This window comes from Pleurodeles waltl, chromosome 11 (assembly GCF_031143425.1).
Source record: "Pleurodeles waltl isolate 20211129_DDA chromosome 11, aPleWal1.hap1.20221129, whole genome shotgun sequence".
NCBI classification, from domain to species: domain Eukaryota; kingdom Metazoa; phylum Chordata; class Amphibia; order Caudata; family Salamandridae; genus Pleurodeles; species Pleurodeles waltl.
Genome location: NC_090450.1, coordinates 154,630,695 through 154,702,783, shown reverse-complemented (window position 1 = coordinate 154,702,783; position 72,089 = coordinate 154,630,695).

The following is a 72,089-nucleotide window of genomic DNA, read 5'->3' as shown; positions in this document are numbered from 1 at the left end:
GCTCTTGATGACAACATATCTCAAATCCATATGATCACACACATGAGAAAACTGGCCCATCAAACCTGTGTATTGTGCACTTCAGACTTTCACTCATCCACTATGCAAGCAGGTTTGGCACAGGACTCATACACCCCAAATCAGTGACCAACATTACCTGGATCAATCCATGGCCACTTCCTTTGTCAGAACAGCATCAGATACCTGCAATGTCACAACTCTGAATGCCCACATGAGGATGTCAGGGAGGAGGAAGCGGGATAAAAGCAATACAAGGAGTTTAGGTTATAAATTCATATCTATGACCAAAAGCTCATATGAAACATCAGTTGATGCACTTACAGTGCAATGAGACTGTCACAAACCCAGCAGATAATCAAGGTAGGGAAATGTTCACGTCTGCTTAGTAAGTAACCCTTGGCTGTATACTGCAAAGCTTGAGATTCCCTATCTATTGGAAAAACACCCTACTCCACGCATCCTGACCACTACAGTTCCTCATACAGTCACTGTAATCGCATCACATTACATTCTTACACTCAGGTAAAGTAGTGATCGATAAGATCTGCCTGCAAGGCTTCACCTTCCTCCTCATCACTGCCATCCTCACTTGGCATTTTGGAATTCCCACCCGGTTGCACCGCTAGCTCCCCCTCATGTGGGATGTATGGGCTATTCCTCCACAGTGCAATATTGTGGAGCATGCAGCAGGTCACAATGATCTTACAGTGAGTACAGGAGGGCTCCACCTTGTCCAGGCACCTAAATCTGGCCTTCAGAAGCCCAAAAGCCCGCTCCACGACATACCCTTTTCTTCCATGGGCATCGCTGAAGTGGAGATCCCCTGGGGTAGGTGGATTCCTCATTGGTGTCAACATCTATGGACAGTTTGGTGATGGAATGTGACATATGCACAACTGAGTCCCTCTCAGACAGTGTGTTATCGCCTCGGGGCCAATGATGCCACATCCTGCAGGTGATAGGGCCCCAGTCTTCTCACCAGAGGAGTAGGAGAAGCTTGTGTCTGAATTCCTATGCCTGTATGGACAACTCTATGGTGCACCAAAGGAGCAGGTAAGTACCTCATGTGCCCACATTTTCTTAGTACTTCACCAAATATTCCCTCCTAACAGTCTAGATTGTGCCCATGTGTGTCAGAATAACAATTCAAGGCCATGTAGGTGCAGTCAGTTTGGCATCACTGGAAGAGTCAATGCACATGTATTTGTGTTCAGTGCCAGATGTTGAGTTCTAATACATTGTGGTGGGTGTGTGCATTGAGTGTTCCCTGATGCACCTTGTGTTAGATGGACATGACTAGTTGAGGTGACATTACAGCCATCCATCTCTTACCTCATGGATGTTGTCGATGTGGGACAACATGTATTTGAATGACGGCATGAGGTGTGTATGCATGTTGTATGTGTCAGATCACATATACCTCTACTAAACTGCTGTTTGAAAGGCATATCCTGACTCACTCTCCCCTTCAGGTAGCAACACACACACCACATGCCAAAATGCTGTTGACTACATGATGTATTGTCATGCATGGAAGTGATGGGAAAGGAGTTTCATGTAGGTTGTGTCTGCTCCGCCTGCAAAGACCAGGGACTGTAAAATGTATCTCACAGTTTGGGTCTAAGTCTAGGCTGGTGTCAAATTACGTTTGCTATGCAACTGTGGCACTGTGCCCACTCCCTGTATCCCAGCATATACTGTTGTGAGGCCATATCTAAGCTGTGTACTAATATGCAGCTTAATTAGGCTCTTTTCTCTGCTAGGAATGTAAATGGTTTTATGAGAGAGTTAATGATCTGTGACTAATGTGCACTTTCCATCATTGTCAATGTGTGTCTCAGGCCTCTGACAGTTCCCTTAATCCCAAGGCCCAGTTGTCACCTTCAGGTCACATATGTCCTGTTCATTCTCATTGCATTTCTGACATTTCAAAAATGTAAATTGCGTGCTGTTTCCTGGGAACCAATGATCTGTGATTCAGTAGTCTAGTCACAAAGCTGGAAATGGACAATGCATGCCTATGTTGTTTGGCTGCAATATATGGAATGTGGACTCATAAGTCCAAAAGTGCATTATGTGTTAATGATAAGACGCACAGAACCCCACCCCCTAAAGTGGAATGAGCCTGCATTTGTATCTGCACAGGTTAGACTCTTTCTGTACCCACCATGCCATCTCTTCATTGTTATCCGTGTGCAATGTTTGAGATTGTACCCTGGCAGTAGCCTGTATGGACTATATGCGAGGACCATTGTCTCAGATTGTGAGTGTTTTGATGCAGTCATGCCTAATGACTCTACATTTCAGAAGCCAGAGAGGCTTGATGTATCACAGTTTCTCAGACCTCAGTTAGATTGCTAAATGTTGTCCCACAAAATGTCATTTGACCTACCTAGTCAGTGCAGGGCCTGAGCATGGTTGTGGGTTGGTGTGCAGTTTGGGAAGTGTTTGTAGTCTTGTCCATGTACTCAATGGCTAGTATGTGCCACACTTGAGCAGTATTGGCAAAACAGAATGTGGTGTCAGCTTGATGTACTGACAATGTATGTGACTCAGATATTTTGGATGAGACCTGTGGACATACATTCTTGTCTTGTCTATTACATCTATGCAGGTCAACATCCATCAGAAGAAAAGGATATGGAGAACCATTGCCAAGAAGGTGTGGACCCTGGGGTCCACAGCTGGTGGGGCGCTCACTGTTGCAAGAGGTAGGAGGACCTGAGACGCTGGGCCCAGAAGATTGCAGAGGCCCAGCTGGGGCTGTCCTTACAACGTGGGAGGGGTGCCTGTCAGACCATGACCCCCCCCCCCATGGCCTGCATTCTGGTGGTGGCCTACCAGAGTCAACTTTTAGAAATCCACATGGCATGCAAGCATATATAATGGCACACATATCACTTTTATTGCTTCAGATGCATTCCCTACCTGCTGTTTTTATTTTTCTTAGATATTTTTTAAATTGAAATGTCCTTTTTATCTGATATGGTTTGCCAGGCTTGTATCTTATTCTTTTACCTATAATGCGTTTTTACATAACTATAAGGTGCGATTTTCCATGAGGGAACTGCTTATGTGTAAATATTTCTCTTTTCTTTTTTTTTTTCTCCTTTTCAATCTTTTATGACTCAAATTGTTTATCATGTAGCTTGCCGTTCCTTTTTTGTGTGATGCGCTTTTATGGTATTTATATTTACCGAAATAAAGCTAATGAATGAATGAATATAATGGCACACGTGTATGCCACTTAGGTGCACGTTTTTGCTGGGGCCTACTTGACATAATGGTATTGTTTGTCAAGCAGTTGTGGCTCAAGTGTTATCATGGACATGTGATGACCCAATTCCACTCTGTCTTTGCAGCATCAGCACCAGCAAATGGAGGAGATGGGGCCGAGTCAAGTGGGGAAGCATCTGGCCATGGGAACTCTGGTGAAGACACCACTGACACGGAGGGACCCAGTGCCCTGGCGGGTGAGGGGAGAGCCACGGTGCTGTATAGCTATTTTAGGCATGTTTTAAGACACATTATTCAAGCAAACTAGGTCTGCCGTTGTGCACTTTAGCCCAGTTACATTTTATTCAGCATTGTGTTTTATTTTTCTAGCATTAGCCACATTTGCAGTGTTGTTTTATTTTCTCTTTTTGTTCTTTCACCTAGGAAAGCATCACTTTCTTATCACTGCATTATTTTTATTCTGTGCTTTCTTCAAGGCTGCAGTCAGATAGGGTTGCCGGCAAAAGTGGTACGCTGTGTCTTCGACATTCTCAGAAACATACATATCCTTACGTGGGGACCTCGTCTTAGAACATCAGTTGGTTTATTATAAAACACTTCTCTGTTCCATACACGTTAGAGGGAGATTCCAGCCAGATGCCATGACTAAATGATTTCTGCTGAATGTCTTTTCTACAGCTGCTTGCTTAGACTGCGAATCCCTGGCCTACATGGGGTCGGAGTCTTTTTAGACAACAGGCTTCCTTGCTCAGGTATGGGGATGAAGTCTTTACAGAGGGGAAACCTAAAGGGTGGATTAGGGCTTATCACGCTGTGTTCTAACATAGTTTAGGTAGGAAATTTATATATCTATAATTACTAGTGACAGCATGGTGGGACAGTTTTTGTGTTTCACTCTCCTTGTCACAACTTTTCTTCTAGTGTTTTTTTTATCACCCTAGTTATTGCAGTGATGCCATTTTATGTAAGAGGCAGTTACTTCAATAAACCTTATTGAAGTATACACTGCTTCTGTTTGTCTTTACCTGTGTGAGACTAATGCAACTGAGGGAAAGGGATGAGATCTGATCGAACATGATTCCCCTGAAGAGTCCTCTCTGTCATGCACCCAGTTGCCACAATCATCCCCGCTCTTGGGTGGAGATGAGGCACTGCTAGTTGGCCCGAAAAACCCAGATTAGGCAGACATGTGTCACATGGTGTGGGATTGTACTCAGTACCCCACAATTCAGGTGATTCTGCCACCCAAATCCAGTAGTCCAATTAAGGTGATGAGAACCTATGCGACATGGCCCCACCAACATTTAGTCAGGCACTAATATTCAGATCCTCTTCAGTATCTCTGTCTCTCTATGTGCTAAAGGCACCTCAATACTATATACAGAGACGTCCGTGGTACTGAGGATTTCCTCCTCAGCTAAGTAGGTAGTAGCTATCCAATGCTGTAAGTTGTTCAAGCTAGAACGTTAAAGGATTAATCCCCATTTGGTGTCCTTAACTCTGAACAAATATCTTTAAAATTACCATGACAAAACCACATTGGGTAGTAATTGCAGCTAACTTGCAATCATCCCTTACTGCAGAGTTATTGGCAAATAGCCTAAAAGACCAGGGGGTCAAGTTACAATTGTTGTTGAGGGTCATCCAGCGTAAAGAACAGGACCATTTTATTCTTGGGTCACTTTTCCAGCAGTTGAAGGAAATACAAAAAACATTTCATCACTACCAGAAAAATGCAGTGAGAAAGGAGGGCGGTCAGAGCAGCGAACGTAGTAATTGAAACCAAGAAAGGACTCCCAACGCTCATCTAAAGTTTCTGTTAAGAAAGAAAAAAACTTTCCCCCAAATAAAAACCAATTCAAAAGGAAAAAAAAGTGCCAGCAGTTGCAATATGACATGCCACTCAGGAATAGGGCTTTACTGAAGAACAAGAAGTGGGCACTAGCACTGCTTGACAGTTCAGCAGAGGTCACAATAGTTTGCTGGGATCGTCAAGAGCATCTGGAGGTGAAAGCAACTGATGACTTCTTACAAGTTGAGACTGCGGACATGTGCGTCTCCATGCCCGATAGGGTGTATAAAGTAACTACAAAAGAATGAATACGCAGGTCCACAGTGGAGGTGATGGATACCTCCCCAATCTGGGAGAAATCAATAGGTTCCTGAGACTCTCCAAACTCAGGAACAAGAGCCCTCACTCACCTTTCAGTGACATGCTTCATCACCAGGCTTTGCTCCTCGTCAGGCTGGCACTGCAATGCCTGACGGGCCCCTCGAGGGGGCTCTTTATCGAAGATCTTTTCTAAATGTTTACTGGTGGTGAATGCAGTAATGTGGGATTGGTGAAATACACTGTTAAAATTGACTAGAGGGACCATATAATTAAGTATTTATTGATGGAACTATGCATCATTCTTTTTTTATTTATATGGGAGTACTGTGCACAGGACCAATTAGAAAATCTCCCACCATACGAGCCCTCTTTTTCTGTTTTGACATCTTTTGGGATTGCGTTATTACCATTTAGGATATTTTGCTGGCCAAGAAGGATTGACCACCAGAATTTGTCCATAATCTCCCTTACGGGGAAGAAATAATTGAAAAATCTTTCTTGCCCCTTGTTCCCATAAAGCTCATAGAAATACATACCATTGATTGGGCAGTGGTGCAGGAACCTGTGTTATATCACAACCACGAAGGGTGGGATAAATATTCCCTCTATCATGTAATACCAATTAAATCCCAACCTCAAATATAACCCAATATCCATTAAAACATGAAGCTAAAGCACCTGTGAAGGACATTTTCACACAGTTGGAGTATCAAAGCATAATTGAAACTTGTGTTTCACCAATGAACAATCTATTGTTCCCCGTAGCTAAACCAGACCATTCATATAGAATAGTCTTAGACTACAGACATGTAAACGGTCATAGATGTACATTTGCTATACAAAATGCACACAGTACACCACTTATGAACAATATATTGTGCAAAAAATATAAAACAACCTTAATAATTTCCATAGGATTTTTCTGCCAAAATATAGTGCCTGAAAGTAGGGACTTAACAAGTTTCAGTGCTTTAGGCTCTCAGAAAACAATTTGCAGACTCCCACAAGAGTTCAAGATCAATCCAGGACTCTTTTCAGGTCATGTCACATATATTTTACACAACATTGACCCTAAGGCATTGCCCTACATGGATGATATCTACCATACAGACGATAAACTCATGCAACATATAAGATGGGTAGCCCACATTGTTGTGGGATTTGCCGAATTAGGCTACAAATTCAATAAAAAAAAAAAAAAAACTAGCCTTCCTTAGTGTCCTGTTTTTGGGATCTGAATTTACAAATGAAGGCAAGAGCCTAGCACCCCAATTGTTTAGAAAAATGTGCAGAACTACACCCTCCAAACACCATCAAAAAACTCCAGTGTTTGTTGGGCTTTTTAAATTTTGGCAGAACTTACCTTTCAGATTATGCACAAAGCATTAATGGGCATATTTATACTCCGTTTGCACCGAATTTGCGTCGTTTTTTTTAACGCAAATTAGACGCAAAACTAACTCCATATTTATACTTTGGCGTTAGACGCGTCTAGCGCCAACGTTCATGGAGTTAGCGTCATTTTTTGGCGTGAACACCTTCCTTGCGTTAATGATATGCAAGGTAGGCGTTCCCGTCTTAAAAAATGACTGCGATGCATATGCGTCGTATTTATACTCCCGGGCAAAAATGACGCCCGGGAGTGGGCGGGTCTAAAAAACCTGCATTTGCGCCGGATTTTAGCGCCTGGGTCAGGGCAGCCGTTAAGGGACCTTTGGGCTCAGAATGAGCCCAGAGGTGCCCTCCCCTGCCCCCAGGGACACCCCCTGCCACCCTTGCCCACCCCAGGAGGACACCCAAGGATGGAGGGACCCACCCCAGGGACATTAAGGTAAGTCCAGGTAAGTATTTTTTTTAATTTTTTTTTGTGGCATAGGGGGGCCTGATTTGTAACCCCCTACATGCCACTATGCCCAATGACCATGCCCAGGGGACAGAAGTCCCCTGGGCATGGCCATTGGGCAAGGGGGCATGACTCCTGTCTTTGCTAAGACAGGAGTCATTTCAATGGGGGATGGGCGTCGTAAAAAAATGGCGCAAATCGGGTTGTGGCGATTTTTTTGCCTCAGCCTGACTTGCACCATTTGTGGACGCCCATACGCCATTTTCCCCCTACGCCGGCGCTGCCTGGTGTACGTCGTTTTTTTTTAACGCACACCAGACAGCGCCGGCGGCTAACGCCGGCTAACGTCATTCAATAAATACGGCGCCCGCATGGCGCTTCAGAATGGCGTTAGCCGGCGCTAATTTTTTTGACGCAAAACTGCGTTGGCGCAGTTTTGCATCAAAAAGTATAAATATGGGCCTAAAGGTTTGTATGACCGTATACATCCTGACTTTTCCAGCAAATACTGGACAGACAAACACACATGCATTCTCAGAGCATTACACCAGGACATGCGTGCAGCTAAACACTTACACACAAGGGACAACAAAAACACTTGGTCATCAGAGTGATTGCTGGTGCCATTGGGTTCACCTATGTAATGTTCAATGAGGGTGAGACATCCTGATTGCATACAAATCACATTTGTACTCTACAGCAGAACAAAGCTTTTCTCCCACTGAGAAACTTCTCACTGCTGTTCAGATGGCTGTCATCAAAGAGAGACCTCTGGCCCAGGGAAAACTTATTATTGTTGTATCTCCCATTCCTGCCCTTGAAGCTGTTACTTAAGCTAGCGTTCCTAATGCTAAAGCACTATATCCGCATTGGATTCAATGGGCAGCATCGCTGGGGGCCACTGATGTAGACTATGGCCCTCATTACAACCCTGGAGGTCGGTGGTAAAGTGGCGGTAATACCGGCAACAGGCCTGCGGTAATAACTGTGAATTTGTGTTCACGGCGAGAACAGCTCTGACAGACAGCCACTTAAACACACCGACCGCAAGGGTGGAATCAACGAGCACCACGGCTGTAACCGCCTACAGCCAGGCGGAAGACAATGTTCCGCCCACTGTATTATGACACACCAATCCACCACCTTTTCCGGGGCGGTACCAGCGACATAAAAAGCCTGGCAGAAACACTGCACGCAGCGGAAACAACTCACCTGTGGAGACTCTGGGAAGAACCACGCCACCATGGAGCCTGAGTTGCATATCTTCCCCATGCTCTTCTACGTGCTGCTCCACTACGAACACCAACGACCGCGAAGACGACCATGGGGAATACTGCCGCCTAGCACACGGGGGGGAGGAAAAAGAGAGTCACACATACACGCAACACCCCCACCCCACCCCCATACACACAAGCAGATGCAGTAACATAAAAAATTTACCTCGTACACCTCAGGAATAATGCAAGGACTACAATAGAGTAAAAAGAGTGCAATAAGATAAATATAGCAGTAATACGTGCATCCAAATCAAAAAGTATATTCATATTACAAATCAAGGGAATATGCCCAGTCCTCAATGTTCGTGGGCCACAGGGCCACTTCACAAAGCCCAAGGCCCCACCTCACTCCTGCAACAACACTGATAGAACACTGTAGGGGCATCAGGTAAAAAATAGCCAGGACCTCAGAGGGACGGGGAACAAGCGGCACCTCAGCCAGAAGATGGTACAACGCCACTGGTCCTGGAGGGGGCAACATGCCCATTGCTCTATCCTGGGCAGTGCAAGGCCTCAGTCTCTCAAGTGGGTGACTTGCCCACATTCGCTGGAGGTTGCAACATGCCCTGTGAGCTTCATCCTGGGGAATGCAAGGCCACAGTCTCTCAAGTGGATGACTTGCCCACTGCTTGGTCCTGGGGAGTGCAAGGCCACAGTCTCTCAAGTAGGTGACTTGCAAACTGGCTCTGGAGGGGGCATCATGCCCAGTGAGCTTCATCCTGGGGAGGATGGGGTGAGTGGATGGCATCTCCACTGGTTCTGGAGGGGGCATCATGCCCAGTGAGCTTCATCCTGGGGAGAATGGGGTGAGTGGATGGCTTGACGGGCCATCGTGCCCAGTGAGCTTCATCCAGGGGAGGATGGGGAGTGTGGATGGTTTCTCCACTGGATCTGGAGGGGGCATCGGGCGGGAAGAGGGAGATGGTTTGGGAGTGGAAGAAGAGGGAGTGGTGGTAGGAGGTGTCAGTCTGCTGTGTTTAGGTGCAGGTGCATGGGCTGGATGCTGTTGTGAGGTGGATGGCTGTTGGGTGTCTGAGTGCTTGCGTATGTGAACTTTGGAAGGAGGAAGCACAGACTCAGTGGGAGAGGACACAGGGGTTGTGTGCATGGATGTGGGTGTGGTGACTGCCAGTGAGGGGTGTGTACTGATAGGTATGCTGGTGGTGGTGGTAGTGGCTGAGGATGTAGTGCATGCAGGTGTGAGTTGAGACACTACTGGGAGGGAAGTGGATGACAAGGAGGAGGAGGCCACAGTGGAGGCAGTGGATGTTGGTATGTCTGCTCTTGGATGGTGTTTGTGTGAGTGCCTGTGGGATGAAGTGTGGTGCTTGTGTTTGCCATGTCCACTCTTGTGTGTTGTTCTGGGTGTCTGCTCGTCTGACTGTGTGCTTGGGATAGGTTGGGGTTGAGGGGAATGAGATTGGGAAGAGGAAGTTGGAGGGTGGAAACAGGGACAATGGCTGCCATCACAGAGGAGGCCAGAGCCTGGTTTGATCTCTGTTGGGCCGCCAAGCCAGTGTGAATGCCCTCCAGAAACACATTGGACTGTTGCATTTGGGCTGCTAGCCCTTGGATGGCATTCACAATGGTTGACTGCCCAACAGAGATGGATCGCAGGAAGTCAACAGCCTCCTCACTCAGGGCAGCAGGGCTAACTGGGGCAGGGCCTGAGGTGCCTGGGGCAAAGGAGATGCCCACCCTCCTGGGTGAGTGGGCACAGAAAACTCACTGAGGGGCTGCTGGGAGGGCGGTGCTGGTATGGGGTAGCAGCTGCACCTGCACCTGGGGTGGGCACAGAGGTGTCCGCCACCACCAGGGAGCTTCCATTGGAGGAGGTATCCGTGTCTGAACTGTCTTCGCCATGGTGCTCCCCTTGCCCTCCGTCCCACTGGTGCCCTCACCGTCGGTGGATTCAGCCTCCTGGGTCCTGTGGGATGCAGCTCCCTCCATCACCAGTGCCTCTGCTCCTCCATAAGATGATGCTAATGCACATAAGGACAGGGTGACAAAACAAAAAGGGGAGGGAAGAGATAAAGGATACACTTGGTCAGTGGCTGCACCAACACCATCTTTGGCGTACACAACACGCTCACACACAGGGAACAGCCCTACATACTAGGTAATTCACTACTGTCACAATGCTAGTCACCAGCCCATGGATAGGGACATCTAACGCCAATTGCAGCATACCTGAGACCTATTGACCACTGCCCAGTAGTGGATGCCTACTACCTTGGTTGGAAGACTTTCACATCAAAACCCTGCCCAACATAGGACCTACTCGGCAATGCCAGTCCTGGCCTAGCGGCACCCACAGGGCCAACACCCACCACCTGGACACCAACTTACCAGGCGTAAGTTGTAATGTAGGGCACTGTACTCACCCCCTTGTTGCTGCTGTGATGCCCCCAAGCACCCATCCAGCTCCGGATAGGCCACCGCCAGTATGCCGGCCATCAGGGAGGTCAGGGTTCGACGGGCACCCCTTCTTCATTGGGAGGCCATCCCCAGCTGACCTTCTGCCGTCTTCCATGCCCAGTGTCTCAGGTCCTCCCACCGTTTTCAACAGTGGGTGCTCCACCTGCCGTAGACCCCCAAGTTCCGCAAGTCTTTGGCGATGGCACGCCATATACCCTTCTTTTGATGGGCACTGACCTGCAGGGAAAAAGACACAGGGAAAGGTATTAGTCTGACCATCCTGGCTTATACACCTATGGCCCACCATGCCGCTTCCCATCCCCATTAGCAAAGCCATGGCCCCGCATACATGCTGCAAGTTGCCCAGGGCCCATCCACCAACCCGACCCACATGAGGCCTTCACACACAGCACTCTATGCATTCATGCCCCATGAATCGTACTCACGGTGTACTCACCTGTTGGTCTGGAGGCCCAAAGAGAAGTCGGTACTGGGGTAGGACCCCATCCACCAGTCGCTCCAACTCCACTGAGGTGAAGGCAGGGGCCCTTTCCCCAGTAACACGAGCCATGGTTGGTTCCAGACACAGGTCACAGGAGCACATGCAGTGTAGGTCCTCTCCTGTTGAAGCTCACGTAGTAAGTGAGTCAACAGATAGAAAATGGAGGTCACGTAGCGGCAGTGCATACCGTCACCACCTGCATACATCACCATTGGCCACTGTATCCCATAGGACCCAATGATAACCAATAAGGAGTTGCACTGCGGTTCTCGACCGCCTCCCGCAACGGTGCACAATGTCAGCGGAATTACCTCATTTCCACCTGTCCCTCCATACAGGACAGGCGGATGCCATTTCAGGGGGGTTTGCAGGCCATGGATCCTAACTGCATCACAGTATACAAATATAGATTTTGGACATATCCAACCAAAATGATGTTACAGTCACAACATGCATTGAACTGTAGTGGTTAGAATGTACAGATAATGACCAGCTGCTCACTCTTTTGCCCCATAGATTGCTGCCGCTGCGGATAAATAGGAGATGGAGACATCCCCGTGTGTACAGACCCCTGGTGGACTTGGCAACAATGGAGGACAGGCACATTATCCTCATCTATAGACTCGACAGGGCCACGATCACTGAGCTGTGTTCCCAATTGGAGCCTGACCTGATATCTGCTATCTGTCTCCCCACCGGGATCCCCCCTCTTGTGCAAGTCCTAACAGTACTCCATTTCCTGGCAACTGGTTCTTTCCAAGTGACAGTGGGCTTGGCAGCAGGAATGTCACAGCCAATGTTCTCAGTAGTGCTGACCGGAGTGTTGGCTGCCCTGATTAAACACATGTGCAGCTACATCATTTTCCCCCAGGTGGAGGATTTGGCCACAATGAAAGCTGACTTCTATGCAATGGGACATATCCTCAACATCACTGGGGCAATTGATGGAACACATATTGCCTTTGCCCCCTCCCCACCTGGCGAAATGGACAGGTGTTCAGAAATCGAAAGAGTTTTCATTCCATGAATGTCCAGATGGTGTGCCTGATGCACCAGTACATCTCCCACGTCAATGCCAAGTATCCTGGCTCTGTGCATGACGCCTTTATCCTGAGGAATAGCAGCATCCCTAATGTGATGGCCCAACTCCAGAGGCACAGTGTGTGGCTAATAGGTGAGCCCTGGTTCCCACCCAGTGGATGTTGGTGTAAGGGTATGTTGTGGGCCCTAAGGGTGAGTGTGTGTCTAACAATTGTCCCTCGATATTTGCAGGTGACTCTGTTTACCCCAACCTCTCATGGCTGCTGACCCCTGTGAGGAATGCCAGGACAAGGGCAGGAAGAGGAGGCTGGAGCTGGCCGTGTGGCAGCAGTAGACCCTGTGGACAGTGAAGATGGGAGGGCAGAGGATGAGGATGAGGACAACAGAAGTGCAGATATTCGTCAATACTTCCAATGAGACACAGGTAAGACAGTGTTATTTTACATATAATTGACAGTTTGATGTGTGACATTGTCACTGGCAGGCTGTGAATTCCTACTTCTATGCCCACTCACTGTATCCTTTGGCATCTCTTTTTGTAGATGTTGGTGCCCCACTATTGCTCCTGCTGTGTTCAGTGCAGCCAACTGCAGGTCTTTCCTATGTGAACATTGCTGTACAGTTGATTTGCAATGTTTAGACCTGGTTAAACAAATCCATTTTGAAAACATTTGACATACACCATACTTGTATTTGATCAAAGTGTGTTTATTTCAGTGTTGTGAAGAAGAGGGGGTATTGCAATGGGCTGGGGTGATGATGTAGGAAAGTCCAGGTTAGAGTCCAGTCTATTTGTATCACAGGTGCAGTGTCTATGGGACTTAGGAAGGGGAGCAATGGCAGTTCAAGGTGGACAGGGTGACAGAGTGGGACACAAGGGTGACAATCAGGAGTCTTACTTCCTTGCGGGGGTCTTGGCAATAGTCTGAGGCTTCTGCCTGGATCGCAGGGAACGTTTGTGGGGTGGTTCTCCTTCTACAGGGGCAGGGGTGCTGGTGGCCTGTTGGTCCTGTGGCGGGGCCTCTTGTCCACTAGCGGCAGTGGAGATGGAGGGCTGTTCAGTAGTCTGGCTAGTGTCAAGGGCCGGTGGTGTGCCACTGCCTCCCTCATACTGTTGGCCATGTCTGCCAGCACACCTGCAATGGTGTCCAGGGTGGTGTTAATGGCCTTCACATCCTCCCTGATCCCCAGGTACTGCCCTCCTGCAGCCTCATGTTCTCCTGCATCTTGTCCAAGATCTGTCCCAGCGTATCCTGGGAATTTTGGTATGCTCCCAGGATGGCGGTGAGTGCCTCCTGGATGGTCGGTTCCCTGGGCCTGTCCTCCCCCTGTCGCACAGCAGTCCTCCCAGCTTCCATGTTGTCCTGTGCCTCTATACCCTGAACCGTGTGCCCACTTCCACTGATCTCAGGTCCCTGATTGTCCTGTGTTTGTGGGGTGGCCTGGGGTCCCTGTAGTGGTGGAGACACTGCTGATTGACATGTCCTGGGGACAGAGGTATGGGTCCGCTGAGTGGGTGTTGTGGGGGTGTTTCCTGAGGGGGAGGCTCTGTGGTGGTGTGAGACTGTGGCTGGGTAACCAACTGTCCGGAGGTCCCTGATGGGCCAAGTTGGTCATCCAAATCCAGGCGAGCAGAGCTCCTGTCATCACTGTGGGTCTCTTCTGTGGGGGACTGGATGTTTCTGGCACCTCTTCGCCAGTGACATTGGCTGGGTTACCTGTGGGGATGTAAATGCAGTGTTATCGTTTCTGTGTGTGACATATTGTGCATGGGTGTGTTGCCCACTATGGTTGTTATTGCCCTGGCAGCTTTGCCTTGTGTGAGTTCTTTGGTGGGTTGGGTGATTCTCTCTAGTGTGCATGCTGTGGTGATAGTTGTCAATGCAGGTCTGTGAGTGGTGTCCATGCATTGGTAGAGCATGGAGGACTTGGCATTGGGATGAGTGGGTTGTAATGGTGGGGTGTGTGGGAGGTGGTGGAGTGATGGGAGTGAGGGTGGGGGTATTTGATGGCATGCAGGTAGGGGGGGGAAGTGGTAAAGAGTTGACTTACCAGAGTCCAATCCTCCTGCTATTCCTGCCAGGCCCTCAGGATGCCTGATTGCCAAGACTAGCTCCTCCCATTTTGTTAGTTGTGGAGGTGGGGGTCCACCGCAAGTCCTCTGTACAGCGAGTTGATGTCTTGCTGCAATGGAATGCACCTTCCACTGTAGGTCGTTCCAACCCTTCCTGATGTCATCCCTTGTTCTGGGGTGCTGTCCCATGGCATTGACCTTATCCACGATCCTCTGCCATAGCTCCATCTTCCTAGCAATGGATATCTGCTGCACCTGTGATCCAAATAGCTGTGGCTCTATCCGGATGATTTCCTCCACCATGACCCTTAGCTCCTCCTCAGAGAACCTGGGGTGTTGTTGTGGTGCCATGAGTGTGGTGTGAGTGGTGTGGGTGAGGGTGTGTAGGGTGATGTGTTGGGGTGTATGATGTGGGGTGCATGGGTGGTGTATAGATGTAGGTGATGTGTGGCTCTGTTTGTCTGTGGTCGTGGTGTCTGTCTCGTGCCAATGGTTTGTATTCGTAAAGGGTTGTGGGCGATGTGGGTGTGTGTTTTATAGTGGTGTGGGTGTGGTGTGTGTATGTGTGTCAGGTGTGTGTAGTTTGAATTGTCCAATGTGATGTTGTTTTGTTACTGTGTGTGTATTTTGGGTGCAAAGGTATGTACCTTCAATGGTTTACCACCACTGAATGTCTGGTGTGGTGATTCGTGAGTCATAATGTTGTGGGTGTAGTTCTGTTGGCGTAACGGTGTGGGTTTTGATACCACCACTTTATCACTGACCTTTGGGCTTGCAGACTTGTGTGTGTCGCTGTCAGGAATACCCAAGGTGTTCTCCTACCGCTCCCATGCCCATATCAGAAGGAGAGAATCTGTTTCAAGGAAGTTGAGTGCACTAACTCTACTATCACTCTCTCAACAACGACCTGCCCCCCGAAGATACAGGGTGCCTGGCTGGACCGGCAAGATGTGGCAATGTTTTGTCTCTTTCTCTTCCACTCTCCCTTTCCTTCTGGGACACCTGCCGGGGTTTCTGTGTCCACCAGGAAGTGCCAAGAGGTGTTCCAGGAGGTCACCATCACCCCTGCAGACATCCTGCTTTTCAGGTGAGTGGCCCCATCTCAACACTGGATGTATAGTGACAGATTGGTATGTGTGTGTCATAATATGGTTAGCGAATATCCACGGCGGCAGCGGTAGGTTGGCAACAGTCACAATGGCAGTAAGTGGGATTTACCACCAATGTCATAATGAGGGCCTATATTTTTTACTCAAAGTTTCAAACACAAGCATTTTTGTAATATGAACTTGAATACCCAGTTCCAGCAAACACATTGATGGTCATTATGACTTTGGTGGTCTTCCTTGAAGACAGCCAATGCCACGTGCGCCAGAAGACCGCCAGTGCTGTCTGTCTTCCACCCACCATATCATGAATACTGCTGGATTTCCGCCAGACTTTGTGCGGGAATCCAGCCATAGTCATGCTGGCGGGCGTGGGCGCATGGACAGTTCCACCACCAGCCCCACCCTGCCAGAAGGACACTGCCCGCCATATTATGTGCAATGATATGGCGTGGCTGTGACCTAATGGTAGGTTGATGCTGGAAGTGGAACTTCCCCTTCCTGTTCCCTGCTGGTCGACCTCCTCCCCGGACCAGGTAAGTTGATCATCTGACAGGGGAGGGGGTTCGGAGGGTGGGGGTGTTGCGTGTGCGAGTGGGTATTTGTCTGCATGTGTGTAAGGGTGTATATATGGGTGTGTGTATACGTGTTTGGATGGGTGTATGTATGCATGTTTGAATGCATGTATGGGTGCTGAGGTGAATGCGAATATGGATGCGTGTGAGTGAATGCGTGTATGTAAGTGTAGGTGAATGAGTGTATGCATGGTGTGTGTGGGTGTCTGTGTGCATGTGCATGTATGTGGGAGGGGGAGCTCTACCTTGAGGGGGGTGGGCAGAGGACGGTGCTGTACCTGGAAGGGAGGTGAGAGATGGGGGATAGCAGGGTTTGTGCTTGCTCGGGGGTGGGGGAGTCGTCTACCCATGACAGGGAAGAAATTCCCTGTCACTGGTAGCCTTTCCGCCAGGGTTTTTGTGGCGTGCTATCACCGCGAAAACCCTGGTGGAAAGGCAGCTCCTAATACCGCTGGTAGTCTTCTGTGGACAGCCAGGTCAGAGATGCTCATCTCTGGCCCAGCGGGACCGTCCGCCATGGTGGTATGAGTGGAGATGTGGCAGATTGGCAGAGGCCAACCCCCCACACTAATAATGTTGCGGTCTTCACCGCCTGGCTGTTGGCGGTGAAACTGTCACCTTTGCCCTGGCGGTCAGGAGACTGCCAGGGTCAGAACGACCACCATTGCCTATTGATCAGTACCAAACAATTATGTAAACTCATTGTTCAGTCCAACTGCTATAAGCACAAAACATCAATACTCCGCAGCTTGCACAGTCATGAGTGGCTACATGAATAATAGTGAATTCCATCCACAGCACACTTTCACGCAGACCTTAGGGGACTCAAGGCTCAGGTGATGGCACTGGAACATGTGGATCCTGAACAGATTATGCTGGTTGTCTGTGATTCGTACTATTGTGTCCAGTCCATCAATGAATATCTGCCATACTGGCACAAGAATGGGTTCAGAGATTCGAAAGGAAACACCATCAAACGCAGACTCTTGTGGGGGAAAGTAGCAGATCTGAAGCAAACGCTACCTAATGTCCATTTTGTACATACACTGGGACACTAGCATGTTGGAATACACATTGCTGGTTATACCTTGGCTGATGAAGCAGCCAAACAAGCAGTAGCTTTGGCTTCTGTTGCTGCAGTAACTCATTCTAGAACAAAAGTGGATGATGAAACATTGGCTGCTGTGAAAGCTTCGGGTGACGGCATGCCCTTGCCAAAGGCATATCCTGCCAAATATTCCTACCGCTTATCATGCCTCAATACAGCCCTAGTAGTAATACCAGGGGCGGGTAATCGTGTGAGTCCCAACAAAGACCAGAACTGATCAAAGCAGCACATGAGGGAGTTGCTTCTGCTCATGCTGGTGTGGTGGCACAAAATCATTGTTAAAAGCATGTTACTGGTGGCCAGGTCTGTACAAACAGACCAAGCAGTATGTCCTCTGTTGTGACATCTGTCAACAAATGAAAGGGTCCACTGCCAAACGTCCTCTGCAGACACCCCTCCTAATTTCTAACAAACCATTACAATGTGTGTACTTGGACCATTGTGGTCCCCTGGCACCTGACAGTGCATACAAATACATTTTAGTCACTGTTAACTCATGCTCCAGATTTCTTTATGTTTGGCACAATGCTCGGCTGACTCTTGAACTGTTGTTAAGATTTGCAAGTCTTTATCAGCACTTTCCACTCAGACCAGGGCCTGTCTTTCGCCTCAATGGGCTTTTAGGGACACCATGGCTTTGTTAGGGGTCCAACTGCATTATTTGTCTCCATATCATCCAGAGGGAAATAGTGTAGTGAAGCAAAGAAACTGGAAATTAGAGCAATCCTTAACAGCCAGAGTATTAGGCATGGGACATAGTTAGCTTACTCACCTGTATGTAGTGCAGAGAGCACTTAATAATCTGCCCAGAAGGTCCCTGGGAGGGGCGTACTATATTCGAAAGCCGGCTCGCAACACAAATGTATGTTCCAGATCTTGATGGTCCTGACACGGAGGCACCCTTTGATATAAATGAATGTGTCACTGTCTTGCAAGACTTACAACAGTTCCATGATGACAAAAGATCTGCCACTGCTGCCTCCATGGGAATAAGAGATGTACCAATAACATCTACCAGCTGGATTCCAAAAGTTGGGGATCTAGTGCGTGAAAAGATTGCTGTGAAAAGGAGTTTGGTCCTTGTTTTAGTACATGGGTTCCAGTCCTAGGTATACATGGTAACAGAACTGTCATTCTACCACCGCTGCCTGATTCTAAAGATAATCGCTTTGCCTCCATCAACAATGTCAAGCTACACCATAGGGCCGATCCTGCACGGCAGACCTAGAGGACTCCTGGGTAGTATCCAAATCCCTATCACTACAGACAAGGATGTTCCTCTACATGTTTTAAGCAGCAACGCTGATACTTCTCTGAGCTTGGGGAAGGTGGAAAATGATCTTTAATTAGTTCCACTTATAGTTCCTCTAACTTCTTCTGCAACAGGTAAGGTCAACAACATTGAGCAATTCTACTAAAATTGTACACTAACAGAAGGTACAGTCTACTATGAACCACCGAGGGAGACTTCTGCTAGTTCTCCTCTTTACAACACAGCTCCAGTTTTTGCACAAACTGCTTCTGGATATTTTGCTGACATCAATGATACCTTCACCAACTCATGTGTGTCTACTGCAACAGAACTGTCAAGAGCACGTAAGCTGATAATTTGGCTCACAATTAACTATTTTATTTTTCCCTAGATCTATTTATGGCTTTTGTTAACTGTATTTGCCTTCTTTCTTTGGATTGGGTTTGTCATCATTTTCCTTTTACTGATACATGGCCATTACCTTCCTGAATGCTCTACAGTTGAACTGGTGGATGAGGTCCTAAAACCACATTTTTCTTCTCACAAAGTCTGCAGAGACTTGTCCCTCGTGTACATTTCTGCTATACCAATTCCTGATGGGATTGTTTGGGATAAGGTATTATTTGATATATATGGCCTGAAGGAAGATATCCAAATTCTGAAAGCATTAAAACTTTCCACGAACGCTCTTATTACACCTGGAGTAGTTTATGATGATTGGGATGTGAAAACAGTTGATTCTATGATGTCTGATTTGCAATATTTCACTGTATTTGAAAGTGAGGATGTTTATCAATCCAAAGAAAATTATGTAGATATGTTCTGTTATAATTATTATGGACATCATTTCATCCACAAATCAAGTATCCCAAGGACTATTTTTAATGATATGCAGTGGGAACACTATCTGACTCGGCCAGTGGGGAGTTCCAAAACATATACTGAAGAGTTTGCATATTCCTCTGGGCACAATGTTAAAAATGGTGAGTCACATTATTTTAAATTTTCAGTAATGAAAAGTCAACACATTTTATCGACTGTTACAAAATTGATTTATTCTGATTCCTTTGTTTCCAGGTTAGCTATAGAAGGCTATGAATACTGGTTGATGTTAATAGATTTAAAAAGTGTGAGGAATTAAAAATTGGCAAATAAGGGGAAAGGAAGCTTTATTTGGAGCATGCCCGATACCTGTTCAAATTATATTTTTAAACAAAAATGTACAACAGACAAGTTGCTTAGGCTTGGCAAAATTTAAGGATTTGAATGTGCCCAGTATTCCGGCCCCTGATGGCAAAATTACATAAATGCAACTGAAGATCAGCTCTAAGAGTGGGTCTAGAATGGAATATTTAACACATCACTTTCACGTACTGGTGGATGGTTATTGTGGCCAGTAAACACCAATGGGTGCCAAACAAGTTTTGTAAACTCCACATGGGGTTTTAGAACTAATAGGCCAGACCTTCGCTATGTGTCATCGGAACACTCGGGTATAGTGACAACCTATAGTGTAGGCAAATTATGCAAGCAATGGTTGAAAAGTTCTTCACTTGATGCTGTTAAAGAACACCTTAGTCTCCTGTCTAACGATACAGGTTTGCAGGATTTCCTGTTAGGCCCCAGAAGACAATGCAGAAAGCACTTCTTATATGCAGTATATGATGAAATTTAAAAACTTTCCCAACAAGTAGCTGCTGCTTGGTTAAGGCAAATAGATCAGGAAAATTTACAGATAGCATTAGCCATTGTAAATAATGGGATTAACACCTTGTCCGACTGGATATACTCTTTAAACAACATTGTCTCTTCTGCAATAGACATAGGTGGTCATTACAACCCTGGTGGTCGGTGTTAAAGCGGCGGTAAAACCGCCAAGAGGCCGGCAGAAAGAAATTGGAATCACGACCGTGGTGGAAACTGCCAGCATAGACAGCCACTATAACACTCACACCACCAAGGCGGTACAAACAAACACCGCAGCGGTAACCACCAACAGACAGGCGGAGGGCAATGTACCGCCCACAGAATTACAACAGTCCAATCCGCCACCTTTTCCGGGGCGGATTCACAGCGAACAAAAACACGGTGGAAACAGGACTTGGAAAGGAAAACGCTCACCTCTACACACCCCACAAGGAATCAGGACGCCATGGAACCCGAGTTCCAGATACTGCCAGCCTTTATCTTCCTGCTTCTCTACCAAGAACAACAAAGACGGCGGTGAAGACCACGGTGAGTACTGCACCTACGACACAGGGGAGGGAAAAGAGAGGTTCACACACACGCAACACCCCCACCCCCGACAAAACACTCACTAATACATAATGATACATTACAGTTACACTCCCCAAACCATCCTGGAAGAATGCAAGGACAAAAGGAAATGAGTCGAATGATTGATATATATTCAAATACATGAATCAAAAAAAAAAAAAAAAAATATATATATATATATATATATATATATATATAAAGATATTCACACTACAAACAAATATATGCACTAAGAATACAGGTACAAGGGATTCCACCATCATAGTCCGTGGACCACTGGGCCCAAAATGCATGGGCGAGGCCCACACTCAATACACGAACAAGACGGAGAGAACACTGCTGGGGCATCAGATAGAAATAAAACAGGCACCTCAGGGGGGAGGGTAGGGGAGGCACCTCAGCCGGATGAGTGCACGACACCAGATTCACAAGGGGGTGCCATGCCCACTGCTTTATCCTGGGAAGTGCAAAGCCACAGTCTTTCAAGTCTCTCCAGTGGGTGGGTTGCCCACTGCTTTATCCTGGGGAGTGAAAAGCCACAGTCTCTCAAGTCTCTCCAGTGGGTGGTTTGCCCAATGCTTTATCCAGGGGAGTGCACATCCACAGTCTCTCAAGTCTCTCCAGTGGGTGGGTTGCCCACTGCTTTATCCTGGGGAGTGCAAAGCCACAGTCTCTCAAGTCTCTCCAGTGGGTGGTTTGCCCACTGCTTTATCCAGGGGAGTGCAAAGCCACAGTCTCTCAAGTCTCTCCAGTGGGTGGGTTGCCCATTGCTTTATCCTGGGGAGTGCAAAGCCACAGTCTTTCAAGTGGATAACAGTCTCCACTGGTTCTGGAGGGGGCCTGGTGCCAAGAGTGCTTCATCCTGCCAAGGACTGAGGTAGTGGATGTGATACTCTACGGGTTCTGGAGGGGGCTTTGTGCCCAGAGTGCTTCATCCTGCCAAGGACACAGGTAGTGGATGTAAATCTCCACTGGTTCTGGAGGGGGCTTTGTGCCCAGAGTGCTTCATCCTGCCAAGGACTGAGGTAGTGGATGTAATACTCCACTGGTTCTGGAGGGGCCTTTGTGCCCAGAGTGCTTCATCCTGCCAAGGACACAGGTAGTGGATGTAAATCTGTCATTCTCCACTGGTTCTGGAGGGGGCTTTGTGCCCAGAGTGCTTCATCCTGCCAAGGACTGAGGTACTGGATGTCATGTGCCCAGAGTACTTCATCCAGCCAAGGACTGAGGTAGTGGATGTTATTCTCCACTGGTTTTGGAGGGGGCTTTGTGCCCAGAGTGCTTCATCCTAGTCTAGGTGGTCTCAGTAGAGTCGGAATATTTGGCGCTCACTGGCCTGCGGTGCTTGTTGCGGCGGTGTCCTGTTCAGTGGTGCTGGTGGCGGTGGTGTCCTTGGCAGCGGTGCTGGTGGCGGCTGTGTCCTGTTCAGCGGTGCTGGTGGCAGTGGTGTCCTGTTCAGCGGTGCTCGTGGTGGCCTTGTCCTGTTCAGAGGTGCTGGTGGCAGCGGTGTCCTGTTCAGCGGTTCTGGTTGCGGCGGTGTCCTGTTCAGCGGTGCTGGTGGCGGCGGTGCCCTGTTCAGCGGTGCTGGTGGCGGCGGTGTCCTTGGCTGCGGTGCTGGTGGCGGAGGTGTCCTGTTCAGCAGTGCTGGTGGCAGTGGTGTCCTTGGCAGCGGTGGCGACGGTGTCCTTGGCAGAGGTGCTGGTGGCGGCGGTGTCCTGTTCAGCAGTGCGTGTGGCGGCGGTGTCCTTGGCAGAGGTGATCGTGGCGGCGGTGTCCTTGGCAGCGGTGCTGGTTGCAGCGGTGTCCTTGGCAGAGGTGCTTGTTGCGGTCTTGTCCGCTGTGCAGGTTTTCCCTGATTTGCCGGTTTTACTGTGCCCCTTCCCCACCTTGGATGGAGGCACAGCTGTCTCCACACTCCCAACTGTACCCCTGGGAGCGGCATTGGTGGCAGATTTTTTTCCTCTCTCCCACCGGGCACTGGCCAACTTTTTCTGCTTTTGAGGTGGTGGTCTGTCCGTGCTCTGGCTCCTTGTCACACTGGCTGCCCTGCTGCCTGGCGCACTCCAGAAGCTGGTTACTACTGGCACCACTGTTCCTGCAGATGTTGTGGCTGAGGCGATGGGTTGGGACCTGGGGAGGCGGGCCGTAGGAGACTGAAGGGGTGGGGGAGGTGAGGAAAAGAGGTCAAGGTTGGACAGGAATAGTTTTTTGGGCCCACTGGGTGGGGTTTGGGAGTGGAGGAAGAGGTAGTGGTTGTAGGAGGTGTACATTTGCTGACTTTGGGTGAAGGTGCATGGGCTGGCAGCTGTCGTGAGGTGGATGGCTGTTGGGTGGGTGTGTGGGTCTGTTTGTGTACGTTGGGAGGTGGGTCACAGACACACTGGGAGAGGACACAGGGCATTTGTGAATGGTAGTGGGGGTGGTGAGTTCACGTGAGCGGGGTGTGGTGGTAGGTGTGCTGGTGATGGAGGTAATGGCTGAGGATGTAGTGCATGCAGGTGTGGGTGGAGATGAGACAGGGAGGGAGGAGGGAGAGGAGGAGGAGGGGGACACAGTGGAGGCAATGGATGTTGGTATGTCTGCATGTGTATCATGGCTGCCATCAGTGCTGAGGCCAGAGTCTGAAAAGCTCGCTGTTGGTCTGCCTGACCAAAATGAATGCCCTCCAGGTATGCATTGGTTTGTTACAACTGCCTCTCTACACCCTGGATGGCATTCAAAATGGTAGAGTGCCCAACAGGGAGGGACCTGAGGAGGTCAATGGCCTCCTCACTGAGGGCAGCAGGGGTGACAGGGGTAGGGGCTGAGGTGCCTGGGGCGAAGGAGATGCCCACCCTCCTGGGTGAGCGGCCACGGGGCAAACGCTGAGGGGCTGCTGGGAGGGCAGTGCTGGTAGAGGGGGACAGATGCACATGTAGATGCGGGGGATAGGTGGGACCGCCACCGCAAGGTAGCTCCCATCAGAGGAGGAGTCCGTATCGCTGGTCTCAGCTCCTGTCCCCGCCGTGGAGCTCCCCTCGCCCTCCGTCCCACTGGTGAATTCAGACTCCGTTGTGTCCCCCTCCAGGGCCATGTGGGATGCAGCTCCCTCCTGCTCCGGTGCCACTGCTCCTCCGCCTGATGATGCTAATGCACACAAGAACAGGGAGACCACAAAAAGGGGGGGGAGACAGAAGACATGTTGAGTGCATGCAATACCACTACCGTTGGCGGACACTACAGACACAAAAGCCCCCTGCACTATGCCATGCACTTGGAGTTCCCTAATCAATCACAGGGACGTGGGTTACAAGGCTATGCCCGAATGCTGCACACATGGATGTCACAAGAGCCTGACTAAGTGTAGTTGGCTCTGTACACAGGTCGGGTGGGGTGCCACAGGGACTGCCTTCAGAAGGGACCTTGCCTACTAAACTCGCCCTGGCCTAGGGGAACCCACAGCCCACCTCCCTCACCCAGACACCTACAATGCACGCTAAACCAGCTGAATGAGAGTGTACTCACCCCCTTGTGGCTGCTGTGATGCCCTCAAGTGCCCATCCAACTCCGGGTACGCCACCGCCAGGATGCAGAACATTAGGGGGGTCATGGTGCGATGGGCACCCCTCCCACATTGGGAGGCCATCCCCAGCTGGGCCTCCGCCGTCTTCTTGCTCCAGTGGCGAATGTCCTCCCATCTTTTCCGGCAGTGGGTGCTCCATCTGTGGTAGACCTCCAGGGTCCGGACTTCCTTGGCGATGGCACGCCAAATATCCTTCTTCTGGTGGGCGCTGACCTACAGGAATAGTACAGGGGAAAAGGAGAAGATATAACCGTTCGCACCGTCACAGTCATTGGCCTGCATCCCTACACTTGCCATGATGCACATGCACTCACCGTTGTTTCATGCACGCCACAATATCTTTCATCCACACCACTCCAAACAGCCATTGCCCATACAGCATGCTCACAGTGTACTCACCTGATTGTCTGGAGGACCATAGAGTAGTGTGTACTGGGGGAGGACCCCATCCACTAGTTTCTCCAACTCCTCTGTGCTGAAGGCAGGGGCCCTTTCCTCAGACACACGAGCCATTGTCTCTTCCAGACTGAGGTCACAGCAGCACTTGCAGTGTAGGTCCTCTCCTGTCGAAGATCAGGTATCAAGTGATTTAACAGAGAGAAAATGGCGGTCACGTCCGTGGCGGTGCGTACCGTCACCGCCGGCGTACATCGTCATTGGCTCCTGGGACCCCCAGGGTCCAATGTTAACCAATGCAGGATTGCGCCGCAGTCTTCGACCGCCTACCGCGACGGTGTACAACGCCAGCGCAGTTACCTCATATCTCCTTGTCCCACTTTACAGGTCAGGCAGCCACCATTTCAGGGGTCCACATGGCATTATTTTGGACTGTGTCACACATATCTAGGCCTTGCTTAAAGACTAATACAGCCATATGTCGATTTGCAAACATTTTCCGATTAAGTTGTGTTTATGTACCTCAGAGTTGGTTGACTCTCTGCTCGCTGTTCTCCTCCATAGGCAACGTCCGCTGGGGCAGGTGAGGAGATGGCAACATCCTCCGGTGTACAGACCGCTGGTGGACCTGTCGACAATGGAGGAGCGACATGTGATCATCACCTGCAGACTTGATCGTACCACAATCCTGGAACTGTGTGCCCAGTTTGGAGCCAGACCTGATGTCAGCTATCCGCCATCCCTCAGGAATCCCCCCTCAAGTGCAGGTGCTGTCAGTACTCCATTTCCTAGCAAGTGGGTCTTTTCAAACAACAGTGGCCATAGCATCAGGGATGTCCCAGCGTATGTTTTCCAATGTGTTGTCCAGAGTGTTGTCTGCCCTGCTGAAACACATGCACAAGCTACATCATTTTCCCTCAGGTGGAGGATTTGCCTACAGTGAAAGGTGACTTCTATGCCCTGGGACATATCCCCAACATCATAGGTGCCATTGATGGGACACATGTGGCCTTGGTCCCCCCACGCAGGAGTGAACAGGTGTACAGAAACCGGAAGAGTTACCATTCGATGAATGTGCAGATGGTGTGCTTGGCCGATCAGTACATCTCCCATGTGAATGCCAAATTTCCTGGCTCAGTGCACAACGCTTAGATTCTGAGGAATAGCAGCATCCCTTATGTGATGGGGCAACTCCAGAGGCACCGTGTGTGGCTATTAGGTGGGGACATGGACCCTATACAGTGTGAATAGGTGTCTGGGTCTGGGGATGTCCCTATGAGTTAGTGTGTGTCTAACAGTTATCCCTTGCCATTTGCAGGTGACTCTGGTTACCCCAACCTGTCATGGCTACTGACCCCTGTGAGGAATCCCAGGACAAGGGCAGAGGAACGCTACAGTGAGGCCCATGGACGAACTAGGAGGATCATAGAGAGGACCTTCGGCCTCCGGAAGGCCAGGTTCCGATACCTCCATATGACAGGTGGTTCCCTATTCTACTCACCAAATAAGGTATGCCAGGTCATCGTGGCCTGCTGTATGCTTCATAACTTGGCTTTGCGACAACAGGTGCCTTTTCTGCAGGAGGATGGTCCAGATGGAGATGTTGTGGGAGCTGTGGAGCCTGTGGACAGTGAAGACGAGGAAGCAGAAGAAGAGGTCATAGACAACAGGAACACAGTGATCCACCAATACTTCCAGTGAGACACAGGTAAGAAGACAACACAGCCTGCTACATCTGATTTAATTCTACTGCCTCTCATCTGTCTGTCATTTTGACCCAGTGTATGGTCACTGAGTTGTCACTTTCCCTTACGATTTCACAGATGTGGGTCCCACTGCATGACATCTGCTTTGTTTCCGCATGGACTAGAGCTGTGTGACATAGGTGTGTTGACAATACAATGGACGTTGCTATTTCCCTCAGTTATTGCAAATACACAACTGTGAAAGCACAGACTGGCTCCAGAATGTGTTGTGATTTAAGGGTGTTTATTTAAGTGCTAAATAGAGGGGATTATAAAATGATCAGGGGTGATGGAGGAGGAATGTCCATGGCAGAGTCCAGTCTATTTGTCTCACAGGTGCATTGTCCAAAGGGGCATAGGAAGTGGACCTGGGGCAGTTTAAGTATGGACAGGGTGACAAAGTTGGACAGAAGGATGACAAATCAGGGTTGTCTCATTTCTTGGCGGGGTCTTGGCATTCATCTCTGTCTTTGTCCTGGATCTCAGGGACCGCTTGCGGGGTGGTTCTCCATCTGCATGGGGTGGGGTGCTGGTGTCGTGGTCCTGTGGTGGTGCCTCCTGTCCACTTGCACCGGCGGAGGTGGTGGGCAGTTCATCGTTCAGGCTAGTGTCAGGGGCCCCTTGTTGTGCCACAGTGTCCCTCCTAGTGTTGATGAGTTCCTTCAGCACCTCTACAATGGTGCCCAGGGTGAAATTGATGGATTTGAGTTCCTCCCTGAAGCCCAGATACTGTTCCTCCTGCAGTCGCTGGGTCTCCTGAAACTTGGCCAGTACAGTTGCCATCGTCTCCTGGGAATGGTGGTAGGCTCCCATGATGTTGGAGAGGGCCTCGTGGAGAGTGGGTTCCCTGGGCCTGTCCCCCCTGTCGTACAGCAGCCCTCCCAGTTCCCCTGCGTTCCTGGGCCTCTGTCCCCTGAACCGTGTGCCCACTGCCACTGCCCCCAGGTCCCTGGTGTTGTTGGGGTGGTGGGTTAGCCTGGGTTCCCTGTAGTGGTGGACACACTGCTGATTGACGTGTCCTGGGGACAGAGGTATGGGCCCGCTGGGTGGGTGCTGTGCTGGTGTTTCCAGAGGGGGGAAGCTCTGTAGTGGCATGTGCCAGTGTGAGGGGAACCGACTGTCCCGAGGTCCTAGATGGGCCGGGCTGGTCATCTAGATCCAGTTGGACAGAGCTGCTGTCATCACTGTGGGCCTCTTCTGTGGATGGAGTGGACATGTCTGGACCCTCCTGTCCGGTGACGTTTTGTAGGGGTCCAGCAGGGGTGTAAAGGCATGATTTTTGTATCTGTGTATGCCATGGTGTGCAGTGGGTGGGTGACCCTGTACCCCAGTGCTTTCATTCCTGTGCAGGACCTTGTGTGATAATGGTTTAGGGGGGTGTATGGGTATGTGCAGTGGACATGCTTTGGTGATGGGTGTCAATGCTTTGGTGTTACATGCAGGGCTTGGGTTTGGGATGTGTGGTTTGTGATATTGGGACATACCTGAGGAGTTGGAGTGATGGGGGCGAGGGTGGGGGTATGTGATGGCATGCATGTGGGGTGGGGGGATAAGGTAGTAAAGATTTGCCTTACCAGAGTCCATTTCTCCAGCTACTCCTGCGAGGCCCTCAGGATGCAGTATATCCAAGACCTGCTCCTCCCATGTAGTGAGTTCTGGGGGAGGAGGTGGCGGTCCGCCGCCAGTCCTCTGAACAGCAAGGTGGTGCCTTGAGACCACGGAACACACCTTCCCCCGTAGGTTGTTCCACCTCTTCCTGATGTCATCCCGTGTTCTTGGGTGCTGTCCCACTGCGTTGACCCTGTCCACGATTCTTCGCCATAGCTCCATCTTCCTAGCTATGGTGGTGTGCTGCACCTGTGATCCGAATAGCTGTGGCTCTACCTGGATGATTTCCTCCACCATGACCCTGAGCTCCTCCTCAGAGAACCTGTGGTGTCTTTGCGGTGCCATGGGGTGGTGTGGGTGATGTGTGGGGTGGTGTGTGTTGTGATGTGTGGGGTGATATTTAGAGGTGTGTTGTGTGAGGTGCTTGGATGTTGTGTGAGTGACGTTGTAGGGTGCCTGTGGATGCTATTGTTCTTTCTGGTGGTGTCGCTCTCTTGCCTTCTGTCGCAATTGTTGACGTAAGGGTTTGTGGGTGATGTGGGTGTGTGTTTTATATTGTATTGGATGTGTGGGAGTGGTGTGTGTATGTGTATCAGGTGTGTGTATTTTGAATTGTCCAATGTGGCAGTGTTTTGTAAATGTGTGTGTATTTTGAGCGCGGCGGTGTGTACCGCCAATTGCATACCGCAGTTGAAAGACCGCCGCGTGGATTCGTGGGTCGTGACAGTGTGGGCGTATTCCTGTTGGCGTGACGGTGTAGGTTTTGTTATCGCCAGTTTATCACTGACCTTTGGTGTGGCGGACTTGTGTTGGTGTCTGGGTTTTTGCGGATTCCGAGCTGTGTGTCATAATGACCGTGGCGGAATTCCGCTGCCGCAGTGGTGTGTTAGCGGTCTTCTGCACGGCAGTAAGCAGCTTTTACCGCCAATGTTGTAATGACCCCCATAGTGTACAGAGTGACATGTCATCTTTACACCATGGACAGATTCAACGAAGGTCCGTTATGCAGTCAGGTTGGACACTACAAACATTAAAAGCAGGTCACATTCCCTGGCAACACATTAGCGCAAGGGGCATATTTTCAACATTTAATTTAATGCAACAACAACAAATAATGGCTAAGAAGAAAGCTACGTCATGCTAAACATCGAGAAATTAGAAAAGTTGCCTTTTACTGTGGCTGAAATACAATCTACTGCATGGTTAATACACAGGGTTATTAGTATGCCTATTTCAGCACTTATTTCACATCCTCTTTGAAACACATTATAGTAGGCTAATGTAAAAGACTGGGAGATAGTTATATACAAGAGGTATGGGAGCTTCCCTTTTCGCGCAAATGTTTCAATGGCATGAAAGATGTCATTCTTAGCAAAGTGAATGCAAGACTTCTGTGAGCCATTCGATGGTTTGTAAGCACCTGTCCTTGCAGGAGACATGTAATGTCTCAGCAGCGAACTTGGCTTGCTATCTGATGGGAGTTCTAGTCCCCTTGATTAGACCTGCATTCCAGGTGCTCTCAAACAGAAGGTATGTGATCCTTAACAGTGAGAGTTGTTGTGGAATGCGAGCCGGAATAGCTTATTTTGTTTCAGTCTTCCAAATTGTCTTCTGTTGTGGGAACGTCCCTTTTCCCACTACACAACAAAGTGAAGTAGTAGAGATTTGGCCTCATATTGCTACTTCAGATGTGAATTTTGACAAGTTGAGCAGACTCAAGGCTTTATAGTTTCAGAAACATGTGGTTCTTACATCTTCATGTAAGACCTATGCACATCAAGTTGTGAGGTCATCTGCAGAGATTCAGGCCCATATTTAAACTTTTTTAGTGCTGCATTTGCACCACTTTTTGATGCAAAAACGGCACAAACTTACAAAATACAATTGTATTTTGCAAGTTTGCGCCTCTTTTGCATAAACAAATTACACAAATGCGACGCTAAAAAAGTATAAATATAGGCCTCAGTACTTTTTAAGCACAAATTTTCTGAGTCACTTTGGTGAACTTCATGGGATGAATATTTAACGGGTCTAATACTACTAGAATCGTGCATTTCTTTAAGCTGTTGGTTCTGGTTTCGTTCACACCTTGTCCTCTATATTTGGCTTAATACCTTCAGCCATACACTCAATTTTTTTTTATGTTTTTGGGGGATTTCTGATTACTTTATCTATAACAGGTGGCATTCCGCTGTCGCTATTTTTTCTACGCAATGGCTGTCCCTGTACAACAAAGTGGGCTGAAAGCGCTTCCACCAGCGCAACTTTATCGTGAACGCACGATGCAGTATTTTGGAGCACCACTCCTGGAACAAGTGGAGTGCGACTGGTCTCTGTCATTTAGACTTGTTTTGGATTGTGTGCAGCCCATGTTTTGATGCCTTTGGTGCCTTTTCGAATGTGCACTGAAAGTTTGTCTTTCTAAGCGACACTTAGGTGGTCATTATGAACACGGCGGGAAAGACCGCCGACCACCGTGGCTGCAGTGAACAGAACCCCACCCTTGGTGGTGAATGGAAACCCGCCATATAATGAATGAAAATCCCAATTCTGCCAAAAATCACCAGACCACCACTCCCCGCCATGACTCTGTCGGCAGGAATCCCAGACCTCCCCACCCCGCCAAGCACACCCACATCCCGCCCTCCAAATAATGATGCACAAATCACCTTGGTGGACAGTGGAGGCCGGACGACCATTGGCGGCTGCGACCGCCACAGGCGGCAAGTGGACTCAACAGCAAGAAGTGCACACATTGGATAGGCGTATGATCCACACACCTGACACACATCCAGAACCCCATAAAAACCCCCAGACACAACCCATAATCCCTTGCAATGAAAACAGGGCAAGAAGACGGAGAGCACCAGAGGCAGACAGCGAATGCCAGCATACAGAACACGCACACCGACCCACAGAAGAGCACCCTTACCTCGTTCCCAGCCTGACACCTTTCCCCACACTCACCATGTCCCCCCCAAACATCCACCCTTCACCGAAAGGGAGTTAAGGACCATGGTGGACGAGATCTTGAACGTGGAGCCACAAATATTCGGACTGAGGGGCAGCACACACCCATCGCAAGGAAAATGGAACTGTGGCAGACCACTGTGAACAGGGTCAATGCAGTGGGACACCATCCACACACCAGGGACGACATCCGGAAGAGATGCGGGGGAAGGTCCGGGGCATGGCGTCAAGGCACCACATCGCAGTGCAGAAGACTGGGGGAGGACCGCCACCAACACCACCCAACTACACTGACTGGGAGGAAAAGGTACTGGCCATCCTGCACCCAGAGGGACTCACTGGAAGAATGGACTTGGGTAAGTCATCTACAATTACCCCATATCCACCACACCTGTAATTCATGCACACCCCCACCCCACCTACACCCACCTGAACATACACCCCTCCCAGGCATCAGCCACTACATCCACCCCGCTGAATGACCACAAACCCACTAACAGGCCCACATCCCTCCCGCTGTGCACAGTCACCCACACCTGCACATACCCACAATGGAACACCCCCACCACAATGCAACCCCACACTGGCGCAAAATGCAATGTCAGCCTCACAAAGGCACCCTGGAAGGCCACAGAAAGTAACACCAGCACAAAATAGCCCAGTCCTGTGCACCCCAAACATTCATGCATTTGTAACAGACATGTCTATGTCCTCCAACAGGCACCACCACCCGTGCAACCCTAACGGCGGGGACAAGGAGTGCCAGTGCCCCCCAGGGAGACAGAGGAACCTCACAGGACACTGGTGAAGGATCCCTTGACACTGATGAGCAGGCAGGCCCCTCACACAGTCCTCGACTCTCACCATGCAGCAGCCCCACCCAGGAAACCACTGTCACCCCTACCACCCAGTCAAGACCAGCAACCCAGGGCAGGCATCCCCACACCAGTGTACCCAGGGCACAGACAGGTGGAACACAGGTACAGAGGCCACAGTCTCCCACTCCCAACATTCAGGAAGGTGAGGGTCCCAGTACAAGTGGTACTGCCACACCTGTGCAGGAGACACAGGCACAGGGAGCTAGGGCAAGTGTAAGGGTGGCAGTGGGCCATGGGCGAGGCCACAGGATGGATGCAGCAGCCCAGGATGTGATATCAGAGGTATTGGGGACCTACCAACATACCCATGATAGGTTGGCACAGATTGTGTCCACCCTGGAGCACAGTCAGAGGATGCAGCAGGAACACCACCAACAGGTCATGGAGCGGTGGAAAGAGCACAATGCCACAATGGCCACAATAGCAGGAGCACTGCTGCAGCTGGTCAAAAACCAGTCTGACACCCACCCCTGACAAGAGGCCCCCACAACAGCATCGGACAACCAGCTTCAGATAACCCCAGCAGCAGAAACAGCCCAGGAACTACCCTCACAGGAAACACAAGGGCCTACCATGTCATCCCATGAGGCTCAACAGCAGGCGCCCAATCGGACCCTCAGGTCAAGATATGGCACTGGAACCCCAGCTAAGAACAAGGGCCCCTCCAACAATTAACTCTGCAACAAATGCAACGCAACCATCCCACCCAATCACCAACCACACATTGCTAAGAGGCAACATGAAGTACTGTTAGACAAGATGGACCCATCAACACTACCCTCAAGGCTGCCACCATGCTGGTCTTGAGGACCCCCCACCCTTACGACTTCCCATCACTGTAAATTGCACAATTCACTCACTTCAACCAATAAAACATTTTTCACACCTGTACCACTGTCCTCTGTGTTAAATTGTGAACAAAGTGGAGTATGGATCCAACTGGCAGAGAACAGCTTTATTGTCGAATCTGTGCATGATGGGAGTCCTGTGTGCCCAAATGGTTGCAAGGAGGAAATGCGTACATTTTCAGTCAGGACCATGCAGAAGTGGGCCATGTTTCATCTATCATTACCAAGCCCCCTATGTGACAGAGCACACTGACAGTATTAGTCACTAACCCCAATGACAGGCCCAAGTCCCACACAGTTACTAGAAGTAGAGTTGTATCAGTTGGTTCCTGGAATTGACATCTTCCCCTTCCTCATCATCACCCTCACTCTCCTCACCTCTCTGAGGTACCTGATCAGGACCTATAGAACCCTCCACCTCCAAGAGGGGGATAGAATGTCTCACTGCCACGTTGTGCAGCATGCAGCAGGCCACCACTATTCTACACACCTTATCAGGCCCATAGACCAGCGAACTCCCAGAGATATGTAGACATCGGAATCTAGCCTTCAGGAGACCTATAGTTTGCTCTATTACCCTCATAGTACGTACATGGGCCTCATTGTAATTCCTCTCTGCATCCTTCCAGGGATTCCTCACTGGTGTCAGGAGCCAACGCAGGTTTGGATAGCCAGAATCACCTAGGAGATGGTGCAATACAGACTCGTCATTGGTATGACCCTTAGTCAGACAGGCTGGTTTCCTGCAATGTGTCAGTTACTGACAGGCACACTTACCTATAATCCACCCTCTGTCCTCTTGTAGTTGTTCCATCTTCTGTGGCACACTACTGTTCCTCAACACAAAGAAATCATGGACTGAACCTGGAAACATGGAATTCACATGTGAAATGTACTGGTCTGCTGTACATACCAATTGGATGTTCATGGAGTGAAAGTTCTTTCTGTTTCTGTACACCTTTTCACTCACTCTTGGGGGGATGATAGCTATGTGGGTGCCATCTATGGCACCTATGACATGGGGTATGTTGGAAAAGGCATAGAATTCTGACTTGATGGTAAGTAGGCCAGTACTTTGGGGAAACCTCACATAGGACTGCAGATGTTGGACAAATGCATTCAGAAATCTTGTCAGTACCTGGCTGAACATTGGCTGTGAAAAACCAGCACCCATGCCCACTGTCACTTGAAATGAGCCCGTGGCCAGGAAATGGAGTGCAGAAAGCACCTGCACTTCAGTTGGAATGGCATGCTGATTGCGATTTCCTGGAGTTAGTGCAGGAGCCAGTAATGCACAAAGGTCCTGAATAGTTGTATGTGTGAGTTTGTAAGTAATTATGGTCTGACGCTTCAGCATGGTCCCCATATCCACAAGTGGTCTGTACACCGATGGTGCCCTTCCTCACCACAAGGGTCGGTACCTACGAGGGGTTACAAAAAGGAGTGATGAAGACACATACAAAGGCACACTTGTCATCATATGTGCACTGCATTGTTCATTGTAGTGGCTCTACAATAACTGCTACCTGACAGATATACATGTACATCTGTTTTTCATGTGTGCTACAATACTGAGAGGACAGGGGCCTAGATGCTTCATGTGGCTAGTAGGGCCTGCATTGTGAGTAGTAATTCATTCTAGATGCGTAGGTATGGCAAAATGTCTACCCACTGTAGATATGCCATTTCGTTGTGGAAGTGACCTCATACCACTAGCGGTTGATGTCACTGCGTAAGGCGGTGTTTACTGCTGTTCGCACCCTCATTGGCTAACATGGATGCCAATGGGGAATCCTGGCGTATCATGATCACCACCGGCGGTGACGGTGCATACCGCCGTGGAACGTACGTGCGTTTGTCATCGTTTGATCACTTGACTCCCTGATCTCGTGTTGACAGGTTCTCCACTCTGTGTACTGCTGTGGCCCGCCTCTGGATATGGATGAGCCACGTGTTGCAGGGGAAAAAGCCCCGGCCTTCACCCAGGAGGAACTGGAGAAGCTAATTGACGAGGTCCTGCACCTGTACGAAAAACTGTACGGACGGCCAGAGGTACAGGTGAGTCTGGGTTGGGGGGCGCTGTGTGTGTGTAATGGATGGTGTTGATTGCACATATGTGTGCACCTCTGAGCCTGCATGGGCCATGGTGCATGGAATGCTGCATGCGACTGTCCTGTAAGTCTGAGAGTACTGTCCGTCCCATAGTGGATGTATAGCCAGCTGTTCCTATTGTGCAAGTGCCTGACCTGTGTGTTCCACTTCTGTGTCACCCTTTTAGGTCAGCGCCCACCAGGCATGCCATCACCAAGGAGGTGCGGACATTGGGGGTCTACAACCGGCAGAGCACCCACTGTAGAAAGAGGTGGGAAGTGAAAGATCAGTGAAGCCCAGCTGGGGAAGTCCTCCCAACGTGGAAGGGGTGCCCATCGGGCACTGACCCCCCTCATGCGACGGATCCTGGTGGTGGCGTACCAAGACCTGGATGGGCACTTGAAGGCTGCACAGCAGTCACAAGGTGGTGAGCACTCATTTCACATACTTCAGTCTGGAAGGATGTCTGAGTGTGCAATAGGGTTCATGCTGCTTAGAGGCAGGGACTTTCCCTGGTGTCCATCTACTTTATGGTCCCCAAAGGGTGTAGGGGTGTCTTTGTCAGGTCTTCCCTTACGTCACCTCCTTAGGTAGTGTAGGCGATGGGTGTAGAGCAGTATTCTGGTCAGTAGTCAGGGGCATGGCCATGGGCACAGTGAATGGTGCTGCCTGTTGGGTGTGTCTTCTGGGTGGGTGTAAGTCTGGCCATTATGTACCTGCATTCAACTATTTACAGTTGTCTCTCATGTTTTGTCTCCCCATCCCTGTTCTCTTGTGTTGGTTTGGTACAGCATCAACATCAGGAAAGGGAGCTGAGGCACCGGCTAGTGGGGAGGCAGCAGCCCACGGATCCTCCAAGGCAGAGACAACCGAGGGGACCTGTGGGTGGGAGGGTGAGGGAGTTCCACAGGGGAGGCTACTACCAAAGGAGGTAGTGACTCCAAGACCTCCTCCGATGGGGGCTCCTCGGCGGTGGCAGACCGTAGTGCACACACCACTACCGTGACATCTTCTGCTACCCCCATTCCATCACCTCCCTCCCTTCTGCTCCCCACCGAGTTGCCCGTGCCCACCCACCCAGAAAGGTGGGCTTCTCATTCACCCCGGGCACCTCCTCCCCTGCTCCAGTCAGCCCTGCTGCCCTCACAGAGGAGGGTATTGACCTCCTGAGAACCATCTCTGTAGGACAGACAACCATCGTCAATGTCATCCAGGGGCTAACATCAGAGGTGCAGCAGACACATTCCTATCTGGATGGCATTCCTGGTGCCGTGTCTGCCCTACAGAGATCTGTTCAGGCCCTGGCCTCCTCTCGGACAGCAGCCAGTTTCCCTGGCCATTCCGTCCCACCTCCAACCTCCTCTACCCCTTCCAGCACCCCACTCCCTTCACCCGTCCAAGGCACACATTTAGATACCCAGTCAAGCACATCAACACACAAGAAACACACATCAAAACACAAGCACCACACCTCCCTCCACAAGCATTCACCCAGCCAACAGACACCTGCACACAACAACGTCCACTTCCCCCAGTGTGCCCACCTCTGCTGCCTCCCTGTCTGTCCCCTCTACATCCACACCATCATGTACTGCACCTTCACTCACTGTTGCTGCTCATCTTCCTGCACTCACCACAATAGCAGACAGCCATACATGCACCCCATACACTACACCTGCACTTTCCACCACTACTGTAGTTGACACATGCAGCACACTCACCAGACTTGCAGACACCACCACACAACATACATCCACACTAGCTGTCTGTCTTTTCCCACTGTGTCCACCCCCTCCTCTCAAAACACACACACTCACCAAGACACCCACCCATCAGACATCCACCACACCACAGCATACTTAGCAGTCACCTCCACCCACTACATGCACCCCTACACCACATACATCCACACCCTCTGCCTCCACTCCAACGCCCTCATCCACTCCCACCCTAATTGCTCCAACAAAACTTTTCCTCTCCCGTGCTGACCTCTTCCAACCCACTGACCCACCCCGTCTTGTCCACCAAACGTGCTCACCTCCTTGCCCTTTCCGCTCCTTCCACATCACAGCCCATCCCTGTCCTCCCTTCACATTCTTGTGCCCCTTCCCCAGATAAGAAAAAGGACCGGACTGAGCCTAGGCCACCTAGCTCCACCCGATCCAAACAGACCCCACCCCCTTCAAAGGACAAGCCCACCCCCTCCATCTTCCAAACGAAAGTCAAAGTCCTACCCTTTCGAAAATTCACACCCCCACCACCCCCTGCCCCCTTTCCGTGAGGTGTCTGGATGCCCAAAAGGTGCCCAATGACGTGGAGTACCATGCATTTGTGGGAGTCAGGTTGGGCCCGTTGTGGCCCATGGCAATTGACGCTATACTAACTGCCCATTGGTCATGTTTAGACTGTTTGGTTCAGTGAGCTTTATATTTAAGTTTCTGTGTGGCCTGTGTTTGGGCTGCACGCCATTGAACCCTGTTTTTTTGTTTCATTTGTTATGGGTGTGGGGCTTTTGTATGTACTATGGTCATGTTGAATTAGCCTTGTGTCGGGTAAGTACCTCGTGCTGTGGGGGGTATGGGTTGTGCTGCTGTGAAGGCTTGGGGGTGTTGCAGGGTGGGTGGAGTGGGTGGTTATGTGACTGTGCCCTTTCTTCTCTTGATCAGAAGGTTGCAGTACTTACCGTTGTCGTCTTCATCAGCGGGCTTGGTCGTGGAGGTATATAGCAAGGAGCAGGGCTGGCATGATCTGCAGCTCTCTATCTATGTCTGCCGCAGCGCGTTCTGTGTTACTCCGGTGAGTGTTTCCTTATATTTGGTTCATTTCCACCTGGCTTTGTGTGGCGGTGGTTCCCGCACCAGAACTGCTGTTGGAATGGTGGTTCATAATTTGATGGACGGGTTGGGCCTTTCCGACGGCCTGTTGGCAGACTCTGCTGTTGTCGTCGGCACGCCTCTGCTGGCGGTGGGTGGTTCGCGGGATGCCTCACTTTCGTTTGGTTCATTATTTGGTGGTCCAGCCCGCTCCTCTGTTGGCGGTTTCTACCACCACCGCAGGCCGAGCGGAACGGACCACCATGTTCATAATGAGGGCCTTATTTTCATCGGATGCTGATCTGTTGATGTTCTCGCTGAGGGCTCATAACCAGGCATGTGCGTTGAGGGTGCATTTGCAATGGGAAGCTGTCTATGATTTGCCCTTCGTAGGTAATGCAGCTCTTAACTCAACATTGGGTACAACACGGAACACTGCTGCCTCAGCTGGAGCTCAGGCTTCGGGACATGAGTGCACTATGGTTTTCCTTGGAAATGATTTGGATATTTTACTACCTGCCAAAGTTGAACATTTTCTGCCTTCAATTGTCCCGGATATAATTGGTGATTTTAAAAATGACACTGACCTTTGAATCTGGTTTTATTGGCACCACTACTGAAGTTTAAATTGGCCTTTTTATCCCATGCTCAAGTGTTTTAACTTGTCACTATTGACATTAATGTTTATATGCTTTTATAAATAGATCTTACTAGCTTTTAATCCATTTAGGCTTTGAACCACCTTTGAAACGGCAAGGGGAGGGTGTTGTGTAGCTATTTAAGCCATGTTTTAGGTATGTTATTTTAGCAAACTAGGCCTGCCGTAGTGCACTTTAGCCCAGTTACATTTTATTCAGCATCACATTTTTTCTAGTTTTAGCCACATTTGCAGTGTTGTTTTATTTTCTCTATCTGTTTGTTCTTTCCCCTAGGAATGTATCATGTTCTTAGCACTGTATTAATTTCACTTTGTGCTTTATGCAAGGCTGCAGTCAGATAGGGTTGCCAGCAAAAATGGTACGCTGTGTCTCCGACATTCACAGAAACATACATATCCTTACGTGAGGAACAGTTTCTTAGAATATCAGTTGTTTTATTATAAAACACTTCTCTGTCCAACACAGGTTAGAGGGAGATTCCAGCCAGATGACCACAACTGTATGCTGATTGCTGAACATCTTTTCTACAGCTGCTTGCTTAGCCTATCGAATCCCAGGCCTACATGGGGTAGTTGTCTTTTTGGACAACAAGCTTCTTTGCTCAGGTATGGGGGATGATGCCTTTCCAAGGGGGAAAACTGAAGGGGGGAATTAGGGCTTATCACGCTGTACTCTAACAAAGTTTAGGTAGGAAATATACATATAATTCCTAGGGACAGCATGGTGGGACTGTTTTTGTGTTTCAATCTCTTTGTCACAATATTGCTTGTAGTGTGTTTTATCATCGTATTTATTGGAATACATGCCATTTGATCTAAGATGCAGTTACTTCAATACACCTTATTGACGTATACTCTGCTTCTGTTTGTCTTTGCCTGTGTAAGACTAATGTAACTGAGAGAAAGGGATGAGATCTGATCGACCACGATTCCCCTAAGGAATCCTCTCTGTGATGCACCCGGTTGCCACACTCATCCCCACAGCTGGGTGGAGATGAGGCACTGGTAGTTGGCCAGAAAAAAAAACAGATTAGGCCGACAGGTGTCACACGGTGTGGGTCCGTACTCAGTACCCCACAATTCAGGTGATTCTGCCACCCAAATCTAGTAGTCTCATTTGGATAAAAAGAACCTGCATGGCAACGGCAGAGACTGGATGCATACCCTCATAATCCTCAGATTACTACTCCAGTGGCCACTCCCTAGTGGTGGTAGACCCATAGGGGCAACCCTGTGTACCAAATTGGTCCTCCACCCCCTGTTCTATCACTGCCCTCGCTGTTGCTCCTCACTCAGTTGGCCATGCCCGCTTACTTAAGAGGTTGAGTGTCTCCTTCGCTGCAGGCACCTTCGCCCAGCCCCTCTTACTCCTGCTGACCTCATGAGGAAGCTATTCTGTGGGTCAATCAGCCACAGTGAATGCCATCCAGGGATTGGCAAGTCAACTCCAACAGAATAATGCATTCATGGAAGGCATTCAGGGTGCAATGGCTGGCTTACAGAGATCTTTTCAGGCTCTGGCCTCCTCAATGGAAGCAGTCAGTCACCCTACACTTTCCGTCCCTCCTCCACCTCCCTCTTCCCAATCCAAATCTCCCCTCCGCTTACCTACCCAAGGCAAACAGACGGATCAGAAGACCGCCACCTCAACACCCAAAAGTAGCTCAAACAAATACAAACACCACAAAACTCACCAGTACACACATAAACAACATACACCTATAGATACAATAGTCCCTACTTCCCTGGATGCTCTCACAACCACAAGCATAACAGACACTACATGAAGCATGCCGATAGGCACAACACCAACGTTCACAGGCATAACTGTACACCCATCAAACCTACAGACAGCACCCAGCTGACCCACAGATGCCCACCACAAGCACCGCACCCTCAGATACCACAACTACAGACACACATACATCCACTGCATCCAGCCAACGTGCAGTTACCACCCCAACAGACAACACACACCTGCTATTCCCACATCCCCCAGCACCTTCTCCTCCAATTCCTCCAAGACACACAACACTCACCACACACAAGCATACCTCCCATAAGCATGCACCCACAACATCCACACCTACACAGCCTACTACCAATCCCTCAACCTCCAAATTTCAACCCCCTTCTGATGACCATCCCTGTGTCTCCCAAAAACATTTTTTGTCTAACCTTGACCTTTGGCCTGCCCCTCGCATCCTAGACCCAGAAAAACCCCAACCAGCTCCCAGGCCGCCCCTTTCACCTCCCAGGTCTCTCCTGCCCCCGCAAGTAGCTATACCTCTCCCCCAAGGAAGAAGCCTACCCTTCCCAAGAAGAAGACCACCCGTCCCAAGCCCAAGCACAACCCCCCTCCCAAATCTAATTCCCCCACTCCAACACCCCCAGGTAATCCCTGAGGTGCCTGTCTGTCCCCTTGATGCCCCTTCCTATGGAGGTTCCCTGGTATTTAGGAGTCTGGTTTTGGTACACTACTGTGCTGCCTTTGAAACCATATATATGACGTGGTCAATAGCCAATGGCCTTTGGACTTTTATATTTTTCATATAGAATAAATCCCAAACAGTTGGTTATTTTGGGTATACGTTTGTCCTGCAATTCATTTTTTACCTTGAAGTTGTACCTGATTGACTTGCCCTTTCCCATTGTGCAGATATGTATGACATTTGGGTTTAGCATTGTTTGTCTCTGAGACCCATGTAGGGTCATTTCCTGTGCACATGTTGTTTGATGGGCCTGTAGAAAATGATATATATCACAGTGCAGTCTCCTTCCCTGGGTGTCCAGATGGCCCCCCTCAATTATGCTGGTATAGCTGCCCTGTTGTTCTTTGTCTTTTTGTGTCTCTATGTTTTGTGCATGCCATTGTGCTGTGTGTGTGTGTCCAATGCAGGATTATTTAATGTTAGTGATCTTTTTGTTGCATGCCACATCTATACATATGTGTGCTGCATGTGAGGATGGACTCTGGCCATTGGTGGATGTGAGTGTTTGGTTTGTAGTCATACATGTGCTGTAGATGTGTACCGGTTGACGTGTGTTGTGTAGCCTCCAGTCTCCCTGTGCCTGAGCTGTGTAGCAATGTGTATTATAGTGTTGCAGTGCAGTGTAAGTGTGCTGCCCAAAGGGGGCGTATTGTGACTGTGTGCATGTCTGTGTTGATGTATGTTTGTGAGTGTGTGTAGGTTGAGATGTGTACCTGATGCCCATGGTGAGCCTCCCTTGTGATGTGTGAGCTGGCGCAACAGTTTTTAAGGTTTATGATACATGTAGGTGTGTGTGTACGTATGGTTGTTGGTGTCCACATCAATATTTAATTTGTTTTCTTTCAATGAGCATCAGAAGTGGCATGACGTTTGTGAAGGGCTCCATGGCAGCACAAGACATTTAAGGCTTCCTGGAGGTGAGTGTCTCACTTTATACTGTCCATTTCCGCCAGCGGAGTGCTGGCGAGCTTTTGTTGGTACGACCACCAAACTCGTATTACAGCAGATCGACCGCCAGTCTGACAGACTGCCAAACTCGTAATCAGGCCCTAAATTTATAAAGCAAACTCTAAATCATGTCTTGAAAAGGGCAATGGTGCCCATTGTAACCTTTGATGTTTGTGTGTTTTATTTAGCCCCTAGCATGTGCCTTAAAGAGAGCAGAAGCCGTACAAGGGGGCCCCTGTATGAGATTCTCCTAAGCTTAAATTGTATGCAGATGACTTAGGGCCTTATTTATAGTTTGGTGGAGGGATTACTGTCACAAAGACAGATATTTCTTCCACCATATTACAATTTCCATAGGCTAAGATGGAATTGTAATATGGCGGATGGGATATCAGTCACGTTTGGGACGGAGTTACCCCCTCCACCAAACTATAACGAGACCCTTAGTTTTATATGTTCAACCTAATCCAATAGTTATAAAGGAAGCATTTGCATTTTAGGAAATGTCATGGCTGTTGCTGGCTATACTATTACTACTGCAAAAACTGAACTGTTGCTTTTTAATGTGGAGGCTAAGATCTTGTCAGCAGCCCTTCAGAAGGTTTATACGAACAGACCTATTAGGTATTTGGCCTTAGGATTCCGAAAAATCTTGATGAACTATAGCCCTCTGCTCAGGAATATTGGAGATAAATTAAACACGTGTGAGAAGCTACTGATTTCAATTGTTGGTAGGGTTTCAATGATTAAGATGCATATTTTGCCCTCATTAAACTTCTTCTTTATGACCATTCTAGTGTATATAAATCATGCTTTTTTTATACAACTGAATGCAAAGATTTCAGAATGTATATAAAATAAAGCCAACCTTATAATAAGTATACCAAAATTAACTCTTCGCTGGGAAGAGGGACATATGGCATTTAAAGACTAGGAAGCATATTAGCTGTCAGCTTTTTCAGTTATGCACACCAGGATATATAATATACAGAAGGTGTCAGTGGTAGATAATTTTTATGGAAAATAATTTTGAATGAGGCTCCACCATACTCAAACTTTATTAAATCCTATAAGAAATCCCCAGTTGGACAGATAAAAGACCACAACTTTATTTAAGCAGAAGCAAAAACAGCTTTGGGGATATCCCGCAATTCCACTGATGCATGCAGCAATCCCCCTTAAATGTCTTCGCCCTTTAGAGCTAAAGCAAACTGTAAGAAAATTGGAAAGAGCAAAATGGGACAAATAGGCAATCGGTTGAATGCCAATAATGAAATTGTCTCATGGGGGATAGCATAGGCGAGTTTTCCCCTAAGACAGGTTTTGAAACTTTGGAGCATTTATTAAATACAAAGGGCCAGATTTACAAGGCCCTAGCACCTCTTAGGGCCACAGTAGCATAATTTTGTTTATGTTAATGTGGCATTAAGAAGGATATTCTCCTTCGCCATATTTACAAATACATAAATAAATATATTTAGATCACTGAAAATACAAAGGTTACAGGGACGTTATAATTAGTTTTCTAATTTAATATACGGCCAGGCCCTAAGGCCATCCCTCTATAAGCACTCAACTTTGCACCATGCATGGCCTTCACCTGTGCGCATTAGGGGTTGCCCAAAAGGGCTGGCCCACAGCCAGTCTCTGTGGTCAACGCCCCTAACCATGCAACCCCATGCTGTGGATGAGAGTGGCTGTGAGACTGTCTGTCTGGGTGTGTGAGTGCATACATGAGTGTATTAGAAGGTGTGTCAGTGTGTGCATGGGTCTGTGAGTGGGTGCATGATGGTGTCAGTGGGTCTGTGAGTGGGTGCGTGAGAGTCTGAGTGGGTCTATGAGTTGGTGTGTGAATTTTTGAATGAGTCTCTGAGAGGGGACGTGAGGGTCTGACTGGGGCTGTGAGAGGGTGCATGAGGGTCTCAGTGGGTCTGTGAGTGGGTGAGAGAGTGTCTGAGTGGATTTGCGAGTGGGTGCGTGTCTCAATGGGTGTGTGAGTGGGAGAAAGAGATTGAAAGAGTGAGAGGGAGAGTCTTTTTTAGGCTTTGATGTATGATATACTTAAAATTGCATATTTCTGTTCAATTTAAAAATGAAAATGTATTTCTTTAAAAAAAAAAAAATATATCATCTTTTATTCTATATTTACATTTTTTTAGTTTAACAAAAATGGAGGGAAAGGAGTCCAGCTGGATTTGAACCCTCAATACTCAGGGTGAAGGTACGTGACCATCACGCTGAACTATTGTTGTTTGTTTTGTTTTTTTATTTCCTTTTTTTTTTACCCTTTATGGGCTGTCTGGCTATCGAGGACCGTGGGGTAGCCCTCAAGGGCTCCCCCGCACTCCCTACATGTATTTTTTTTAATGTTTTTATTTGAAACAAGCCCTTTTCGGGCTCTCTGGGACTGCAGCGTAAGCCTCAAGGCCTCCCCACAATCCCATCGGTCCGTCTGGGTATCTGTACTCTGGCCCTGTTTACATTTTTGAGTATTTTTTTTGAGACTCGGCTCAAGGCGAGTCCCAAGATGGCTGCCAACACTTCCTGATTTGAAGAGTTGGTAGCCAATCAGATCCCAGCACAAGATCAGGAGGGGTCACGAGTCCTTTGCGTCCCTATATATACAAATTTGTGTTTCCTTAAATTTTTCCAAAACTACTGAACAGATTTACACCAAATAACAAAAAAGGGCTCTTTCTGGCCCAGGATCTTCCTTTCTGCCAAAGTTCGTGGAATTCCGTACAGTGTTTTTTGTACTATTGCTGTTCAATTTTTCCTAAGGGAATTGACATTGGAAATTCAAAAAATTTCACCCCCCCCCCATTTATCTTGCCTGCTGCTTTATGAACCAACCCACAATTTTCCAGACAGCAGCTCACGTCACTGTATAATTTTTTGGGATATTTTCGGTAAGATTCGTCAAGCGGCACCAATGATATAGGCAAGCAAAAACAGACTTTTTTTCTATAGAAACTAGGTCTTAACTTTAACTACCTACTGGCGACTGACATTTTGACCACAAAAATATCATGGTATAAAATATAATTGTCAAAATATCAGCAACCAAAATATTCACTATACATACAAATAATGTAAAATCACAAAAAATATTGAGGTCCAACATAGCGACATTGCCATGGTAGAGATATATATTTATAAAAGTAATTAACGTTAACATTATAATAGTTACATGGATGTTTTAGAAAAAGTTACTACTTTAATAGAAAACAATCACATAAAAAAAATACTAGTACGGTACTTTAAATAACATCTACACCTTTTGGAAAAATATATCTATTGTGGTGGTAGGGGTTGATTTACTATTTTAACTCCAATATCACAAACATTGCAGAAAGTGCTTAGATGAGAATAAGTCAAATGTATTCTTTCATCTCCAGTCTTAGAAAATGTGTATACATGGGATTAAGATTTACTATTCTAACTCCAGTCCAACTAACATTGCCAAAGGGTGCATCTTTAATATTCTACCTGAGGTCTAAGAATCACTGGGAAGACTACATACATCAGAGGTGGTGGGCAGTTTTCTATTCTAACTCTAATCTAACAAAATGTACAGAAAGATCACATTTGGGGAGGGGGAAGAATATACAAATCTTGTGTGTGTACTTTTACTTGGTGGATCTTTTCCCTGTTGTAGATTCCATCTTGCAAGAGCTCCGCTTGATACTCTAGCTGTTCTGGACTGGCACATGTAAAAGCGGACGGTAGATTATTTCAATCAAGTGTATGTGTACGTCTGAATAACAGTAGCACCAAAGACAATCCTGTCTGTCCACACCCCAGAAGATACCTCTGGCTGGAAATGCTACTCCGCTGCCATGCTTAGGAGGACCTATTCAAGAGCTGTGATTCTTCAGCCGAATCCTGAAAAAGCACCCTATTTAGGTTATAAACTTGCTGCATATGAAATACAGGACTCTGACCTCCTTCCTAATGTCCTGCCCACCAGTCTTGCCAACTATGGCCATGTGTGAGCAACCCTTTTTGTCCTAAATTACACCATAGTCTGTTGTATGCTAGCATTTCCCCTATATTCTCACCGTAGTCAAGCATAGGCACACTCAGTCAATGCCACTAACTGCAGTTCGGCCATAATGAACATAACTTATGGTTTACAACATGACCACCTCTGCACTCGACTTTTGCAGCTATACAAACCACAAGTGCCCATTAATAGGCTTCATCAACACCTAGGAGCAAGTCAGTGACAAAAAACAAGCTACGAGGAGAGAGAATGGCAAAAAAACTAACTGACAGAGGACATAAATAAATATAAGACTGCTCCTATGAATTTTAGGATACAACTTAGACATTCTCATTCTAACTTTTATTTGAGTCATCTCCAATCAAGCAACAATGATGCTTAAGGGATGTTTTCAATACATCTCATACACAGAAGAAGGTTCGTACATGTATGAAGCCATACCAATAGCTTTTTGTTTTTTTAACTTTTCTTCTGAATGTCTCCTACAAATTCCTCAAATAAACAGAATTCATGAAGGTGGATGATCATTTGCCTAGAAGATGTTCAAACCTAGAAATGTGCATCTGTTTGATCTCCGAAGTCAGGCTAATGTACCCAGGTTCACTAGCTCAAACCTGTGAAATTAATAGATAAGCTAATTTGGCCAGTTTCAAATAATGACCTTCTTCTGGTCCCACTTTAACTTAATAGTTAGATCCATCTAGAAGGTATCTATTCAAATGGCTGTTATTGTGGTGAGTTGAGGTATTAGTTGCAGCTTTTAGTCAAGGCCAGGATGGTTGATCAATCTATTTTTTAGAGCCAAGATACCTTTTCGATAATCACATGCCCTAAAATTACAATAAAAGAAAATATTTTCTAATTCCAGTTCAACAAACATTGAGGAAAGTGTTCACTTTGGAAGAGGGCAGGAGAATTATTATTTTAGCTCTAATTTAACAATCATTGGGAATAAGTGCGTACATGAGTGGGGTCAGATTTACAATTTTAACTCCAGTCCAACAAAGAAAGAGAACAGCAAATACATGGGCGGGAGTAGATTTCCTATTCTTACTCAAGTCTAACAAACATTGGTGAAAGTTTATACATTGAGGGATGTGAGATTTACTATTTCTACCTTTTAGAGTCTTGTTGAATTGCTCCTCAAGACCACTGGTTTGAGCCTCACTATCTGAGATGATATCTTTTGGATCCCTATTCTGATAAAGATACCAGACTGGACCCTGGCCACCGCGGGCTCTGTCATCGTCTTCAGAGGTATGGCTTCAGGGTATCTAATGGCATGGTCTACCACAACAGAGAAGGACCTCCTCCCCGAAGCAGTTTTAGGGTCCAGGGGACAAACAATGTCAATCTCTAACCTCTCCATAGGTGTCCCAATCACAGGTAGTAGATTCACCTTCTGGTTTGCTACTGGTTTCACATATGGTGCTTGAGCGACAGAACTGCTTCACATTTTTGTATATCTGGTGCCAGTAAAAGTGCTTGACTAACCTGTCCCAGGTTTTTTTCTTACCCAAATGCCCAGCCAAGGCGATATCATAGGCTAAGCTTAAGAGAAAGGCCCTGTACTGTTGGGGAACCACCAATATCCTAGTTGTCCCAGATGTTGGGTGCCTAGCCTCACTATAAAGACACCTTCCTGCCAGTAGATCCTATGGGTTCTATTGGTATCCTTCTGCTGCTGGAATTCAATATGGTGCCAAAGGTTTTCAAGGGTTTGGCAGGTTCTCTGTGCTTGACAGAATTCCTCTCTGGGTGGGTCTCCCTGTCCCATGAAATTCAGAAAGTTCTTGCAGGTCTCTCCAGATAGGCTCTGTCCATTAATGCTTCCCTTCAGGGTAAAATTCTTCTAGGCTGTGGGATATTTTGAGGCTGATTTCCGCCACCTCATGCCCTTCCTCTTAGTTGTGGGAACCTGGGTCATTGTTTCAGACTGCAGGCTCCCTTAAATTCTGTGATGAGCCACCTGGGCCTTTGTGGCCACACACACCCACTCAGGAAGACCCAACATTTCTACATAAGTCTTCCTTCCTTTCCACCTCAACCCAATCAGAGGTGTCTAGGTGATATACCGAAAGATACTCTAATGTAATTGCAGAACTTACAGCTGCCTTCTTCTGTCCTGGTATGCCTCCCCACTCAGAGGTGACTACTTCCATGGGATTAAACATCCCTCATTGTCAGCGTTGACTAGCCTATGGAAATATATCTATGATAATCTCCTCTGGGAAACCAGTCCATCCAGTACTGTAGTCATGCTTGCTCTTGCATCCTGCATAGCCTCTACCTTGGTCCCATTGATAACTGACCATTGCTTGTACTTAAACATGTTGGAAGGTAAGGTGGTCTGGGCTTCAATATCCATGCCACCCACAGAGACTTCAGTCCAGCCCCTGGTTTCTCCTGTGCAAAATCCCACCACAGTGCCTACACTTGCAATCCCTTGGGCCTGCCCATAAGGGAGGGCGGGTCTTCTTGAAACAGGCTGAATCTCCCTTTTTATGTCCTGATTTGTGGCATTTTAGCACCCCCCCCCACGTCACAGGATCAAATGTTTTTCACCCTGTGCCCTCCCCACTTGGTTTGAAAAAGGCATGTAACTCCCCCCTTGAGAAGACTTTTGGGGCTCTTGTGAGAACTCCTTTTTAGCCTTGTTGTTCCTCTCTTTCTGTGGTTGGGGGCTGAACCCCCTTTATTTAGATCACCTCCCCAGGGACTTTTGGGAATCCTGGGTGTGTGCATCCCTTCATCAGCTCCTTACCCAGCTCACAGGGGATAGACTTCTTGAAACCTACTAGTTGCTGGTGTAACTGTTAATGACAATTACTTAAAATGTGTTATTTGACAAACAAATTCTATAGCCTATCCTATGTATTGACTGCATTGCCTTTTATCCAGAAGCCGATCCCTCCCCAGTGTTGACACAAGCTGCCATAATAAGGATTCTCAGTGTTCTCAAACCACCATGTGCATTCCTAATACCCTTTCAAAGGAGGCAAACCATTTAGCAATGCTGTACCCCTCCACAAAGCTAGGCTCAGTCCCCTTGGGCAAGCAAGGGCTGTTTGACCACCCAGCCATCCCTACTCTACAGATATCTCAATATTTCTGCCCACAAATTCACTGAACATCAAGCCCAGCCTGTCCTTTGTTTCCTACAAGGTCAATTTCCTTCTTCTAGTGCCAGTTTCTTCTCCTCCAGGTCTATGGCATCCAGTTTGGCCTGCGGCTCTCTTGCTGATCGCCTGTCAGTGAATTTCAACTTGTAGATGGGCATTTCAGAAGGGCTTCTGTTGACAGAGCCCGCTTCACTCCCAGCCCTAGATAGTGCACCAAAAACATGTTGAGCCAGGTTGTCCCCTTCTTCTTCATCCTCTGAAGTTGCCTCGTCCCCGGATGGGGGTCTCTGCTTAACAGGCTTCCTTCTAGGCCCTTAAGGTCTTAAAAGCCACCCAACAATCTTTATGGCCCAGCTTCAATTTTCTTTCTCTACATAGGGCCTTCACCTGAACCCTGTCAAGGTAGCCAGATCCAACTCCATGTTCTCTTGGACTTTTAAGAGGTGCGAAAACTGGGATCAGGAATAATTTAGAAAAATCAAAAATCACCCAATAAAAAACCTGATGTCAATTAAAAATCCCTTTTTGCTTTCAGTTCAGTTTAGGGACTTTTTCATTTCTAACTTACTGAGTGGTATTGCTAAACACAAGTTCTAGATCCAACCGCTGGCACCAGTGTCAAAAAGTGGATTAGTTTGGGTGGATAGTAGTCTACTACAAGTAATAATTGTACTTTTCTTGTTAGGTCCAGTAAATATTTCAGTAATTTAAACCTGAGCTCAACCCCTGGTAACTATGGCACAGAGATAGCAGTCTTAACTTAAGAACATTTATAAAGCATTAGCAGTACCAAATCATTTAAAAAATTGAAAACACAACACGATAAAATCCCACTCCAGTTGATACATTTGGCAAAAATCCAATGAGGGAAACTGGAGAAGTGATTTTTTAAAGTTTTAAATAGAAATAGTACCAGAAAGTGTTCACCTGGTTGTTCTTCACCGGGGCAAGGGTACATTATCAGGCTGACCACAATGGAGAGTGAGTGGAATACAAGGACCATGTGCGTCTCAGTGGAAAAGTAACATTCCATGAAGTCAAAAGCCTTCGCAGAAAGCAGACAGTTGGCAGGCTTCGAGAAAAAGGAGTTTGGCATCAGAGTCCGATGTTAAGATGGAGCCTTGGTGAAACTGATTTAGCTGGGAAAATCTCCAGTGGGAGAAGGTAAATTTCCCACATTCTGGAGGTCTTTGGCATCCACTAGAGCCTCCTCAACTGCAGCTTTGAGGGAGCTTCGGGAAGGAATTGAAGTGGCCTGGGTATTGACAGATTGCAACATCAAGTGGAGAATGTAGCCAGCACTACATCAAAGTCAGTCAGTCCCACTGGCAATGTATTCTCAGCAGATTGGCTGGCAGGACATCAGGATCTGTACTTAGGGGTCAAGAATCACTCCAAAAGAAGCCATCAGCAGGGTCCAGAGTGGGTCGGTCAAGTGGAAACTGGTCATTTGGGCTCTTTCAGGAAAGTGGGCTTCTTGCAGCTTTTGTGTCCCTGTAACTTAACGATCATTCAACTAACCTTAAGTCTACTTCTTTGTCCTGGGTACAAGAGGGTGCAGGTCCAGCTCTTAGGGTTCTCCACACAAGTCTCAGCAGCGTGTTCAGTCCTTCTTCTGTCTTCTACAGGTCCAGTAGTGTTCTTAAGAAGGTATCCTGGGGTTCCATATTTATGCCTGGCATTCACTAATAGGTGTAGTGACTCCTGTCTCCTCCGTAACCAGTAGTAAAAAACGTTCCCAAGGGCAACACTACGCACCTTTGTAGCAGTTCTTGTTTGCCTGACAACAAACAATCTTACACCACACTTGAACCAAATACATGACAGAAGCTTTCTTCCGCTGTGCAAAGCTCCCTGTGCCCACCCAGAAGTTTAGGTATGGAAATGGGTAAATGTTTGCTCAGGTCACCCTAAACCAGTTCTGGGGCAGTTGTTCCCCTCACACTAGGTTTGGATTCAACCTGGCTAGGAAAACAAAAGATAGGCAGGCCCAGGTGTGAGAGACATCAGATAGTGACAGAGTAGGTAGGCGTCCTTTGAAGCTCATGGAGGGGCTGATTACACTCCCTGGATCATCTGCTCAAGGGAGAAAGACTACTCCCCACACCTAAAGACTTTTGCCCACTGTCTTGGAGCAATCCATATCTCACTCCAGGGGAGTAACCAGGGCTCAGGTGGCAAATGGACACTTTTCCTTCCAAAAAGTGTCTGTTCCTTAGAAGTAATTTAAAATTGGCATTTACCATTAAAGTGGATTATAAATTAGTATAAAAATTATTCCTAAAACTATATTTATAACTACTCAGAAAGTGAATTCAGCCCTTATTGAATGTATTAGTGCAAACCAGTGTTAGCCTATGGGAGAGCCAGCTTTGCCACAGTGAAAAATGACTTTGGATGTTTTTCATTACCAGAGCATGTAAAACATTAACCATTCATTCCCTCCTATTAAATATCATGTACCGTGCCCTATTAGCTTTTAATGCCTACATTAAAAGAGTTACTTACAAGGCTTAAAAAGGAAGATTTAGGCCTGTCAGGAGGTTTATTTTGACAGGCCAAAATGTCAGTTTAAGAACTGCACAGTCAGGCTGCAGGGGCAGGCTAGAATCCATATTGTACACTGTACCTGTAGTGGTGACATTGTAAGTACTGCAGTCCAGTAGTGACATTTAACTTACTAGCTATAGGTACACTTGTTTCTATTTACTAAGGGCCCATGAGTAATTTAAATATGCCAATTCAAGATGATAGCCATTTCAACATTTTATGTGTCAGGGCAGCTCTACTAGATCCTGGTTAGCAGGTTCTCAGTGCACAGGCTCAAACAACAGCAGCATCATTACTAAACTATGAGGGTGAACGTTCAAAAAAAGGCATGTTCTTACACTTATCATGTGATGATGTGGGTGCACTACACTGACAGTGTCTATATTGTTTGGAAAGGTTCTAAACAACTTTTCCAATGTCTTGATTCTAATAATTTTAATGTATCCTTTACTAGGATTATCAGCAAATCTGAACAATATCAAATATTGTATCCCGTATGGGGAAACTCCTAGGGACCAGAAGAAACTGCAGCACTAGCACATAGTTTGACCTAGAACAGAATACCATGTCAGATAGATTTAGAGAAAATGGCTACTCCAAACAGGCATTAGAAAATGCAGATGATTGAATCAGTGGAATAAACAATCAACACTTATTAAGAGATTCCTTGTAACACCTTGAAAAGTAAGGGTATTACTGCTGAATCCAAAGTTAGATATGTCAATATATATAACACCAGAATCATTAAGGTGAAAAAGATTCTTAACAGACACTGGCATATACTAAAGACAGGCAATATTCTTGGAAAACATACTAAGGAATGTCCTAGTATCACACATAGGGGAAGTAGCTCTCTTAGGCACAATCACTCTAAGACTGTAATCACCAAAACAGGCTTGATTAACAAACCTGAATTAAAGTGTAACAACCTCAAGATGTTTAGGAATAGTCTTAACACATCCATAAATATGATACCACTATCAAAGATACCTAGACAGAATAATACATTTATCACATGCAATTCTAACTTTATAATCTATCAGTAGGATATTACCTATTGTGGGAGGAGGTACTAGTGAACTAATTCTGGGATGGATTGAATCTAAATATATTATAGAACTAGAGCCAATGATTACAAAAGGTTGAATAGAGAAGAAAAACTGAGCATTAAACTTTGGTAGCAAGATAAGGCTATTAAGTACTCTCACCAATTTTGTTACTATATGGTTTTAATCTCTTTTTAAAAGATTGTTCAATTTCCAACAGGTGAAAGACAAGGGGTGTCTGATTAGATGTGTGAGCATTTTCTGCAGTTAAGAATGTATGTTTTTGTTTGCTATCTGTCCTCCCTTTTTTGTTTTGTTCTGTATGTAGATCTAATAGTTGTAGCACAATATACTGGTGAGATAGTATGTGCACTTTGAGGGTGGACAGTGTATTTGGTATATAGTATTAGTGTCAGAACTGGCATCCTTGGGGTGATCTTACCACAGACTTTTTGCCTTTTACCTCCTGTTTTGCTGCTGTATCTTTTTGTTGGCCTTAGGACTCTGAGCACTTTACTACTGGTAACCAGTGCTAAAGTGCGTCTGCTTCTCACCTAAACATGGTAACAGTGGTGTACCCACAACTGGCATATTTAATTTGCACTTAAGTCCCTTGTAAAGTGGTGTACCATAGCCACAGGGCAAATTAAATACTACCATTGGGCCTACAGCACTGATTGTGCCAACCACGTAAGTAGACCTATAAGCATGTCTCAGACCTGCCACTGCAGAGCCTCTGTGTGCAATCTCACTGCCACATTGACTTAGCATTCAAAACCCCTTAGCAAGCCTTAAACTTCCCTTTTCTTAGATATATGTCACCCCTAAGGTAGGTCCCAGGTAGCCCTTAAAGCATGGTGCCATGTAAATAAAAGACAGGACATGTACTTTTAAGTTTTACATGCCCTGGTATTAAAAAACTCCCAAAGATGTTTTTCATTACTGTGAGGTCTGCCCCTCCCATAGGCCAACATTGGGAATTCCTTAAAACAATTTAAAGCTGTAGTTCCTTATCAGAGAGGAGTAGCTGATTCATGTTTAGAATCATTGGAATGGTAATGATAAATCCTCTTTACTGTTTGTGTCGGATTTATTTTTACTATCCCAGAAATGCCACTTTTAGAAAATGGCCATTTCTTTGCTTCTCTGCCCTGTGTGCCTATGGCCTGTCTCCAATACATGTCTGCCCTTGGCTAAGTGATAGCTACACTTCTGCATTCCCTTCAGACACCCACAACACAGGATACTCAACTGCATTTGCATTCATCTGCATACTGATGGGTCTTCCTGGAGAGGAGGTTGGGAAGTGTTCACATTTAACACTTCAAAAGGTAGTGGCCAGATCCCACATAAAGGGACTGTTTACTTCCCACTGATAGTCTGGGACCAGGGCTGGACTGAAAGGGGGACCTGTGCACTTCAGAGAAACCTTTTGAAGTCATCTCCCACATCAAAAGGACTGGGTCTCTGACCCACAAAAGACAGTATACTTCTAGACTCAAGGAAACTCAGCTGGAGTAAAGAATGGTGTGTGCCAGAATTGCCACTCTGCCAGGATTGACTGTTCCCAGGAACAGCTTCTCTATCTTGTTGTGCTGCCCTGCTGCCTGCTCATCTCTGCCCTGCAAATCAAGAACCAAAAACCCCCCCTGAGTTACTCCAAGGGCTTGCTGACTGGCCTCCTGTTCTTCCCTGAGGTCTCAGGGATATCAAAGTCTTTGTGTTTCCAACCCTGCATCTTTCAACCAGGATTAGTGCTTTGAGTTGTGTGAGCATTGCAGGCAAGTGGCTGAGGCTAGTGTGGTGCTCTTATCCAGGTCCCTCGCACCACAAGAGTACTGTGAACCTTCTGTGATTGTTGCTTACTTGCCTGCCGAAGTAGCGCTTCTGATTCCCTGAGCACCAGGAAAGTAACTTCTCTCATCCAAGACAAGCGTCGAGAAGGGTGCTTCCCTCAATGAGCAGAGCGGAGCACCCCAGTTGCTCTGACAACCACTGAGTGCTGGACATGCTCTTGTCCAATCTCTTAGGGCTGGACAGCACTGCGACTCGCCCCACTGTGACACAGGCCCTGTGTGTGAGGCCAGCTGACAGCACCAGTATTAGGACCCTGCTCTGATTAGACATAGGCGGTCCCAACGCTTCTTCTCTGCTCACTTGCAGTGAAGCACAAACTTCACTTTGTTTTCTTACCCAGATCAGACCCAAGTGGTCCCAACGCTTCTTCCCTCTGCTCCTCGCAGTGAAGCACAGATCGCACCTTCTTTCTTTACTTGGACCCGAGCGATCCCAACACATCCTCCCAATGTTTCTCGTAGTTGGCCTCTGTGGGACTTTACTGTATTACCTCTATAAAGCGTGCAGTTGATTCGTACCGCACGACTTTTGTATTTATTAAGCAATACCTCATATTTTATTTATTGGATTTTAATTCTGTTTTTGTCATGTTAGCCTACTTTTAGATAGATAAATATTGTCTATTTTCCACGTGATATCTTTTTGTGGTGCTTTCACTTTGATTGCTGCATGGGTGCTGCACAAATACATTACACATTGCCTTCTATGTTAAGTCTGCCTGCTCTGTGCCAAGCTACCAGAGGGTGAGCATAGGTTAATTTAGGTTGTGTATGTGACTTACCCTGAGCAGGCTTGTGGTCCTTACTTGGACTGGGTGTATACAGCTGCCAACTAGAGACCCAATTTCTAAACATTTGTATTTTTGATAGTCTGCTCGGTTGGGCAGAATACAGTGCTTCCTATATACATAGATTAATTGACATCTTTCCTTTTGGAACATCACCAATCTATATATTTACTTTTATATATGTTTACACAAGATGTAAAGACCCATATAAGAGTGTTTGAGTGACTGTCATGTTTTTAATATCATAGCCACTATAGTTGTCTATGTTTCACATATTGAGTACCCACATGGGTTCTCTCATAGTGTATCTAAGGTGGAGCACAAGTAGATGGGTATGCATACTTACAATGTGGTAGGGTGTGGCAGGTTTATATATATAATTTGCACTGCAGTGTGTTATGTTAGGGTTCATGGGATACATTGTTAGCGGTCGATGGAAATTGGACAAACCAGCCTTTAGTGGATGTGCTTCTTGGGTGGAGTGTTTAGTCTTTTTAGTACGCAGGGCAAGGACTCAGGCCCTCATTATGACATTGGCGGCAAATGCCGCCTACTGCCACGGCGATGGCCGCCAACATACTGTCACTATGGCTACTGACCACCCATGCCATTATGACCGTAGCCAGAATTCCGCCAGAAGGCTGGCGGAATTCTGGCCAATGGTCATGGCGGCAGATGGCGGTAAGCAGTGCCACGCCAGCAAAACACCGACTACTATATCATGTTCCATGATACGGGCTGGCGTTTTTTTGCTGGCGGACGCTGCTGCTGGCAGCAGCACCGCGTCCCGTCTCCCTCCGGAGGACCCCTGCAAGCAGTTAAGTCGGGTTCTCTGACAGCAGAGGGGGGTTGGGGGGTGTTGTGTGCGTGTGTGTGGGTGTGTGTTACCTTGTGTGAATGCGTGCATGCGTGTGTAATGCGTGTGTGCAGGAGTGTGTTTGTGTACGTGCATGTTGTGTTGTGTGCTTGCGTGTGTGCCTGGATGTATGTTTGTGAGTTTTGCAGTGAGTGTCTATGTATGTATGCATGCGTGGGAGAATGTGTGTATGCGTGTGTGTATGGTGTGTACGGATGTGGGTGTAGGTGTGTATAGGTGGGGAGGGGGTCGGCAGGGGGGAGGTGGGGGAGGGGTTTGGAGACGGTGTGTGGGGAGAACCCTATCTGTGGCAGGGAAGGAATTCCCTGGCACTGATAGTGCCTACCACCATGGTTTCCGTGGTGGTACAGAAACCACGGAAACCATGGCGGTGGGTGGGGTCAAAATGCCATGGGCGGCCTAGTGACTGTGGATGGGCTGGAGACTGAAGTCTCCAGCCCGGAGGTCGTTACCACCATGGCGGTCGGTGTGTTAACTTGGCAGTTTGGCTTCGGCCAAATTGCCAATGTCATAATATTGGAGGTAGATACCACCAGCCTGTTGGCAGTAATACCTCCACTATAGCACCGACTGCCAGGGTCGTAATGACCCTCTCAGTGTCACAGATCGGTTCAGTGGAAAATTGTCCATAACATAGGTCAGTATCAATGTGGCTTCACTAACTTGTGCCTTATTGACCACAGGATGCTTGTTCTGCTTCAATTGAGCTGGCAGGAATATTTGAATGTCTGCACAGCCAGGCATAAATAAATGGCAGCCAGACCACTAGCTCAGCTTTATCTTTTAAAGCTATTTGCTTATGGATTAACTTGGAACAAGGATACTTTGTTTCGTATGCATAACCTCCTCCTTCTAGTCCTTACATCCTGAGAAGTTTTCACAATTTGAAGAGTGGGACCCTAAAGCCTACTTAACATATCTAAACTTGACAGGTGTCTGTGGGGTCTGTTTTCTCTATGAGTCAGTCACCCTGTGCTTCCTGTTTCTGAATGGGAGTTTCTGATTACCATTTATGCATTCTGCCACTGATTCTAGCAAGTTATATCTACTGTAAATTGATTTCTTGCTTTTGCTAGCTTCCTGGTCCCATGCAGGGCTTTAATCCAGGCTCGCCTGGTAATTTGTGTACTCATGCCTCTCTCATGGGAGTTTTTGGGGTTAGCTTCTAACGGCTGCAAGGGTTGACCTGTCCTTTACTTCTCCCTGCTTGGCTTGGAAATGGTACTGTCTACTTCTTGACTGCACTTATGACCTTTGTCAATGGATATGTGGGTTTTTGTTTGGACAGGGAGTAGTTCTGTCTCCCTGCTGGTCTTGCAGGCTGCGTGGCACTGATTCTGGATGTATGAGGTCTGCCTTTTCCAGGTACTCTTATGGGGCTGAGGCTGGGGTTTTATGTACTGGACCTTCTTTGTTGAATGACTGGTACTTCACTCCTTTTTCCTTTGGAGTGGGCTGATATTATGTCTTTCCCTGTGCTAACTGCTGGGCTTGGAGATGGAGAAAGATGTACCCTATCTCACTGTATTGTCAGGGTCCAATTCTTCAATGAGCCTCAGTAGCAGGATTATTCGTTGAGAGCTATATTCAGCTGAATGACACATTGAACCCAGTGGCTATGTCTGACATACAAACTCCATGAACAGTTAGATATACCCTTCCTCAGCACTTAAAGTTTACCCAACAGTTTGGTTCTCAAGTAAGGGAAGTAGTTGGGAAATAATTTAATGTGTAACTTCTTCCTGGTCCAACAAATAACATTAGTGAATCATAGCATTTTTCCCTCTGTAGATACAACTTTGAGAAACATCTGCCAAGGTTGGCATGGGAACATTGTATCTCACTCCCTAGTCTTTCCAGGTAGCCAGTAGCTGAGGTCTGAAAAAATACTGTTCTAATTGTTACTTTCTAAATCCTTGCCTGCTCTAGAGCCATGGGAATGTATTCACATAATTTAAATAATATGGAGTCAGTTAGGATTCATAGGTTTGGGGTGCTCACAATTCCCTACGCTTGGCACTAGGTGCCAACCTTCACCACTCAATATTCTGTAAATGCTTTGACTGTTAGTGAAACTCATATACCCCTTCTATTTCTTCTTCTCTGTGTCATAACCACTGCCTGTATTCTTTGGAAATTCTACAACTTTTTTCCACCTTCAGGAACATTGAACATAAAATAGGCCTTATAAAAGAAGGGAAACCACAACTACTGCCCTTAGACGTCCAAAAAAACACTTCTCCTTTAACCTAACTGTCCCCCTAATTTCTCCCAATAACCTCCATGGTCACATCACGCTTTTGCTGCAAAACCATTACAATATCACATATAATATCTTGCATGCTTGGGTATTATCAAGAATAAAGGTGCAACACTGGGTTCTTAGTACTTAATATGCTCCTCACTCCCTAGCCAGGATCAAAAGTAAATGCATTCTATTTTGTATAAAGAAATTTTGCATTGCTATAATCTCTTTGGTAGTATTAGAAACGGCAGCAGCTGTGCAATTAACCATTCTCTCAATCCTTACTACATTTTTTTATGTTACCCCTGCTGGAGTAATCATTGCTGTAAAAATGTCCAAAGTATCTTCCCCTGCATTCCCCTTCTGGCAGTAAAAGGGTAATTTTAATTGTTTTGTATAGTAAATACTTGGGGACACCACAACTAAGTAACAGGAACCACTCCATCCAACAAAATCTCAGCCATATTAAAATAAGTGTATGCAATTACTCTTGCCTACACTTATAATTCACTTCCCTGCTAGGCAAAGCGTTCTTGTCCTTTCAGGCTATATATTCGGCACTGGATTTGTTATAGGGGACGCATCCACCCTGGAAACCGGTTCACAGTGCAATCGCAACAGCCCCTGTTGTAGGTGTGGTTAATGTCTAGCACCATTTTCATAACTTAAGAATTCTTTCTCAACTTCGAACAACATGCATGGCACATCTTCAGGCACTGCAAATCTGGTTTTCTTGGGATTCTCATCTAGCCCTTTAAATTTTTGACCTCTAGCGAAGGGTTCTTGGTACCTGTCAGTAAGCAAGGAAAGGCAAAGAACACTGGTTAATGGGAAAGAAAGAGGTATTTGTGCATAAGTAACCCCCCTCTATCAGAGAGGCAGGTATATGAGTACACACCCTACAATCTAAAACATTCATAGTTGAATAGTGTGCTTGGATGAGCTTGATATAAGTGTTTTCTCTGCATTTAGTAGGTGCATATGTCATTCATATAATTTCCTTCATTTGGGGAGTATTGTTGGAGAGGAGAACCTACCATACCTACTGGATGAATCATTTGCAACAATAATGCCAATGTCAGTTCAATAGTGCAAGTAACAAACACAAACCCCACAATGACCAGAACTATTTGCTGTAACTGACCCCTCTCAGGATTCTCAAGAACAATATAATTGGATTATTACATGCCCCAACTGCAGTTACAATGGCTTTTAGACACCCTGGGAGGCCTATCACCTTGAGAGCCAGTAGGGCTGAAAAGTACAGAACTGGGATGTGTCAGACACTGTGTTATTATAGACAATGAGTACCTGTAGGAGGCTGGACTGGCTTGTAGTGAGTACAAAGGGGTACTTGCACCTAGCACCAGGCCCAGTTATCCCTTATTAGTGTATAGGGTGTCTAGCAGCATAGGCTGATAGATAATGGTAGCTTAGCAGAGCAGCTTAGGCTGAACTAGGAGACGAGTGAAGCTCCTTCAGTACCACTTAGTGTCATATGCACAATATCATAAGAAAACACAATACACAGTTATACTAAAAATAAAGGTACTTTATTTTTATGACAATATGCCAAAGTATCTCAGAGTGTACCCTCAGTGAGAGAATAGGAAATATACACAAGATATATATACACAATACCAAAATATGCAGTAATAGTCTTAGAAAACAGTGCAAACAATGTATAGTTACAATAGGATGCAATGGGGACACATAGGGATAGGGGCAACACAATCCATATACTCCAAAAGTGGAATGTGAACCACGAATGGACCCCAAACCTATGTGACCTTGTAGAGGGTCGCTGGGACTATTAGAAAATAGTGAGGGTTAGGAAAATAGCCCACCCCAAGACCCTGAAAAGTGAGTGCAAAGTGCACTAAAGTTCCCCAAAGGACATAGAAGTCGTGATAGGGGAATTCTGCAGGAAAGACACAAACCAGCAATGCAACAACGATGGATTTCCAGTCGAGGGTACCTGTGGAACAAGGGGACCAAGTCCAAAAGTCACAAGCAAGTCGGAGATGGGCAGATGCCCAGGAAATGCCAGCTGTGGGTGCAAAGAAGCTTCTACTGGACAGAAGAAGCTGAGGTTTCTGCAGGAACGAAAAGGGCTAGAGACTTCCCCTTTGGTGGACGGATCCCTCTCGCCGTGGAGAGTCGTGCAGAAGTGTTTTCCCGCCGAAATACCGCCAACAAGCCTTGCTAGCTGCAAATCGTGCGGTAAGCGTTTTTGGATGCTGCTGTAACCCAGGAAGGACCAGGATGTCGCAAATTCTGTCAGGAGAGAGAGGGGACGTTGAGCAAGATAAGGAGCCCTCTCAGCAGCAGGTAGCACCTGGAGAAGTGCCAGAAACAGGCACTAGAAGGATGTGTGAAACGGTGCTCACCCGAAGTTGCACAAAGAAGTCCCACGTCGCCGGAGAACAACTTAGGAGGTCGTGCAATGCAGGTTAGAGTGCCGTGGACCCAGGCTGGACTGCGCACAAAGGATTTCCGCCGGAAGTGCACGGAGGCCGGAGTAGCTGCAAAAGTCGCGGTTCCCAGCAATGCAGTCTGGCGGGGGGAGGCAAGGACTTACCTCCACCAAACTTGGACTGAAGAGTCACTGGACTGTGGGAGTCACTTGGACAGAGTTGCTGGATTCGAGGGACCTCGCTCGTCGTGCTGAGAGGAGACCCAAGGGACCGGTAATGCAGCTTTTTGGTGCCTGCGGTTGCAGGGGGAAGATTCCGTCGATCCACGGGAGATTTCTTCAGAGCTTCTAGTGCAGAGAGGAGGCAGACTACCCCCACAGCATGCACCACCAGGAAAACAGTCGAGAAGGCGGCAGGATCAGCGTTACAGAGTTGCAGTAGTCGTCTTTGCTACTATGTTGCAGTTTTGCAGGCTTCCAGCGCGGTCAGCAGTCGATTCCTTGGCAGAAGGTGAAGAGTGAGATGCAGAGGAACTCGGATGAGCTCTTGCATTCGTTATCTAAGGAATCCCAAGAGACAGAGACCCTAAATAGCCAGAAAAGAGGGTTTGGCTAACTAGGAGAGAGGATAGGCTAGCAACACCTGAAGGAGCCTATCACAAGGAGTCTCTGACGTCACCTGGTGGCACTGGCCACTCAGAGCAGTCCAGTGTGCCAGCAGCACCTCTGTTTCCAAGATGGCAGAGGTCTGGAGCACACTGGAGGAGCGCTGGGCACCTCCCAGGGGAGGTACAGGTCAGGGGAGTGGTCACTCCCCTTTCCTTTGTCCAGTTTCGTGCCAGAGCAGGGCTAAGGGGTCCCTGAACCGGTGTAGACTGGCTTATGCAGAAATGGGCACCAAATGTGCCCATGAAAGCATTTCCAGAGGCTGGGGGAGGCTACTCCTCCCCTGCCTTCACACCATTTTCCAAAGGGAGAGGGTGTAACACCCTCTCTCAGAGGAAGTCCTTTGTTCTGCCATCCTGGGCCAGGCCTGGCTGGACCCCAGGAGGGCAGATGCCTGTCTGAGGGGTTGGCAGCAGCAGCAGCTGCAGTGAAACCCCGGGAAAGGCAGTTTGGCAGTACCAGGGTCTGTGCTACAGACCACTGGGATCATGGGATTGTGCCAACTATGCCAGGATGGTATAGAGGGGGCAATTCCATGATCATAGACATATTACATGGCCATATTCGGAGTTACCATTGTGAAGCTACATATAGGTAGTGACCTATATGTAGTGCACGCGTGTAATAGTGTCCCCGCACTCACAAAGTCCGGGGAATTGGCCCTGAACAATGTGGGGGCTCCTTGGCTAGTGCCAGGGTACTCTCACACTAAGTAACTTAGCACCCAACCTTTACCAGGTAAAGGTTAGACATATAGGTGACTTATAAGTTACTTAAGTGCAGTGTAAAATGGCTGTGAAATAACGTGGACGTTATTTCACTCAGGCTGCAGTGGCAGGCCTGTGTAAGAATTGTCAGAGCTCCCTATGGGTGGCAAAAGAAATGCTGCAGCCCATAGGGATCTCCTGGAACCCCAATACCCTGGGTACCTCAGTACCATATACTAGGGAATTATAAGGGTGTTCCAGTAAGCCAATGTAAATTGGTAAAATTGGTCACTAGCCTGTTAGTGACAATTTGAAAGAAATGAGAGAGCATAACCACTGAGGTTCTGATTAGCAGAGCCTCAGTGAGACAGTTAGTCACTACACAGGTAACACATTCAGGCACACTTATGAGCACTGGGGCCCTGGGTGACAGGGTCCCAGTGACACATACAACTAAAACAACATATATACAGTGAAAAATGGGGGTAATATGCCAGGCAAGATGGTACTTTCCTACAGTACCCTTCTCTCTCTGTACTGTAAAAGGAAACTTTTTTGTAGTAATCAGGCATCTCTAAAGTTGAGGACCAACACAGAGCACAGACATTTTCAATATACCTATTCACTCTTTCCTTCATGTATGGAGCTTCCTGGTTAACTGGGAGAATAAGAGCCCACATCAGTCACACCCTCTTGGCCTCCATGTGGGACATATATGGGTATATCCGGACCCCTGATGTTGCAGCAAAATGAGGAAAGGCAACATTCAACAGTCATTGGCTGGTTTAAGAACATCACATTCGTAGGAAGAGGCAATAGAGACAGAGGAACAGGAGCATCTGGCAGGGAAAGGCCACTTGATACTACACAAGGGACGGGCTAGCTCTGCAGGACTGCCTCTTGAACATTTCATTTTTCATGATCCGGGCACTCGTTCCTTCAGTGTCAAAGGATTCCTACACTTGAAGCATAGAGTTTGTTGCCTTCCCCCATCCTTCTGCCCCCTGCTCTTTAGCTTTCCTCATTCAACTCAACCTCTTTCTCCAGCCCCTCTGGCTTGTTTTTGCTCTACATGCTCCCCACCCCCATCGCCTGTGGGGTTGGTGGCACATAGTGGCAGTATTTTCCTTGCACCACCATCAACTTGTCCTTGTTTTTCTTCTGTGTTCAATCAAGATATTCACCACAATACTATGTACATGCCAACATTTCCTCTATTGTTTCAGCATGCCAACACATTATAGACTGTTGTTCTTGTACTCTGCAATATAAAGCTTCCCATGGCAGCTCTTTTTTGGTATGTAAATACCACTGCAAATTTTTCCACCAACTTTACAGGCACACAGAAAAGAGGAGGAGGATGAACATTTAAGAGCTCTTCAACAAACTGGTCTTCATCTTTCTCAGGCCTCAATGGAGCCAAAGGTGTAATCAGGGAAGGCTACAATCAGTTTGCTCCAAAGCATTCTCTCGCTAACACTCCTTTGACTTCTACAATGCTTCCTTTCTCATACCATTCATAACCTTACACACCTGTCCCTTTGTCAGATTCCTTGATTTGATTTCCTCAGGAGCAGAAGACAGATCCTCAATCCCAACTCAGACTACTTGCAATGAAACGAATCTCCGTATTGAGCTCCCTGGAAGGGGAAAGGGGAATGTGATTTAGAGAGACTGCCTCAAAGATGATGTATCATATAAACTTAGACTGCCGCCTCACATCTGGTTAACTGGGGAACACCACCTGAAAGATTATAGTCCTAATTAATAGGGACACACTATTATATGCTACTGAACGTTCTCATTGACTATAGCTAATTTTCTCTAGAAACCAATGTTATAAACACTCACCCTGAGCTCTCTGGGAACTTTGCCTCTCTCTGTTGTCTTAATGTGTGTGGTTGTAATAATATTGATCTTTTCTTAAACTCACACTCGGTTAGATGAATAGTCCGCTTCTTAACCTTGATGGTATTCTTGAGTATTTGTTGTCTCTACTTGTTTTTTTGCTGTACTGAAAAGGTTGATATATATATATATATATGTATATATATATATATATATACATATATATATATATATATATATATATATATATATATACTTCTTATTCTGGTTGCATAGGAAGCGGAATGAGTTCCCAGCTAACTGTCTTTGAATAAACTCATTTGAGTTGTAATTAATGGATGTATTCTCCGGTAGAGATGTTTACTTTCTGTTGATGTTTATAATAACCTATACTATTTGCGTGTTTGATGTATTTTCTAGTAATTCTTGAATAGTCAAATGTCTCTTACCAAATATTCTAGAAAAAACTTTCAGAAATTTGTTTGTCTCCGAATTCGTTTTTTCTGTTTCTCAATCTATGGTTTACTACAATGCTTGTTTTCTCTGTCAAAATTTGCAAAGCTGAATTCTCCTCCCGAAACGTTTCCTTACAGATGCGCTCTCTCTCAGAACACCTGACTCCTGTCAGATCACAGTTGAAGTGGGACGCTCTCAAGAAGCGAGCGCGTATCCTAGCAACTGAACTAAATGCAACACTAGAACTGCAACTTAACTGTCTACCTAAGTGTCGGCCTTCTTGAATTCCTGCTCAATACCTCTTCCTTGTAAAAAGCACAACACAACTTGGCAAATCTTCCTCCAACTAGGACGACGCTGTCTCCACTGGGGATGCTTCTTCGCCTGTATCCTGATTGCTTTCTTTGCACTTTTCGTGGTTATGGCATGACAGGTTTGAAGGGTCTTGACACCCTTTCTCTCAATTGCATTGTCTCCTGCTCACTGTTCCCATTCATTCAATCTCTCACCCTCTGTAGATCAATGAGATTTGTTCTGCTCATTTATACAATTACACAAATAATGCAATAGCTTCACATCCAAATTACCACTTTCATCAAATGATAACTTTAGATCCTTTCCTGTAAGCAAATGTAATTGTTTCAACCACAAATGCATTCTGACCGTTATCAACATTTCATGCACTGGTGTTGCCATGGGAGAAGGAGGATGGGCCTTGTCTAACCTGCCTTTACTGTTAGACTTACCCATGATTTCTGGTGGGGAACCTACCGCTCATGCTCCTGGAAGGGAACTGCCAGTCCTCTGTCCACATTCTCCCCTGGAGGGGAACAGCCCCTCCTAAAATATTTCCACACTTTCACCAGCAGGAGAACTGCCCCTCCTACAACATTCCTGGACTCAAAACCTGTAAGGCAGACCCCTTGAACATCTATCTTCTCTACCTGTGAGATTGCCTGGGTAAGGCTAGCCCTTTGGCAGAGTGACTCATACACCTTGAATGGAACCTCATCTCTACCGAAGGAAAACACACATACTTTTCCTTCACCAGTCTGCCCATTTATATTCATTCCATGGTGATGGACAATGGAATTAAAACCTGGTAAACTATCCAACTCTGACAGGTGAACTGATTGCAGTCTATCTCTTTATTCCTCGGTTGACTTTTACTCCCTATCCCTGACCCTGCTCCTCTCGTTGATCTGAAAGAACTACTAGGATTACGCGTTACCAATATACCCACATCAGATCTATGAGCAGATGATGGAATTTAGGGGACGTTCCTTCCATTTGTTGAACCTTCCACTTCTGCCGGGATCCTTGTGACTTGGCTGATGCCGATCTTCCAACCGGAGGGCAAGTGTGGACAGCATACATGTGATTCTACACCAAACTGTCAGTTCCCAATTATAAAAAAATATTGGAAGCAGGATTATTCTGTGAGAGCAATGTTTTATTCCACTGATTGACATGTCAAGCCCAGTGGTTCCAGGAATGTTTGGTACACATACTCTAAGCACAGAAAAATATATCCTTCTTCAGCAATGGAAGTTTACCCAAATGTTTGGTTCTCAAGCAAGGAAACACATGTGCATTAATTAAAGGTGTAGTAGCTCCTTCATTATGCCCACAGATAAAATTAGGAACATAAAGCATTCTTCCATCTGCAGATGCAGCCTTGAGAAACAGTTGCAAGGACTGAAATGAAAACATCATATCTCACTCCTCAGTTTTCCCAAGCCCCAGTAGCTGAGCTCTGTAAAATACAATTTTAATTGTTAGTTGCTAAAGCCTATTCATGCATTAGTACTGCTGTGAGGGCCTAGGACAAAATTATGATACCTAACCAACACCATTCTGCTTAAATCACACATGATTGAAGCAATATGGAGTTGGTAAAGTATTATAATTTTGACCTAGACACTCACAAGATTAAGGGGCTGATTTAGGTCTGAACAGAAGGAAATATTCTGTCACGGATATCCTGTACGTCATAATATAATCCTTTTAAGTAATAATGGGATTATAATATGGTGGATGGGATAATCATCACATTGGTGGCGGAGTATTCCCCTCTGCCAAGATCTAAATCAGGCCCTAAGTTATTTTCTGTTCTTGCCACTTTAATGGTTTTTCTGGTGCACTTTATAGATTTGGTTGTACTTTTTTACCTGCCTTTTCTTGAATATTTGCCGTTAGTGGCATTATGCTCATTGGTTTAGATGATGACTAGAACTGGGTTTTCTTCTATGGGATTGGGGTTGGGAGACTGGTGCCCTGGGTTTGTCACAGACTACTGGTTGACTTGTCACCTGTCCTAAAGATGGTCAGAATCCATGCTCATTCTTGGATCCACCACCAAGAGACCCAAACTCAGGCTCAGGGAAATCCACAATCCAGGACATATTAAATATGTGCATGCTCACTGTGTCAGGTGTGAGGCATGCCCTGGCAGATTAGAGGGCTTATTAATAGATTATGAGGTAGAGTGACAGCCCCAGCAAGAACTGCTTATCTAGTGAGAACCACAGGCATCTTGAACATGTTTTGACATTTAAGTCATGTCAACACTAGTTGCTACTCAGACTTTCTTCTGAAAAGGAGCTTTGCATTCATTAGGTTGCAGCCTGTCCACCTGGAGCCTACAAACTTGTCTGTACTATTGGTTGTATTGTGCGTCACCTGAAAAACAAAGAACAAAAGCATAATTATCACAAAAGTGACCAAACAAGCGTTAGGACATAATTTACTTGCTACATGCAGGAAACACTTCCTCCACCGCACCTTTATAATGTGGCAGAGAGCAAAGATTATGAATAAAAATGTGTTACTAAAATATAGTGTGAAATAATGTGTATAAAAAAGGCCTAACTGTAAAAAGTGTGCTAGAAAAATAAACTTGTGCTCTGAAATGTGATTGACCGGTGTCAGCCACAACAAAGTATTATGTGAGAATCATAATTAAATGTACTGACAAGGGATGATTATTAATATGTACTAAAAGGTTAATGGTTTAAATTTAAACAAAATGTTTTATTCTTCATGTTTAGCATTAGTTAAAAGGTCTCACATTTTAGTAACTGTCCAGAAACATGATGATTAAACATGGGCTAATTTAGCTAAATAATGTTTCTTCAGACATCTTGTGTGGTGGTGAGTGAAGGTTAGCTGAGGGTGATTCTCCTTTACCCTGACTAGAGTGAGGGTCTTTGCTTGGACAGGGGGCCAACCTGACTGCCAACCAAAGACCTAATTTCTAACAATGATGTTTAAATGCCAGCTAACTTTGCAAAATAATGTTTCTTCAGACATCTTGTGTGACTTGCACAGTAGATATTTTCTGTACTGCTTTTATTGTTGTATATTTCTCCAAGATAAAAATTGCTAGTTTTAAACAATGAGCCTCAGTGCTCAGTGTTGTGTTTCATGTTGCATTCTAAAGTGTATTTAGTGACGGGTGCTGATGACCAAGGACGGCAGAGGTGTGACAGCGTAAACAAATCCTTGGCGATAAATCTGAGGCACAGATGATGTTTTTTGACTGCATTCTCAACCACCTCATAGTCTTGTCCAATAGAAACTTAGTTTGTAACTTTTCACAACTTTTATATCTCACAAAGTTTTATGTGAAGTAATTTAGCTCTGCTCCAGTTTTGTTACTGGGTTAGATGTGTTTCTGTCTTTCCCTAGGATTCTAACAGGTCAGATATATTAGGCCCAGCTTTACTGAACTGTTTCTTTTTCATGTCCTGATGCTGATTACTGAAGACCTGATGTTCCTTTGCTCTGCTTATGAAGACACAACTGTTTGCTGTTCCATTTCGAAGAGTTATAACCAATGTGCATTTGTCTTTCTTGCAGGTTTTTCCTTTAGAAAATCCAGTCGCTTATTTTGGTCAGCGCCATAGTTAGATGTTTTCCGAATTAAGTATTGTCTTATTTTTCTTTTGGCATGAAGTCCACAAATGCCTTTCAGATTAGAGTAATTGTTAGGGACGCCTCACCCAATGTCTAAATTTGAATGTTTATTAAATTATTGTAATTAATTCAACTGTACAAGCTAAAAGTATCCTATTTCTATTTTTCACTTAATTCTGTTGTTATTCTGCATTGTTCTTTTGGAGTGTCTAATGATAAATGTTTTGGTTAAACTGAGATTCTTTAGGCATTTTGGACAGCCTTAATGTTTTTGTACTTCTATCATTTGGTCTTGTGAATGACTTACTTGATTTTAGCATTGTTAATCTAAAGGGCAATAAATGAAAAACTGATGTGGTGATTCATGGCCACATAGATCATGGTGCGTATAAATTAATGACTCCAAATTGAATATTTTGATTATTGTATGATATATTTGATGTTTACTGGTTCATAGTGTGCGAGTGGATGTTTTTTCATGCCTGTCTGAGTACATAGAGCCAAGTCGACCTCTGAGGGAAATAGGGGCCAGATGTAGGAAAGGTTTTTCATGTCGCAAACAGCAAATTTAGCTGTTTGCGATGTGCAAAAGCCACATCGCGATGCCCAATTCCCATTTTGCGAGTCAGTAACCTGGTTACCGACTCGCAAAAGGGACTGCGAGTTGCAAATAGGAAGTTTGATTGCGAGTCGCAGCACGATGCTGCATTGCTTTGTGACCGCGAACGCGGTCGCAAAGCAATCACAGTTACCACCAGTGTCACACTGGTGGTAACCCGTTCGCAAAAGGGACGGGGTCACATGGGACTCCTTCCCCTTTGTGAATGGCCTGGAAAACATTTTTTCAGAGCAGGCAGTGGTCTGCCTGCTCTGAAAAAATTAAACTGAAACGTTTCATTTTTGCATTTTGTAATGCATCTCATTTTCCTTTAAGGAAAACGGGCTGCATTACAAAAAAAACTGCTTTATTTAAAAGCAGTCACAGACATGGTGGTCTGCTGTCTCCAGCAGGCCACCATCCCTGTGAGTGCTGCGAGTCGCAAGGTGGTCGCAAATTGCGACCCACCTCATTAATATTAATGAGGTGGGCCTTTGCGACCCCCTTTCGAGTCGCAGATGGTGTCAGGGACACCATCCTTCATCCTGAATTGCGAGCCGCAAATTGCGAGTCGCTCTGACTCGCAATTTGCGAGTCGCAGTTCAGGACTTTCGTACATCTGGCCCTTAATGACTTACCCTATATGTGACACCTTATCACAATAATATACTATAAAATAAGGTCTGTCATGCCTGCAAAGGCAAAGGAAAGACATTTGTAAACTGACAGGAGTCAGATGCCAGAAGAATTCATATTTAGCTGCTAATTGTGAATTAAAAAAATAGACATTAATATAACTCAGAACAAGCATGACGCTAATGGGTACATCTGAACACATTTGCATAGTAGATCCAATCAGGTTTCTTACCAATGACATCAACCTAAAGGAGCACGTATTTAATACACCAGATTACTGAAGAGAAGGGCTGAGAGTTAGGCAATGCATGTTATTAGCAACATATGCTCCTGTCTTACATTAAGATTGTTATAAAGACAAGGAAACTCCTGGCGTTTGCTTCATTATAATAATAATCCCATCTAGCTAAACAGCTGATTAAAACGGGTGTCTTTTTGCCTGGTAGTATTACATATTCAAGCAGATGTTTATGTGATATCTATGTCATGCATCCCTTAAGACAGTAATTATTCATTATAGCCAGAGCAGGCTTTTGAGATGGACAAGCTTGACCCTGCTCAGGGTGCCAGCCTTCAGAAGAGTACACCACACTGCCTGCAATAAGGTATTGATGTATGCAGGTGCCCATATTGAACACTTCTTCATCCTCTTTCATTCTCCTCCTTCTCCCATTTTCCTTTCAAACCTGTACCGCCTAAACCTTACTCATTCATCACAGAAAACCTTCCACTAGAGCAAAGTAGCTGAGCGTGATTCAGGTAAACTGGGGAAGGAGGGGAGATGTTGGATACCGAGATCAGTCACTGCTCTTATTTAAAGAGCAAGAGACTGATCTGTGAACATAAAAGGGACCCTGGTTGCCTCATTTAATACACAATCAGCAGCAAGGGAATTAAATATGATTTTACCCAGGGTGCAGTATGAGCAACGCTGGCCCTGATTGTCATACCCTTTAAGCGGTCTGCAGGAAGCACCATAGCTCACCTGTCTAGACTAAGGGCCTGATTTAGGGTTTGGCGGACAGGGTAGATACAATGATCACCACTGGGCCAATAGTAATTTCTAAATATGATGGTTCTCTCTCCATAAGGATGGCGGACCTAATGTCCTCCACCATCTGGCCAAATTGCTTGCCACTCGCTTAATCATTGTAATCTCATTGTATTTTGTGCTGTCTACACTCATAATGTCTCAGTGTGGCCTTGCTTTTCATATTCGATTTCCTTATCCTGTCCCACCTATAAGCTCCTCTATGCACCCCTCCTCTTCTCTGCATGGCCACAAGCAGTACCAAATTCCACATGACCGCAACCCTATATGATTTTCTCGTCTCATTCTAGGTATCTAGATAACCCCCATTAGCCTCGGAGTCCACGTCACTCCTGACCTACCTGTCCGTTTTCCTTTTAGCCCCTGTGTCTGGGCTACGTGGCCTTGTTGCTCAGCTACATCCCCTGGCGGTTTGTTTCTCCCCTCACCTTAGGAGCATCTCTGATTTTCTTCCCTAGTACAATGTGTACCTCCATTATTTATTATTAGTATTATTATTTATTCCGTTCAGCGTTGTTTTTCATTCTTTGAATTCTAGTGCTAGTTTTATAAAGAGAGAAAACAAGACTATAATTCCTAGAATGCAACGAAAACAACCTGTGGTGGCGCAGGTAGTCACACCTGGACCTTTGAATTTTGACAGGGCTTAAAATAAAGATTACTAATTGGGAGTAGATAGTGTAAGAGAGAGATAGGATGATTTGCCTCATAAATAGAGTTTGTCATAGGTGTCCAAAATACAAATGTTTCCTTATAAAATGGAAATGTCGAGGGACAAACTTTGGAGTCGATACCTAGAGCGACACTTTTGCACATCAACAGCTGCCCAGGTTTAGCTGACACATTGGAGCCAGTCCTATAGTTTAAAACGCAAATTTCTAAAACTCGTTCCACTTCTAAAAACTATTTTTTCAGCAAGTTACTTAGAGAACAAAAACGATACTTTTTTGCTAGCATGTTACACATGGAATTCCATTTTCCAGACATAGTATGTGAGCTGAAAATAGATACAACTAGTGTATTTGTTGACTTGGGGCATTTGGAGTAGTCAAGGAAAGGAGAGGGGGGACTCTCTGCCCCTCAGAAGAGAGCAGACCAAACCAGGGCTCGCACTCACATGATGTACCTATATGTCTCTAGTGGAGGCAAGAGAAAAAGCATACTACCATTACACCATAAAGGAGTGTGGGGTAGGTCGCCTCAAGGGGTGACGGGATGTATGGGGAAAGAGTGGCAATAACGGGGGGTGTCAGTGACACTAATTAGCTACTAGCAAGCAACCAGCTATGTGGGAGAATTAAGTGTGGTGAGGCTCAGTGGGAGGTTCACAAACTCAGCAGCAAAGTCATCCAGTTGTCACTGGCACAACTCAGTGTAAGGGGCAGATGAAAGAGGTCAGGACCATCTGATGGTCTCAAACAGAGGGAATCTGATGCCTTGCTAGGAAGGG